The sequence below is a fragment of the Sus scrofa genome, unplaced genomic scaffold, assembly GCF_000003025.6.
Source record: "Sus scrofa isolate TJ Tabasco breed Duroc unplaced genomic scaffold, Sscrofa11.1 Contig905, whole genome shotgun sequence".
NCBI classification, from domain to species: Eukaryota; Metazoa; Chordata; class Mammalia; order Artiodactyla; family Suidae; genus Sus; species Sus scrofa.
In genome coordinates, this window is record NW_018085344.1 from 240,950 (window position 1) to 312,589 (window position 71,640).

The window sequence follows — 71,640 nt, forward strand, 5'->3', positions numbered from 1 at the left end:
GTGTGCAGAGAAGATTGCGGCTTTAAAGGGCTTGGATGTACGATGTTTCCGAAGCTCCAGACAAAGCTCTGCAGGGCAGCGCCTGGATCACTGGGTTTCAAAGCAGGTGGTGGGGAGTTCCTGTTGTGGCTCAGAGGCAGTGAACCCGACTAGCATCCATGAGGATGTGGGTTTGATCCCTGGCTGGGGACAGGGGGTTGATGTGAGCTGTGGTTTCAGGTTGCAGATGTGCCTCCGATCCAGTGTTGCTGTGGTGTAGACCTGCAGCTCTGATTCGACCTCTAGCCTGGGACCTTCCATAGGCTGCAGGTGTGGCCCTAAAAAGACAATAAATACGTAGAGAGATATGTAGAGAAATATGTAAGTAAAAGCAAGTGGTAAAGGGGGGGGTCCCTTAAAAGCCTCGAATACCCGCCTCCCAAGAGCTGTGTCCAGAGCCAGACGTGTTTCAGTGGAGACACGAAATCCATCCAATGCTAACAAAAATTCCCAGGCAGGTCGAGGAAGAGGGAGGCAGGAGAGAAACAGAAGTCAGAGCAGAGGGAGTGAGGGGAAGGCCGTTCAGGACCCACAGGTCCAGGGAAGGAAAAGAGGGAAGCGTTTTCAGAGGCAGGTGGGAGCCAGAACCGTCGGGGGTTGGTGGCGAGATGACACCAGAGAAGAAGTGAAAGAGGGTCGCCAGCTCCGTAAGGAGAGGGAGGTTTCAGGATGAGTATTTTGGTGTGTGTCCATTTTTCTTTCCTCCTCCCCCCTCCCCCTCCACGGCTGAGCCAGAGGCCAGCAGCATGGGTGCTGAGTAGGGAAGTGATGGCTTGAATCTCAGTTATTCTCCAAAATGCCCTGAACAAGAGGAGGGAAGGGAGGGGTCAGGGTCGGAAAGGAACAGCCCAGGCGGTGTCCACCAATCTTCAGCCCTTGTGCGTTCCAGGCGTGGGTCGAAGGCAGGACCTGGCTAAGGACACGGTGGGAACTGACTGCTTTCTTTGTGAGGAGGCTTGGAGGTGAAAAAAGTGAACAAAGAGGTGAAAATGTGAGCCCAGGGTCACACAGCAGGGGGGATCTGTACAAGCTGAGTTCAGGTTCCTTTTTTTTCTTTTTTTTTTTTTTTTTTTTTTTTTTTTTTTGCAATAATGCACATTGAACCAAGGTAGCATTGATTTTATTTTTTATCAGAGCATAGTTGATTTACAACTCAATTATGCCAATCTCTGCTCTACAGCAAAGTGACCCAGTCGTACATACATACATATTCCCTTTCTTTTTTTTCTTTTGTCTTTGCTTTTTTAGGGCTGCAAACCTGGCATATGGAAGTTCCCAGGCTAGAGGTTGAATCAGAGTTGTAACTGCCGGTCTACACCACAGCCACAGCAGCACAGGATCTGAGCCACGTCTGCGACCTCCACCACAGCTCACGGCAATGCCGGATCCTTTACCCACTGAACGAGGCCGGGGGTCAAACCCACATCCTCATGGATACTAGCTGGGCTTGTTAACCTCTGAGCGGTGATGGGAACTGCAGCATTCCCTTTCTTATATAATGTCCCTTCATGGTCTCTTACAAGTGACTGGAGACAGTTCCCTGCGTTATATAGTGTATTTTCTTTCATTATTTGATCTTATCATATCTGATCTCCCTGCATGGAGCCACAGTCACAATATCCATCTTAGGCGGCCAGTATCAGTCAGGACAGGAGAGACTTGCTACAGTAACAAGTAGCACCAGTGGTCTGGGTGGGTGAAAGCAAGGGGGCTTTACTTCCTGTTCGTGCTGCATGTCCACTGATGGGGTGTCAGCCGTGGGCTCTGTTCCACCGTGCAAGACCCACGCTGGGGAAGCAGCTGTGAGTCAGAAGAGGGAAGGGGACACAGAGTGCCTGCGAGGGTGTCGCTTTAGCATTCAAATGCTTTAGAGAGACAGAGAGGGAATTTGGGATGAGCAGGTGCCAAACTATCTATAGGATGGGTAAGCCCCAAGGCCCTACTGTACAGCACAGGGAACTCTATCCAATCTCCTGGGACAGCAGGAAGGAGAAGAATAATATTTTAAAAAGTGTACAAATGGATGACCGGGTCCTTTTGTTGTACAGCAGACATTGGCACAACATGGTAAATCAAGTATACTTTATAACCTAGCCCTTGGTGAGGAAAAAAAAAAAAATAATCTAGCTCAAGCAGGAAGCATGTCCTGTCTCCTCACAGCTTGTTGCACAAAACTTGTGCTATGACTCCATCCGACTAGGCAGAGAGGGGCTGGACCCTCATCCCTTATGTCCTAATGAAAGGAAAGCAGCTGTGCCTTCTCCCGGCATCAGGATCAAAGTTCCACATGTGACTGCCCTCCAGAAACTCTTAATAGCGGCGACAATCACAGCTGGGGTGGTCCTTGTTCTCTAGAGCTGGATGTTACTGCTGGTACCTGTGAATCCTCTGAAATTCCAGGTTGCAAAGGCATCATTTATTTGAGGGCTGTTGGAAGGATGCATGGTGTGTTTGGAATGTTGACAGCAGGCTGCATTATAGGGGTGGTGGGAGGCTTTGCGTATAAATAACAGGCTTCTCCGTTGTGCTTGGTCGGCTTTGATTGTTCTCTATAAGGATATGGTACTGCACAATAAATGTGTAGAGAATTTTCTTAAAAAGGAAAGTTTCTAAATCACCTATAATGAAAAAAAAATTTTTAAAAGGTTTCTGCTGAAAGGCATTGCCGTTGAACTCTGTGATTAGGCTTTGGTGGTGCCAGAGAGACGTCTCTGGCAGGATTGAGGTAGCACATTTTAGCCTCACCCTGGGGGCAAGGAAACAACTCTGTTATGCCCTGAGTGTCGCCTAATCCAACCTAAACACCATTTTCTCCTTAGCTTCCATATTCGCGACATTTAAATGACTTTCTGGAACCTCCACATTTAAGCTCTCAGACTGTGTATCCCCTGTCCTCCCAGATACTAAGTTAGAGGAACACACAGGCTCCCTGCCCCTGCCACCCTTCCTTCTGTCCCCCCGCCCCATCTTTTAATGTTGACCCTTTAAGGACTGCGTCAAGCCACCTAAAATATCTTTGAAGGCAGACTCTCTGCTGTGCTTATGCCAAACCCTTAAAATAACACCAGCCCCGCCCCATCCCCCACCCCTGCTGTGAGATGGCCAAGCCCTGGTCAGCACCTTCTTGAGTTACTGGGATAATCTGTGCTTATTAAACGCTCTGGGTAGAAAAAGAAACCTCTCAGAATAGCCTCGACCTGGGTGGGTGGTGGCTTCAGATCTGTGCTATTTGGGGACATTTTGCGGGGTGGGGGGGGGCGCGGTCATTCCACCTGTTTTTATTCAGGCGCGTTTGCAAAAGATAGGCTCCTAGAGGCACCTGGAGTTGCGGGTGTGTTCACATGTGGGCACAGGGAGGAAACAAGTGGGTGGGGGGCTTCAAGGGAAGCAGACTGGGGGCCGATGGGGGGGGGGTGTGTCTTGTATGTGGCCCTCATTCCTGCAAGGGCGTTTCTTTACCCCATGATCTTTGAGCATCGCACCTGCCTGGTGGCCCTGATGCTCCAGACTCCTCAGTCCTGGCTGTGGACCAAAGGCGCGTGCACCCCTCCCCCCAAATACAATGTCAAGCCCTAACTGCCAACCAGTGGGGTCAGCAGGTGGGGCCTGGGGGGCGGGGAGGTGATGAGGGTGCAGCCCCCAGGAGGCGATTGGTGTCCTTATAAGAGCCTGCGGGGAGCTCCCTCTCCCCTCCCCCCTGCGAGGTCCCAGCACCATCCAGGAACCAGGGTAATTCCAGGAACAGAAACTGCGCTTCCCCTCCCCGGATATCCAGCCTCCAGAGCTATTGAGGAGCAAGCCTGTGTTGTTCATCAGTCCCCTAGTCTATGGTGCCTGTGACAGCAGCTCACACAGACTGGGACAGGCCAGCATTTTTGCTGGAGGGAATCCAGCCTGCTCTGGGAACTGGCCTCCTTCAGCTCAGGTGCCCACCTGCAGGTCAGTCCCCGGCTGTGGGAGGTCACATGGATACAGCAGATGTGGCGGAACTTCCCAGGAGGGCGGTGGGCATTGTGGGCACTGGGGCTCAGCCGGGACACATGCCCTCTTGTTTCCTTCTAGAGGTGTTTGTTTCCCTCTGCAGTGATAGGCAGTTTGGATAGTTCCTTGAATGAGGACATTGGGGAGTTCCCGCCGTGGCGCAGTGGGTTAAGGATCTGCCTGGAATCCAGGTAGTTGTGGGCCGGCGCCAGCCACCTCCCCAGCCTGTGGGAAGGGGTGGACGTTGTCCTGTCCATGATAATGGCAGTTCCGGTGGCTGCCAGTCCTGGATGGACCCAAGGGCCTGTGTCCGTCCTGGGGCGTGAGACAAGGGAGGGGAATTCTGAGCACTCAGCTTGCAGATCCACTTGGGGGCCGTGGGCCGGGCTTGGGTTCTGCAGCCGCAGGTGATGATTCTCTGGTTACCTCTTGTTATGGACTCATCCCCCTGTGTGGATGCTGAAGCCCTGACCCCTGCACCTTCGAATGAAAGCATTTTTGGGATCTTTCAAGAGGAGATGGAAGTAACATGAGGTCACAAGGGTGGGGTCTGATCCCCCAGGACTGGGGTTCTTAGGAGAAGAGGAGACCAGGAGTTTCCTGGTGGAACTATGGGTTAAGGACCTGGCATCACTGCTGTGGTCTGTATTCAACCCTGGCCCTGGGACTTGTACATGCTGCAGGCACAACCAAAAAAAAAAAAAAAGGCATCAGGACACACTCAGTCAACTCTGGAAGGACACACCCTGCCCACCCCAGTATGTAAAATAGGATTTACTGTATAGCACACAATTATCATTTCTTTTTTGTATTTAAAAAAATTTTTTAGGGCTGCACCTGTGGCGTATGGAGGTTCCCAGGCAGAGAGTCGAATGGGAGCTGAAGCTGCCAGCCTCCATCACAGCCTCACCCACACCAGATCCGAGCTGCATCTGCGACCTACACGGCAGCCTGGGGCAACACCAGACCCTTACCTCACTGAGCGAGGCCAGGGTCCTCACGGACACACTAGGTGGGGTTCTTAACTCGCTGAGCCACAATGGGAGCTCCTCTTTTTATTTTATTGAAGTGGAGTCGAGTTACAATATTCTGTTTCTGTTGTATAGCAGAGTGGTTCAGTTATGCACATATACACACGTCCTTTTCCATGTTCTTTTCCATGGTGGTTTATCACAAGATGCTGAATATGGTTCCCTGTGCTGTAAGTATGACCGCATTGTTTATCCAGTCTGTCGTTAATTAGCATCTGCTAACCCCACACTCCCAATCGATTCCTCCGCCTGAACAACCATGAATCTGTTCTCCGTGTCTGTGGGTCTCTTCTTTCTATAGATAGTTGAATTCTTTCCTAGTTTGTATTTATTTATTTACTTATTTATTTGCTTTTTACAGCCGCACCCATGGCACATGCAAGGTCCCAGGCTAGGGGCAGAGTGAGAGATACAGCTGCCAGCCTACGCCGCAGCAACGCTGAATCCGAGACCTACACTGCAGCACATGGCAGCACTGGATCCTTAACCCACAGAGTGAGGCCGGGGATCAAACCCGCATCCTCATGGATACTAGTCAGGCTTCTTACTGCTGAGCCAGGAAGGGAACTCCATCTCAGGTTTTTATGGTCTCTGGAGGCTTTAAAAAGTATTGGCACTTCCAGGGCTCAGCCCCAGGTGCTCACATTTCTGTGACCTGAAGTGGGGGCGGGGGCGGGGTAGGGGTGACCTGCCCACAGGAAGTGCTGAGCTCCAGGTGGGCATGCCTCACCTGCTCCACCCTCTCCCTCAGGGCTCATGGCTGCTCCCCGGAGCCCCTCCCCTGGAGACCCCAGGAGTAAGAGGCTGCTGGAGCTCCAGCCACCCTGGCTTCAGCAGTGGGGCCCCCACCCACAGAGACTCCACACAGAGACAGGGCAGAACGGTGAACAAGAGGGTTTCTTTATTTTTTCGTTTCTTTTTTTGATCAAAGTAGAGTTGATTCTCAATGTTGTGATAGTTTCAGGTATATAGCAGTGATTCAGTTTTACTTAGATATTCTTTTTCAGACTTTTTCCCCATATAGTTCATTACAGAATTTTGCCTAGAGTCCCCTGGTCTGTGTAGTAGGACTCTGTTGTTTATTTTATGCGTGGTCCTGTTAGAGTCCCACGTCTCTGTGCTGGGCAGTAGCTCCTTGTGTATTTTATACAGAGCAGCGGGTATATGCTAATCCCAAACGCTCAGTTTATCCCTGCCCCTCCCACTTTGGTAACTGGAAGTTCAGTTTTTTGTATCAATGAGTCTGTTTCTGTTCCCCCCCCCATATTTTTTTAAAATACAGTATAGTCAATTTACAGTGCTGTGCCAATTTCTGCTGTACAGCAAAGGGACCCAGTCAGACATATATAAACATTCTTATTCTCATACTACCTTCCATCCTGGTCTATCCCGGGACACTGGCTAGAGTTCCCTGTGCTGCACAGCAGGACCTCATTGCTTGGCCATTCTCAGTGTCCTAGCTGGCATCTCCCAACCCCGGTGTTTCTGTCTTACAGATGTGTCTGAGTCCTGTCTTATATTCGACACAGAAGGGATATCTGTGGTATTTGTCTCGCTCCGCCTGCCTGACTTCACTGTGTATGAGCATCACTCCTTATGATCATAAGGTCTACCCCTGTCCTAGCCGGTGGCAGTGGTTCACTCTTTCTTAGGGGTGAGTGAGCAGGGAGATTTCTGAAGGTCACTCCAGCATCTGCTGTTCTGTAGTATGTATCTATCAGGATACTTTTGTCATGTAGCATATTGTATCTAGTATTGCCTATGGGATACACAGTAGAGCAAGATACTGAGATGTGCAGGTATTGCTATTACATAACATCTAAAACAGTTTTCTTATGCAACATGATAGATGCCGTATGTTACATGTAACGTCTGACATGTGTTTGTAATAGTGTGATCTGTAGGAAACAGGGTTTTTCCCACCTTGCCATATAGATACAATATAATCTATGCTAGTCATTATACTGTCTATAATAGCTGTAATATTCACATACTAACATGGAATATTACACATAAATGATATATATAGTAAATAGTACATAATAGAATATATAACAATGCAATTTAGTCACATAGGATTTTTCCACTTTCCATAGAGATAGACATATTCTGTTACCAATTCCATTATCTAGGCTTGTTATAACACTACAACTTGGGGAGTTCCCTGGTGGGTCAGTGGGTTAAGGATCTGGCATTATCTCTGCTGTGGCTCAGGTCACTGATGCAGGTTTAGTCCCTGGGCTGGGGACTTCCATGTGCCGAGGGTATGGCCATAAAAGAAAAAAAATTATAACTTGATATGTAATACATGACCTGTATTGCATTATATAATATAGTGTGTAATGGAGCAGTTTGCTCACAAAGGATTTTCCTACTTGCCATATAGTCAGGCACATATTCTATGTATTTTATTATGTATAATAGTTACAATGTTATGTAACATTATATGCCATGTGTTATTTTATATGTAACGTATGAAGTAATATATATTTACATATATCATGGTGCAATTTGCAGGAAAAAAACATTTTTTTCTCACTTTGCATTATTAATATATATAGTCTATGCTGAATTACATTATCTGCAAGAGCTATAATGTATATAGTATACATAATCATTATGTGTATATGTATTATGTATAATATGTTTTATATTATCTAATAGATTATATACTGCAATCTGGTTGCATAGAATTTTGCTGCTTTCCAGAGAGTTATGTGTATATTATATATTTTATTGTCTATAATAGTTATAATAACTTGGTATATAATGTAGGATATATATTATATAATAGCATATGTAATGCAATTTGGTCACATAGGATTTTCCTACTTTCCATATAGTTATGCATATATTCTATTATATATTTTATTACCTATGGTAGTTATAACTTGGTATATAATATACGGTATATATTATATGATAGACTATGTAATAGTACAATTTTGTCAGAATTTTCCTAATTTCCATATAGTTATGCATATATATTTTATTGTCTATGATAGTTATATTATCAGTGGATATATGATGTATTTATTATAGAGTATATAATAGTGCAATTTCATCATGTAGAATTTTCCTAATTTCCACATAGTTATGCATATATTCTACTATATATTTTCCTAGGTATAATGGTCATATTATTACACCTGGAGCCAGGATGGAAAATGCCAAGTATTTAGTCGGAGTAGAGAAAACTGCTCAGGGTCTCCCCCCCTCCCCTCGAGAAGGTTGTCTGGACAGAGACACTGGGACGAGCCTGGGCCAAGGGTCCCCAGTAGAGAGGAGTCTGGGTGAGATTCCTGGGCTAGACATGCATAAGAGCATGACCAGCTTAGGGGGCCCAGTCTTTCACGGCACCCTCCCCCCCAAGACTGCACCAGCCACGCACCCAATCTGGTGTGGGCAGTGGGGACAGCTTTCCCAGGAAGCCTGCAGGGAAATCTTGGCAGTTGGCTGTGGTTAGCTCTGAAGGACCACTCGCAGAGATTTCAAGGATGATGGGGAAGGAAATTCCCAGGAAAAGACGTCCACACAGCAATCCCTCCAGAAGAGGAGAGGGGGGGGTATAAGGGTCTAAAAAATTATGTAGCAGGGAGTGGTTTTCAGAAACCCTGCAAAATCGCACCCCTTCCTCTCCTGAGTCTGCCACCAGGTAGATCTTCAGCTTGTTTCTCACCCTCAGCATTTTCTCCTCAGATGCAACATCTACAGTGTCTTCCAAATGGAGGACACATGCTTTGTCGCAGTCAGGCTTCTAGCAGAAAATAGAAAGTGCATTCCCATGGGGTTATTAAGAGTCTGCACAGCCGATTGGGAAGCATTAGGGGAAGTCCTGAAGGAGGCAAAGGCTCCCAGAGTCTATCAAAGTAGAAGAGGAACCGTTATCACCGAGCCTGAGAAGTGAGAGGAAATAAAGTCCAGATGATACCAGGGTTCAGTTGGAGAGCTGTGGTGGAGGGGCTGCCCGGCAAAAGTCAGGACTGATGGAGGAAACAGCTCACTGCAGCAGCAACCACACAGGGAAGGTTGCCTCCCAGCTCCTGCCGGTGCCTCCCACCATCTAAACTCACCTGGATTCCAGAGGGTCACAGACTCTGGGAGGTGCAGGCTACGTCCATCAGTATCCCAGGGCACAGAGTTGGGAAGGGAAGGGCAGAGGTTGGATCTGAAGGGGGAAATGGGAAACACGTCCCTTCTCTCCAGGCTTCAGGTTGGAAGGTGTGGTTGATGGCCTGAGTTGCTCAGCATTTTTTTTCTTCCTTCCTCTCTTTCCCTGAGTCCTCTTTGATGGAAGGTCCACACCTCCTTCCTCCATGGACTTTGGAGTTTGCATCCATTTTGCTTTATTTCATGGGACATCAGCAGAAAATGCTGTAAATGCAAATGGTTCAGGTTACCCTGTGGCCACTTACATTCCAACCTTACAAAAATAGGCCTACGATAGCCACTAGTTCCAAAATAATGAGACCAGGTGGAACAGACATGACTAAGCTTATGCACTGGGTTCCACTTAGGGTGGTGATGGCAGTGGGGCAGCCTAAATCAGCCCCACTTTTGCTGACCTGCAGACTCATATGTCGGAAAATAACAATTTGTTACAGCAGGGCTTTGGGATTTAGGTTTGTTACACAGCATAGTTTAGGTCAGAGCTGACTGATAGAGAAAACGAGCATCTTCTAAGGTGGGGAAATGTGCTCAGCAAAACCTCTCAAGAAAATCTGCAGCACATTGTCTAGATTCTCGTATCTTCCAAGAGGAGTGGAAGGAGGGAACTAGCTCTCTTACTGTTCTTTGCAAGTGAACATATGATCTGTATCCTCCTTTAAAATTCCAAATCTATTGTATTTTGCACCCTATTGGACAGTTAAAGTTTCACATTGTGTTGCCAATGATAGTTGGATGGGATAGTTTTGTGCGTGTGTGTGTGTGCGTATGTTGAAGACAGAGAGGAGATTTGAAGCCGCAAATCCTCCTTTGCCCCTGCTCTCTCCAGAGGTCATTTATCCTTGACATCCATCGGCTTTCCCTTTATGTACACATCTACACAAATATAACCCAAAATCTATTTTACAAGGGATCCACAAATACGGCAATCCATTCTTTTCTATGATGACTGGATGTCACAAAAAATAATTCAAAATCTTTTTGTGCTTCCAGAAACGGTCCCTGGGAGTCCCACACTTTCCCAAAGCCCTATTTGATAAGTGGCATTTTGTATCAGGTGAAAGAAAATTAGACCAAAGTTGCCACAGCATCCATTTTCATGCGGGAAATTTGAGGCATTTATGGCTCCTTAACGGATTACAATTTTCTGACTCCAGAACGAAGTTGTGTTCCAAAACGATGTTTTTCTTGCTAAAGCCAAACTTCCACTAATTAAAACTGAACAAGTGACTTGATAGAGGCTGACACCATCCAGGCTGTGCACACAGCTCTGTTTGTTTGTTTTTGACTTTCTGGATGTTTAGATGAAGAAAATTTATTCGGAAATAAACGCTGCTGGGTACGTCAGTAATCAAGCTCCGAAGAAAGACTGGTGTGAAAATCAGATTTAAACCTCACATGCCTTAAAAGAATCTAATTAGTTATGCATTTGGAACATGGGTTTTGTAAACGCAGCAATCTCTGCCTTGGCGATGCATCTGCTAGAGAAGCTTAATTTCAGCAGCATCGCTCTGGAGTGGATGAAGCCGTGTGTCTGAGCAGAGGGGACACTGCTGGTTACCTTTGTCATCACCCTGCGCCAGCTCCTCCTCAAAAAGCTCTGGTTTGTTCAGCCTTCCTCGGCTCCCCTCCCCCGAGCTCATCCCCCAGGACTGCCACCTCTCCTGTCCTCCAGGGCTGTCCCTTGATAGGGATTGTTTTAGGAAGGGACGAGAGACCCGCCCAGTTCTGTGCCATCCTACCCAGAAGAGTTCTCCTGGGGGCTTGGCTTCGGGGAAAGTGTTGTTCTTCCCAAGGGAGGACCAGGAACCGAGATTGGCATCTTTTTCCTCTCAACATGGTAGCGGCAGGAAGCCTTACCTCCTAGGTTCTGGCTTACCTGGCGGGACTTCCTGAAAGCAGTATGACAGAAGAGGGTCCATTTCGGGCAGGGGTCAGGGGGTGGTTGAGAGACCCATCGAGGTGAGTCAACGCATCTTCCTGAGCTGTCGAGAGGCTGGAAATAGGGAGGTGGAGATGAGAGGTGTCTGTGCAGACATGCCCAGTGGAGAGTCATTGGTGAATGAAGATGATATTATCTAGTGAAGAGACAGAGGAGGGAGGATGTGGGGCTGGAGAATGGAGGATGTGACAGTTCACTCTAAAGTAAGGAGTTTCTGCTAGGTCTCAATGGGTTAAGCATCCAACTAGTGTTGGATGAGGACGCAGAGCTGATCCCTGGCCTCGCTCAGTAGCTTAAGAATCCAGTGTTGCTGGAAGCTGTGGCATAGGTTGCAGATGGGGCTTGAATCTGGTGTTGCTGTGGCATAAGCCTGTGGCTGCAGCTCTGATTCAACCCTAATCCTGGGAACTTTGATATGCTGTGGGTGCAGCTGTAGCCCTCCCCCCGAAAATAGTTCCCTGATGACCCAGCAAGTTGAGGATCCAGCATTGTTGTTGCTGTGGCATGGGCTCAATTCCTGGTCCAGGAACTTCTGTGTGTCATGGGTACAGCCAAAAACTAAAACGTAGGAAGAGAAATAAAAGAAGAACCTGTGTTTTCAGTGAAAGATGAATGAGGCATTGCAGGAGAGATGGAAGATTAGGACAGGGAGCATCTCAGAGGAAGTGGGTCTTGTGGTCCCCCATTGTGCTGAGATGAATGTCTGAGGAGGGCAGAAAACCAGCCTGTGTTTCTCAGAGGCAGGGAGACTGGGCTTCATGGACAGAGAGCATGTGTCAGCTTGCTGTTCTGTGTAACAGGTGACCTCAAGTCTGCCAGCTTAAAGAAAAGCACCTGTTTATTGTGTCATAGTTTCTGCATATCAAACATCTAGAAGGGATGGAAACAACCTACATATGTATCCACAGGTGGAGTAATTAGGTGTAGTCCCTATTCACAATGGAATATTACTCAGACATGAAAAAGAATGAAATCATGCCATTTGCAGCAACATAGATGCAACTATAGATTCTCATACAAAGTGAAGGAAGGGAAAGACATGCATTGCTATCGTGGCTCAGCAGGAATGAATGTGACTAGTATCCATGAGGACTCGGGTTCGATCCCTGACCTCACTCATTGGGTTAACAATGCGGCAATGCCACCACCTGTGGTGTAGTTTGCACGCCTGGCTCATGTCTGTCATTGCCGTGGTTGTGGTGTAGGCCAGCGGCTACAGCTTTGATTCGACTTCTAGCCTGGGAACTTCCATATGCAATGGGTGCAGCCCAAAAAACAAGAAAAATAATGTATGCTACCAGTCCTGTGTGTAATCTAAAATATGGCACAAGTGAACCCATCTACGGAACAGAAACAGACTCACAGACCCTGGGAACAGACTTGTGGTTGCTGAGGGGGAGGGACTGGCATGGACAGGGGGTCTGGGGGTTAGTATATGCAGACTACGACCCTGAGAATGGATAAGCAATGAGGTCCTGCTGTACAGCACGGGGAACTCTCTCTGGTCTTCTGGAATAGAATAGGGTGGGAGATAATGAGAAAAATGTGTGTATGTAAACACACAATACATATATACATACATGTAGTTGGGTCCCTGCTGTACAGTGAGTTTGGCTCAACATTGTAAATCAACTCTGCTTTAAAAGTCATGGGGAAGGGTGCCGTGTCTCCTGCTCCGAGTCTCATGGGGTTGAAATCAAGTCTCAGGCTGGGACCCTGATTCCATCCGGGTGGAAAGACCCTCCTGAATGTTCACGGGTGATTGGCAGAACTCGGTGCCTCTCCGGCTTTCCGCGTGGCCCCTCCATCCTCCGAGCCAGCAATGGCCAGACAGGACTTCCTCAAGTTCTGAGCCTTTGCATCCTGTCCTGCCTTCAGCAGGTAGGAAGCTGTGAGTTCAGAGCTCTCGTGATCCCCTGGGAAATCCAGCGTAATCTCCCCGAGAGATCAGCAAAGCCCTGACCGTCATGACGTCTGCACAAGAGAGTCTGCAGAATAACAGATTTTCCGGGAGGGGGGCGAAGTTGGGGAAGATGAAGTCCTGCCAACCCCATCAGGAAGGGAATAAATTCAGGAGGAAGTGGGAGGAGGGGCGAAGACAGGAGGCGGCAGAGGAGGAGGGAGATGGATGGAAAGAAAGCGGGTGGAGGCGTGTCTCGGTTTGGGTTGATCCAGGCTGCACACAAGGCGGTGTCTACACTAAGGCAGGAGAGCCCTTGGTGTGCAGATCTGCTTGAGGGAGGAAGTGCGGGCAGGGGGTCCAGGATGGCGCCCGTGCTGAGAAGAGCCCTGGGGGGTCCTCGGGCTGCGCTGCCGCCTCGCTGGGAGGCCCCGGGGGAGTTCCTTAACCTCTCTGGGCCTCAGCATCGCACTGTGTAAAGGGGCCTGAGGGCAGGAAGCATCTCCTGGGGGTTTTGAGCCTCAGGCGAGTTCCCGCAGATGCAACACCGGCAACCGTGTCTGGCTGGCAGTGAGAGCTGGGGTGGCATCAGCGGGTGCTGTGGGGAGAGTCGTCCTCCTCCTCTCCTGTGAGGCTCACAGCGCTGCTTCCCTGAGGGCGGGAGCGGGAGGAGACCTGCAGCCGTGGGAATAAAAGTGAGGCAGCCCCCGTGACGGTGGAGTCCTGCGTGATATGAGCAGTGTCCCACGGCCACCAGGACAGGGATCCCTGAAAGACGGCACGTGGTCGTCCTAAGGGGAATGTGAGCCCTGGGATAGAAAGAAGTCATACGCGCACCGTGATGGAATTACAGTGGTGGAGCCACCGCGATGATGTTACAGTCTTGTGGCCACCAGGAGAGTAAGGAGAGGACGATGAGCCCTGTGATGGTAATAAGAGGAAGATGAGCCTGTTGTAGTGATTATAGTCCCAGGGCCACCATGTCGGAATAATAGCCATACAGCCACCAGGAGAGAGGCAAGAGGAACAGGAGCGCTGGGATAGCAGTTACAGTCCTATGACCATCACGGTACTAAAGTAGCATCACAGCCACCGAGACAGTAAACATCGTAGTGTGGCCACCAGGATGGTGAGAAGGAACACCTGCCCCTGAGAGAGGAGGAGGAAGAGGACTAATACGGCAAGCACGGTAACAGTAACAATGTAACCTTATAAATAGTGGCGATTTATATATCAGTGTACACTACAATGATAGATTTATTAATAGAACAATTATAACAACTATATAATTAGAATTTTAAATACGTTATAGGAAGTAGGAAGTCTAAATCTAAACGGGCTATATTAGCACAGTTATATTTTAGACCAAAAATTATCTGTATGAAAGTTGTAGTTTTTAGAGAATTGAGAAGCAGAAGAAAATACAGAATCAATGTAAATCATATTTAAAATAAAATATCTTGCAACTGAAAAATAAGAATGTAACCTTATTAATGATTACAATTATATATTGTATATATAACAATTATATAATTGTATTATAGATTAATAAAACAATTATATAATTATAGGTTAATAAAACAATTATATAATTATAGGGTTAATAAAACAATTATATAATTATTATAGGTTAAACAATTATAATTATAGGTTAATAAAACAATTATATAATTGCATCATTATAGGTTAATAAAACAATTATATAAACAACTTGTTATATAATTTTAATTATATAATTATGTTATATAATTGTATAATACATGATTATATAATTATAATCATCTAATAATTTTTAATTATATATTTATAAACAACAATTTTTATTACAATAGTATGACAGTTATAAAAGCTTTAAAAATAACTCTTACCACAATGAAAATAATAGCTTTTATTTTTTTATATACCGTTTTATATTAATATATATTATTACTCATAATGATTTCTGTTAAAAATAATATTTATAACAAGTAAAATAGACATCATTTCAATGGTGTGTGTTAACATATCTAACTGGTGTTACTGTTATGGAGAAATCTCTCCTAAAGCAGAGAATCCAGTAGCTCTGGGCCTATGGTGACAGGAAGGAGGGCTGCTCATTGCGAACTTAGGGGTGGGGTTATAGGGGTGAGAAGATGCAGGTCATGGCTGTCCTGATGAGGATGAATCATAGCTGCTGGCTCAGGCAGGGAGTCCTGGTGCAGCACACTCACCCACCCTCACAGTCACAGTGCCAAATGGAAGAGTGCCTCAGTCAGCTCCCCTGCCTCTCTGGGTGTCATGCTGCCCTTGAGGCTCAGGGGCATCTGTGTCTGTGGCTGACCAGTCCCCCTGTGAGCCTCAGGCCCTCTAAGGATGATGAGCCTTGGGGACCCGGTGGGGACAGGGCTGTGACTCATCTTTGTAGAAGCCTGGAAATGGAGGGGCAAGGAAGGGACCACAGTGGGTGACCCAGCAGAGTGTCCCCCGTTGGCCTGGGGGGGAGAGCAGTAGAGACAATGCCTGTGTCCATCCTAAGCTCTGCCACCCAGGGCCACCTAGGGTGGATGCTAGTCACCCGGGCCTGTGCTCCAAGGGCCCTTCATGGCCCCCTGACTGCCTGTGAGCTGCCTGGGGGCATCCAAGACAGGAACGCCCAGGCTGTGCCTTCAGGCCTTGTTCGGTCTCATCCACACGGCCCTGTGTGCATTCTGCCCACTGGGGTCCCGTGGTGGAAAGATGCCCATCCTGAGCACCAGGGGCTCTGTAGCAGCACGTGTGGTCACGACACCGTGAAGGTTGCACAGATGGTAGCTTGTGTACTTGGGTGTGGGACGGGTTTTATTGCTGTTGCACAATGTACAAGGCTACTGATATCCGTTCATTTTTTTCCTGATAAGATCATTGTTTCTGAGGCAATAGAAGCTTAGTAACCAGAACAAAAGCCAAAGCCATTTTTGCTAATCCAGGTACAGTTGATTTATAATGTCATGTTAGTTTCAGGTGTACAGCAAAGGGATTCAGCTACATAAAAGTATTTTTTCAGATTCTCTTCCCTTCTAGGTTCTCTTCCCTTCTAGGTTATTACAAGATAATACAGTTTCCTGTGCTGATCAGCAGGTCCTTGCTGTTTACCTGTTTTATATAAAGTAGTGTGTCTGTTAATCCCAAACACCTAAAATATCCCCCCCACCGTATTGGTAACCATGAGTTTATTTTCTGTCTGTGAACCTGTTTCTATTTTGTAAATAAATTCGTTTGTATCGTAGCTTAGATCCCATAAGATGTTTGTCTTTCTCTGACCTCACTTAGTATGATAATTTTTAGGTCCATCCATGTTGCTGCAAGGGGCATGATTTCATTCTTTTTTTATGGCTGAGTAATATTCCATTGTATGTCTGTGTTTTCTCTCTATAACATCATCTTCATCCACTCCTCTGCTGATGGGTGTTTAGGTTGCTTCCATGGCTTGGCTATTGTATTCAGGGCTGCTGTGCATGTGGGAGCATGTGTATCTTTTGGAATTACTATTTTTCGTCTTTTCCAGATACATGCTCAGGAATGCGATTGCTAGCTGAGAGTGATTTACAGTGTTCTATCAGCTACAGGTGTACAATATTGCGATACAGTGTTTTTATAAATTATGCCCCATTTAAGGTTATTGTAAAATCTCCAAAGTTCCCTGGCGATGCACTGGGTTAAGGATGTGGTGCTGTCATTGCAGTGGCTCAGGTTGCTGCCATGGTGCAGGTTCGACCCCTGGCATGGGAACTTCCACATGCTATGGGTGCACCAAAAACCAATAACTAAAAATCTCTAAGTTACTTTCCAACAGCATGAAGTGACTCCTGACCCTGGCCGTGGTAGAAGCAGCCGGTGGTAGCCTTGTTCTTTAACAGGTTACAGCCGGAAATGCTGGGTGAGACAAGGAATGCGGTGGTCTGAGACCTCTGCATCAGGTGGACAGTCAGGACTTAAAGCAATGACACCACCAGGTTGAAGAGAGTCTCCCCCCAAATCTGTGTCCCTGGAATCTCAGAAGGTGACCTGTCTTTGTGAATGTCACAGGTGAGATGAGCTCCCACTGGAGCAGAGCGGGCAGTTAATCCAATGACTGGTGTCTTTGTAAGAAAGAGGGACATTGGGGTAGTGTGTCTCCCTGCCAAGGGGCTCACTGGCAAACCCCGGAGGCTGGGGAGGGGCTTGCGTCGGGCACCACCCGCCCCTCCCTCATGGGGAGCAAGTCTCTGTCTCTAAGCATCAGGATTGGGTGACTGGCCACGAGTTCTCCCACCTGTAATTCTATGTTCTTGAAGTCATGCATCTTTGAACCAAGGACCAGCAGCTAAACAGGAGAAGGCAAACGTGGGAGAGGAGGCTGCCCCTATGGGACTTCTTTTCTTTTTAGGGCCGCGCCTGTGGCATATGGACGTTCCCAGGATTGGGGTCGAATGGGAGCTGCAGCTGCCAGTCTACACCACAGCCACGGCAATGCCAGATCCCAGCCATGTACCTGCAACCTACGCTGCAGCGTGCAGCAACATCAGGTCCTTAACCCACAGAGCAAGGCCAGGGATCGAACCCTCCTCCTCACAGACTCTATGGCAAGCTATTAACCCACTGAGCCACAAAGGGAACTCTATCGTCTCTGACTATAAAGTGAGGTTTAAAATGGGCAGCCGTGGGAATCCACCCCAAGCTGCATTCCTGGCCCCTGTCCTTTAGTTTCTCATCTTTTGACCTCGTACAGAGGAGCCAGGGTAGGACCTGAGGGCCCTGTAAGGTTTTCTGTGGGAAAGCTGTTAAGAATGCTTTCAAAACCCAAACTGAATCCTCTTCCCTGTGGGGTTTTAAATGCCAGTCACTTAAAAAAGACAACTTCGGGAATTCCTTTTGTGGCTCAGTGGGTTAAGAACCCAACTAGCATCCATGAGGATGAATGTTTGATCCCTGGCCTCGCTCCGTGGGTTAGGGATCCAGGGTTCCCGTGAGCTGTGGTGTAGGTCTCACAGCTCAGATCCCACATCCCTGTGGCTCTAGGTGTAGGCTGGCAGCTGCAGCTCCAGTTAAATCCCTGGCCTGAGAACTTCCATGTGCTGCAGGTGCAGCCCTAAAAAATAAAACAAAAAGCAAACAACCCTTCAGATATGACCTCAAAACTTCAATTCGATGTCAAACTCCCACAGGTGAGAGGAGGTTATTACTTTTCAGAAAAGTAAACTGCCTTGAAAAACGACAGCCCAGCACCCTCCCCGAGGCCATAGCACCCATGTTAACAGGCAGTGAAAGGCCTCTTAGGGTGGCCAGTTCACAACCTGCCTTTGGAGAGGGTGCTGGTCTCAGAAGCCAGGCTGGAGGAGGGTCCTTTGCAGACGGGGGGAGGGGACCTACTTTGGACGCGTGAGATTCTGAAAGATCAGCCGCGTTCTTCACCAGCAAAGGGTGGTTTTCTCTCTGAAAGGGAACCAGTTGCTGGTGAGATGCCCAGACTCTCCCGCATTCTGCCAGGAGGAACGTGGCACTTCACAGCAGCTCTGTGGGCAGATTCTGGAAACACAGGAGCTGTCATTGCTGGGCAAAATAGAGGAAAGCAATCTACAGGGGAGACCCTGGGGGATTTCAAAGTCCTTGGGGCGTTCCCATGGTGGCCTGGCAGGTTCATGACCGGATGTTGTCTCCATGAGGATGCAAGTTCGATCCCTGGCCTCACTCCATGGGTTAAGGATCTGGTGTTGCCATGAGCTGTGGTGTAGGTCGCAGTTTCGGCTTGGACCCTGTGTGGCCATGGCTGTGGTGTAGGCTGGCAGCTGAAGCTCCTATTCGAGCCCCAGTCCAGGAACTTCCATGTGCCGCAGGTGCAGCCCTAAAAAGGCAAAGTCCTTGATAATAACCTATAAGGGAAAAGAACTTGAAAAGAGTGTGTGTGTGTATGTATACCTATGTGTACATACGTGTGTGTGTGTGAGTATATAACAGAATCAGTGTGCTGTGTACCTGAAACATGACATTGTCAGGTGACTCTACTTCAGGTTTTTTTTTTTAAGTCCTGCATAGAATCCGTTGTCCAGGAGCTTTCACCTGTTCCCAGCCGTCTCTACCGCTCACATCTCTAAGCCCTAATTACTTTCCGCCAGTCACGAGGTCATTGGACACACCAGTCAAGACAAAACACTGGTTACATGTTGGCTTTTCCATCAAAGAAGCCCCCCTGCATATGCCTTAGACAAGTCTTAGCATTTGAAGGCACAGGAGATTTTCATTGACTCAGACTCCATGACCCAAGGGTGTCTGAAGCCCAATCCTGGCATCTCAACCTGGAATGATGAGACCAGACAGGTCAGATGCAAGATGCAGCAGGGAAAACGGCTGCCCTGGAATTTGCCCTGGAGGAGCGGGCGTGCCAGGCGCAGTCGTGGCCCCAAGCTCATGATTTGGGGATGATGGCTCTTGACCTTTCGGGGTGGCAGGTTTGGTTTGGTCAGAGTGCTTTCTGCCAAACACGGCACCGTGTGCTGCTTGTAGCAGGCAGAGCGTCTTCATCGGTGGTGGTGGCAAGATATTGATCCCGGGCAGGAGTCCCCCCGGGGTTTTACGTGTCGCCCAGGAAGGCGATGAATCTCCTTTATGAACACAACATAAAGTAATCAATGCGTTTGGCAGATTCATTAGGACGTTAAAAAGGCTTGGAGAAGAGATGGAATGCCTCAAGAATCCATTTAAAAGGAAGAGTAATAGGGTTGTTATATCCATGCCAGAATATTTTACCAAGAACGGCCAGCATTGCAATATACATCACGTTCTGCTTATAGCAATAAAAATCAGCTCACAGGGAGCAGGTGTGGAAAAAGACAAACTCATGAACGTTTGTGAATGGAAGAAACAGCCCAAGGAGCTTTAAGATCTTGGGATGAATTATCTTAAATCTTCCAGAGCTTTCTACTCAGACCAAGGGGTTTTTTCTAAAGGTAAAACTATTTTTTTGTTGTTTTCAAAATTTTAAGTTAAAAATCTCCCTCCCATTCAGCTTGGTAAAATTGCTTAAAAGTAAAGGGGTTTTTTTTTGGAGTTCCCGTCGTGGCACAGTGGCTAACAAATCCAACTAGGAACCATGAGGTTGTGGGTTTGATCCCTGGCCTCACTCAGTGGGTCAAGGATCCAGTGTTGCCATGAGCTGCGGTGTAGGTCACAGACACGGCTCAGATCCCGCGTTGCTGTGGCTCTGGCGTAGGCCGGCAGCTACAGCTCCGAATAGACCCCTAGCCTGGGAACCTCCATATGCCAAGGGAGCAAAAAAGGCAAAAAGCCCAAAAAAGAAGAAACTGCAAAGGAGAGCAAAGAAAAAAGTCAACTACCTCTAAAAGTAAATAGGAGTTCTCTTGTGGTGCAGAGGGTTCAGGACCCAGCATTGTCACTGTACCAGCCTGGGGTGCTGCTGTCATGCAGGTTCAATCCCTGGCCCAGGGATTTCTTCCATATGCTGCAGACACAGCCAAAAAAAAAGAAAAAAAAATTTAAAACAGTTTTTCAAAGCCATTGAGGTAATTTTTAAAAGCATTTCAAGTGAGGGAAGGGCTGAATGTGAACTGCCTCTGCATGACGCTGTCTCTAAATGAGATCAACCTTTCGGAGTTCCTGTCGTGGTTCTCTGGTTAAGGAATCCGACTAAGAACCATGAGGTTGTGGGTTCGATCCCTGGCCTGCTCAGTGGGTTAAGGATCTGGCGTTGCCATGAGCTGTGGTGTAGGTTGTAGACGAGGCTCGGATCCCACGTTGCTGTGGCTCTGGCGGCTACAGCTCCAGTTGGACCCCCAGCCTGGTAACCTCCATATGCCGAAGAAGCGGCCCTAGAAATGGCAAAAAGACCATAAAAAAAGGTTTTCTTTTTCTTTTAGTATTGACAATATTTAAAATGATGTTTTGGAGTTCCTGTTGTGGCTAGCAGGTTGAGAACCCGACATAGTCTCTCTGAGGACGCAGGTTCAATCCCTGGCCTCAGTGGGTTAAGGATCCAGTATGGCTGTAGCTGCGGTGTAGATTGCGGCTGCAGCTTGGATCCTTCATTGCTGTGACTGTGGTACAGGCTGGCAGCTGCAGCTCCAATGTGACCCCTAGTCTGGGAACCTCCATATGCCACAGTGCAGCCCTAAAAAGACAACACAATAAAAATTTTAAAATTCTAAAAAGAAAATTGTTTAAAAGCATTGAGTTAATCTAATTTTTAAAAGCCACTGAATGTAACATTTCAGTGAGGCAGGAGGGCGGAGTGTGAATTGCATGTCTATGAACCTGCTTCCAAGTAAAATTAACTTTTTAAAAAGATGTTGACAGTATTGAAAATTACGTGTTTATCAGATAGAACAGCGCTTGAGAAAGGCAATAATGTCTAGAAGTTGGGTTTCCATCAAGAGGCAGAGCCCTCTGCCTTCCGGTTTCCTGAGGTGACAGGCTGGCCACCAGGGAGAAATGCAGGATTGTCCCCTGTCCCTCCTTCCCCAGGAACGTCAGGCAACCACGTCCTTAATCTTCCGGGCAGTGAACGGCTGCAGGACACGAGGGTCAGGCTCAGAGCTGGGAGGGGTCGGGGGTCTGGTGGAGAACTGTCGACAGGCAGGATGGACACCTGTGAGGGGGGTTGGAAGGAAGCCACTGCAACCCTCCAAAGTTTCTGCTTACCTTGACCACCTAGGCACGGGGTAAGGACAACGTGTGGCCACAGCCATAGGACTGTGTGACCCCGTGTCATGGTTTTGGAGAAGCAAAATCCCTGGAAACTGAAGTCCCATGAGGTGGAGCTGGTGTCCTCTGGGGCTTCTCATTTATTTCCATCAGGGCTGACCCCCAGCAGGCTCTGTCCCAATGTCATGGGTGCCCAAGAGTTGGTTGGAAGATGCCCTGTGCCCCTTTAAAATTGGGTCTCCAAGACAGCCAACTGGTACATGAAAAGGTGCTCAACATTGCCAATCATTTGGGAAATGCAAATCAGAACTACAAGGAGATATTCATTGCAGCTCTATTCGCAATAACCAAGACGCGGAAATGACCTAAAGTTGTGGTATCATATGTTTGTCCTCCTCTGTCTGACTTTGCTCACTCAGTATGATCATCTCCAAGTGCATCCATGATGCGGCAATGCCATGAGTTTGTTCTTTTTCATGGCTGAGTAATATTCCATTGTGTATAAGGACCACATCTTCTTTTTTTTTTTCTTTTTTTTTTTTTTTATTATTTTCCCACTGTACAGCAAGGGGGTCAGGTCATCCTTAGATGTATACATTGCAGTTACAGTTTTTTCCCCCACCCTTTCTTCTGTTGCGACATGAGTATCTAGACATAGTTCTCAATGCTATTCAGCAGGATCTCCTTATAAATCTATTCTAGGTTGTGTCTGATAAGCCCAAGCTCCCGATCCCTCCCCCTCCCATCAGGCAACCACAAGTCTCTTCTCCAAGTCCATGCTTTGCTTTTCTGAGGAGATGTTCATTTGTGCTGGATATTAGATTCCAGTTATAAGTGATATCATATGGTATTTGTCTTTGTCTTTCTGGCTCATTTCACTCAGGATGAGATTCTCTAGTTCCATCCATGTTGCTGCAAATGGCATTATGTCATTCTTGTTTATGGCTGAGTAGTATTCCATTGTGTATATATACCACTTCTTCCGAATCCAATCATCTGTCGATGGACATTTGGATTGTTTCCATGTCCTGGCTATTGTGAATAGGGCTGAAATGAACATGCGGGTGCATGTGTCTCTTTTAAGTAGAGCTTTGTCCGGATAGATGCCCAAGAGTGGGATTGCAGGGTCATATGGAAGTTCTATGTATAGATTTCTAAGGTATCTCCAAACTGTTCTCCATAGTGGCTGTACCAGTTTACATTCCCACCAACAGTGCAGGAGGGTTCCCTTTTCTCCACAGCCCCTCCAGCTCTTGTTCTTTGTGGATTTATTAATGATGGCCATTCTGACTGGTGTGAGGTGGTATCTCATGGTAGTTTTGATTTGCATTTCTCTTATAATCAGCGATGTTGAGCATTTTTTCATGTGTTTGTTGGCCATCTGTATATCTTCCTTGGAGAAATGTCTCTTCAGGTCTTTTGCCCATTTTTCCATTGATTGATTGGCTTTTTTGCTGTTGAGTTGTATAAGTTGCTTGTATATTCTAGAGATTAAGCCCTTGTCCGTTGCATCATTTGAAACTATTTTCTCCCATTCTGTAAGTTGTCTTTTTGTTTTCTTTTTGGTTTCCTTTGCTGTGCAAAAGCTTTTCAGTTTGATGAGGTCCCATGGGTTTATTTTTGCTCTAATTTCTATTGCTTTGGGAGACTGACCTGAGAAAACATCCATGAGGTTGATGTCAGAGAGTGTTTTGCCTATGTTCTCTTCAAGGAGTTTGATGGTGTCCTGTCGTATATTTAAGTCTTTCAGCCATTTTGAGTTTATTTTTGTGCATGGTGTGAGGGTGTGTTCTAGTTTCATTGCTTTGCATACAGCTGTCCAGGTTTCCCAGCAATGCTTGCTGAATAGACTTTCTTTTTCCCATTTGATGTTCCTGCCTCCCTTGTCAAAGATTAATTGACCATAGGTGTCAGGGTTTATTTCCGGATTCTCTATTCTGTTCCATTGGTCTGTCTGTCTGTTTTGATACCAGTACCACACTGTTTTGATGACTGTGGCTTTGTAGTATTTCTTGAAGTCTGGGAGAGTTATGCCTCCTGCTTGGTTTTTGTTTCTCAGGATTGCTTTGGCGATTCTGGGTCTTTTGTGGTTCCATATGAATGTTTGGATTGTTTGTTCTAGTTCTGTGAACAATGTCATGGGTAATTTCATAGGGATTGCATTGAATCTGTAGATTGCTTTGGGTAGGATGGCCATTTTCACAATATTGATTTTCCCAATCCAGGAACATGGAATATCTTTCCATTTCTTTACATCTTCTTTGATTTCTTTGATTAAAGTTTTATAATTCTCGGCATATATGTCCTTTACCTCTTTGGTCAGGTGTATTCCGAGGTATTTGATTTTGTGAGGTACAATTTTAAAAGGTATCATTTTTTTGTATTCCTTTTCTAATGTTTCATTGCTGGTATACAGAAATGCAACTGACTTCTGAATGTTAATCTTATATCCTGCCACTTTGCTGAATTTATTAATCAGTTCAAGGAGTTTTGGGGTTGAGTCCTTAGGGTTTTCTAGGTATAGTATCATATCATCTGCATACAGTGACAGTTTGATCTCTTCTCTTCCTATATGGATGCCTTTTATTTCTTTTGTTTGTCTAATTGCTGTGGCTAAGACTTCCAAAACGATGTTGAAGAGCAGTGGTGAGAGTGGGCATCCCTGTCTTGTTCCAGATTTGAGTGAGAAGGCTTTCAGTTTTTCCCCATTGAGGATTATATTTGCTGTGGGTTTATCATAAATGGCTTTGATTATATTCAGGAATGTTCCCTCTATACCCACTTTGGCGAGGGTCTTGATCATGAATGGATGTTGAACTTTGTCAAATGCTTTTTCTGCGTCTATTGAGATGATCATATGATTTTTGACCTTTTTTTTGTTAATGTGGTGTATGATGCTGATTGATTTGCGTATGTTGAACCATCCTTGTGAACCTGGGATGAACCCAACCTGGTCATGGTGTATAATTTTTTTGATATGTTGTTGGATTCGGTTGGCTAAGATTTTGTTGAGAATTTTTGCATCTATATTCATCAATGATATTGGCCGATAGTTTTCTTTTTTGGTGGTATCTCTGTCTGATTTTGGAATGAGGGTGATGGTGGCCTCATAGAATGTCTTTGGGAGTATTCCTTCTTCTTCAACCTTTTGAAAGAGTTTAAGGAGGAAGGGCACCAATTCCTCTTTATATGTTTGATAAAATTCACCTGTGAAGCCATCTGGTCCTGGACTTTTATTTGTAGGGAGTGATTTTATGACCTCTTCAATTTCATTTCTAGTGATCGGTCTGTTCAGTTGGTCTGTTTCTGCTTGATCAGTTTTGCCAAGCTGTAAGATTCTAGAAAATTGTCCATTGCTTCCAGATTGTCAAACTTGTTGCCATACAGTTGTTCATAGTATTCTCTTATGGTTTTTTGTATTTCTGCTGTATCCGTTGTGATTTCTCCTTTTTCATTTATAATTTTGGTTATTTGGGTTCTTTCTCTCCTCTTTTTAGTGAGTCTGGCCAGGGGTTTGTCAATTTTGTTCACCTTTTCAAAGAACCAGCTCTTGGTTTTATTAATTTTCTCTATTGTTTTTTGAGTCTCTATTTTATTGATTTCTTCTTTGATCTTTATAATTTCCTTCCTTCTGCTGACTTTAGGACTTTTTTGTTCTTCTTTTTCTAATTCGTTTAGGTGGAGGGTTAAGTTGTCAATTTGGGATCTTTCTTCTTTTTTGAGAAAGGCCTGGATTGCTATAAATCTCCCTCTGAGCACTGCTTTCGCAGCATCCCATAGGTTTTGAGAGGTTGTGTCTTCATTATCATTTGTTTCAAGGTAGTTTTTAATTTCCTTCTTGATTTCCTCATTGACCCATTGGTTTTTTAGTAGCATGTTGTTTAGTCTCCATGGAGTAGGTTTTTTCTCTTTGCTTTTCCCATGGTTGATTTCTAATTTCATGGCATTGTGGTCAGAGAAGATACTTGAGATAATTTCTACGCTCCTAAATTTATTGAGATTCACTTTGTGTCCCAGTATGTGGTCGATTCTTGAGAATGTTCCATGAGCATTTGAGAAGAATGTGTATTCTGCTTTTTTTGGATGTAGTGTCCTGAAGATATCAATTAAGTCTAACTTTTCTATTGTTTCCTTTAGGATCTCTGTTGCTTTATTGGTTTTCTGTCTAGAGGATCTGTCCATTGATGTGAGGGGGGTATTTAGGTCTCCTACTATGATTGTATTCTCATCAATATCTCCCTTTATGTCTGTTAATATTTGTTGTGTGTATCTGGGTGCTCCTGTATTTGGGGCATATATGTTGACAATAGTAACATCCTCTCCTTGGATGGATCCCTTAATCATTAAATAGTGTCCTTCTTTGTCTTTCTTTATGTCTTTTGTTTTAAAGTCTATTTTGTCTGATATGAGCGTTGCGACTCCTGCTTTTCTGTCATGTCTATTGGCGTGAAATATTTTTCCCCACCCTTTCACTTTCAATCTATATGTATCTTTTGTCCTAAGGTGAGTTTCTTGTAGGCAGCATATTGAAGGTTTTTGGCTTTTTATCCACTCAGCCACTCTGTGTCTTTTGATTGGGGCATTCAGTCCATTGACATTTAAGGTGATAATTGATAGATGATCATTTATTGCCATTTGAACCTCGTGTTCCAGTTGATTCTATGGTTCTCCATTTTTTTTTTTTTTTTTTTTTTTGGTTGGATGGTCTCCTGTTATTATCTGCTTGAGTGGTTTTTTTTTTCATTTTTTGCAAATGCAGTATTTGGTTTTGGCTTGTGATTGCCCTGTTTTTTAAGTATGCTAACCCCTTCCCGTAATTGTGTGTTTTAGCCTGATGGTCCTGTAAGTTCAAACTCCTCATTACTGTATTAAAATTAAGAAGAGAGACATACATATAAACAAAAAGGGTTATTTACCTCCTGACATCCCTTGCCCACATTTTATGGTTTTGATGACTCTTTTATTTTTTTCTTTTTAATTTTATTTTGTTTGAAGCATGTTCATGATTAAATCTGTATGCTGGCTTATTTGAGTGACTGCTCTCTGATTGCAGTTTCCTCAGTCCTAGTTCTTCCTCTTCTTCTTCTTTTTTTTTTTTTCTTTTTTCTTCCCTTTCCTTCCTTTCTTTTTGGTTTAGAGAAGCCCTTTCAATATTTCCTTTAACCTGGGTTTTGTGTTGCTGTATTCTTTAAGTTTTTGTTTGTTGGGAAAAATTTTTATTTCCTCTTCTATTTTAAATGATATTCTTGCTGGATAGAGTATTCTAGGTTGCATATTTTTTCCTTTTAGCACTTTAAATATCTCTTGCCATTCCCTCCTGGCCTGTAGTGTTTCTGTAGAGAAATCAGCTGATATTCTTATGGGGGTTCCCTTGTAGGTAGCATTCTGTTTTTCTCTTGCTGCCTTGAGGATCCTCTCTTTATCACTAACTTTTGCCATTTTTATTATGATGTGTCTTGGTGTGGGTCTGTTTGGGTTCAGTTTGTTTGGGGCCCTCTGTGCTTCTTGTATCTTGAATCCAGTATCCTTTAGATTTGGGAAGTTTCCAGCAATAATTTTTTCAAATATATTTTCCATTCCCTTATCTTTTTCTACTCCTTCTGGAATTCCTATTATGCGTAGATTGGCCCGCTTTATATTATCCCATAGGTCTCTTATATTGCTTTCCAGTTTTTTGATTCGGTTTTCTGTCTGTTGACCAAATTGAGTGATTTCCATTATTCTATCTTCCATATCACTGATTCGTTCTTCTGCATTATTCATTCTGGTTTTTACTGCCCCTAGTTCAGTTTGCATCTCTGCAAATGAATGTTCTAGTTTTTCTTGGCTCCTCCTCATATTTTCTAGTTCCTTTCTGAGGGTATCTGCATTACTGTTCATATCTTCTCTTAATTCCTTCAGTATTTTCACTATTTCTCTTTTGAACTCCAGGTCTGTCAGACTGCCGAGATCTGTTTCATTGTTGACTGTTTTAGGTGAGTTCTCCTGTTGGTTTGAGTGGGGGTGGTTTCTCAGCTTCTTCATCTTGCTTGTTGTTTTCTTTCTCCTGAGGGAGTTGTACTCTCCGTTATCGGGCAGTGTTTGCCTTGTCACTGCCGTGGAATATTTCCTGAGGGCTGGCGTTGTTGGTCAATCTTTTTTGAGGCAGTGTGGCTTTTCTGGAGTGTTGATGGGGCTAACAGTGTTTCTTTGAAGCAAAGGAGGACTTCCTGAGGGCAGACAGGACTGGGAGGTCCACACCGCGATGGTAGATTTCACTTGGCCATGCAGAGCTTGCTCTGGTGTTTTTAGGCTGTGGGGTTCTTGCAGGGGGTTGGCGGTGTTGGGCAGCTGCTTTTTAGGGGTGCATCACCCCCTGGGGGCTGGAGCAGCTATCTGGGGCAATGAGAACCTGAGAGGCTCTTCCCTAGGGCAGCCCAACTCAGGACGACAGCCTGAGAATGTAGGTGGATCTTTTCACAGTCTGGCTGAGCTTGTTGCAGCTTTTCTGGGCTGCAGGGGGTCCTGCCTGGAGCTGGCAGTCCTATGCAGCTGGTCCACTAGAGCATCCCCTGGGGGCTTGGGCGGGTAGCAGGGCCGTTGGAAACCGAAGAGGCTCCTCCCCGGGGCAACCCGACTCAGAAAAACCGTCGGAGAATTAGGCCGATCTATTCACAGCCTGGCTAAGCTTGTTCTAGCTTTTCTAGGCTGCAGGCCTTTTCTCGGGGGCTGGTGCTGTTTGGTGCTGCTCTGCGGAAGTGTAGCCCCTCCAAAGGGCAAGCAGGCCTGTGCAGGGACAGCCCCTGCGGTGGTAGGCTTCAGGCAATTGTTGAGGCCAGCCCTCCTGGATGGCAGGCAGCCCCAGGTCCATGAGAGCATAGGGCGTGGCGGGGGTGGGGGGAGGGGATGCACTGGGAAGCACAGTTTTCAGCTAGCTAGTGGGCCTGTAAGCTTGCTGTGGCGTGGGGGGTATTCTATGGGGACCCACCCCTTCTTCTCTCCCCTCCCCAGCACGGGCACAGACTAGGCTCTTCTCCCAGGTTCCCTCTGATGTGGCTTTCCCCTTCCCCGCCCCTAGAGTATTGTTCCCTTCCTCTGCGACAGCTTTGTTTTCTAGTCTCCCAGGCAGTCTCTGCCCCGTCAACTGGTTTAGAGACCTCCCAAGCAGTTTCTGCTCTGCCCCGCCCCCTAGCCCGGGGACTAATCTCTGGAGCCGAGGTCTCGGTGCCCAGCCCCCCCCCCCCCAGGCGTCCCCCGGCCCTTTCTTGGGGACTAACCTTCGGAGGTGAGGTCTCGGTGCCCAGCCCCCACCCAGGCGTCCCCCGGCTCCCTCTCGGGGACTAACCTTCCGCGGCGAGGTCTCGGTGCCCAGCCCCCACCCAGGCGTCCCCCGGCTCCCTCTCGGGGACTAACCTTCCGCGGCGAGGTCTCGGTGCCCAGCCCCCACCCAGGCGGCGCCCCCCCGGCCCTTTCTCGGGGACTAACCTTCGGCGGCGAGGTCTCGGTGCCCAGCCCCCCTCCCAGGCGTCCCCCGGCCCTTTCTCAGGGATTAACCTTCGGAGGCGAAGGACCACATCTTCTTTATCCCTCTGTCGATGGACTTTCAGGTGGTTTCGATGTCTTGACTACTGTGAATAGTGCTGCTATGAATGTAGGGGTGCTTGGATCTTTTCCAATTAGGGTTTCTTCCAGATGTGTGCCCAGGTATGGGATTGCTGGATCCCATGGTAGTTCTACGTGTAGTTTTTTGAGGAACCTCCATACTGGTTTACATAGTGGTTGTACCAATTTATGTTCCCACCAACAGTGTAGGAGGGTTCCCTTTTCTCCACACCCTCTCCAGTATTTTTTTTTTTTATTTTTAGGGCCACACCTGCAGCATATAGAAGTTCCCAGGCCAGGGGTCAAATTGGAGCTACAAACCACAGCCACAGCAACACCAGATCCGAACTGCATCTGCAACTGACACCACAGCTCACAGCAGTGCTGGATCCTTAACTCACTGAGTGGGGCCAGGGACGGAACCTGTATCCTCATGGATCATAGTTGGGTTCATTTCCACTGAGCCACAACAGGAACTCCTCCCCAGCATTTATTATGTGTAGAAGGTCCACTGCATTTTTAACCAGTTCCTCTACCGCTTCAACTGCTGGCCCCACAGAGGTGCGCTCAGGGAAAACACTGCTGAATTTGCAGAGACGATTTGCAGTTTTGTCATTACTTGTCTGGGTTAACAGGAGCCTCTCAGCCTTGGTCCCATTTATGGAAGAACAAATCCAAGAGCCGTTTTCTTTGCACCTTCCTGATGTTCAAGCACAATGTTGCAGTGACTTTATTTGTGTGTCATGACACATCGGCTGTGGTTTCAGGAGTTGGTCTGAAACAGCACGTGAATCATGAACCAGTTTCCGCTGGTTTGGCCCCTTCAGTGGGTTGTTGATTGCTTACCTTGAAACGGCACCCGCTTCAACTGGTTTTGCCACCTTGAGGAGGTTGCTGACTCATCAAATCTTGAGTTATTTTACAGGGACAACCTGGTACCTGTTCAAGACAGAAGCCCACATCTCCAGGACGACCCCAGAACCATGAATCTTCTGTCTGCGGAACCTAAAGAACAGAAAAGTTGCCAGTGCCGCCCTTGATGAGGCAGGAACTCTTTCAATGGGAAGCATCTGGCTTCAGCCACAGGGGTAGCATCTATGGCCTGACTCAAGACTAGCCAGTCAGCTTCCCCAACTCCTTGAACTCCACCCAGCCTCTGGATGGAGGAGACAGGTTGGAGAGCCTTGCTTCTGGGCTCCTTGCTGGTTGACCGCACGGCAACGCTCTTCCTCTTACTAAAGTTGGTGCCGTGGGTTGGCTTCTGTGCGTGTCCGACGGGGAGCCTCTTCTCGGTGACAAATCTGACCGTTTCTCATGTGCCCAGTCGCCTGAGCATCGGGCGTCTCAGCCAGTACGCACTCTACACGCCCCACTGGCCGCTCAGGAGGTCTGAGATGTGTGTCCCGAGGGATGACGGAACGCTGGTGCTATTTTTCATCAGGCTGTTGTGCAGGATCCTTCCTCGTCCACTGGATGCAAAGGTAAGAAGGCCGGTGCCTCTGGGTCTGCAGCCTGGGCTCGATGTCCACGTGCCTCCTGCTGAGTCGCGTTCAATCCCGTCCAGCCTCATGGAGGCAGGGGAGGCTGACAGCCTCCCTGCTTCAAGTAGGTTCACCGGGGAAAAAGAGCAAAGAAGAATGTAACACCTCCAGGAATTCTTGTCTACATGGCCTGTGGTGGTGCTGGATGGCATAGGACAACCCAGAGCACTCCTGGTCCTGCTCTGCCCATCAGTCTGGGTTTTTTTTTTTTTTTCCCTGCCTCATCTTTTTATCCAGCCCAGGCGGTGGTCACTCATAGACTTGATCTGAAAGCCCTCAAAGAAACAGGCTGAATTTTTTTTTTAAGTAGAGTTGATTTACAATGTTGTGTTAATTTCTGCTGAACAGCAAAGTGATTCGGTTATACATGTGTATATGTTCTCGGGTTTTTTTGTTTTGTTTTGTTTTTTTCCCTTTTTGTCTTTTAGGGCCATGCCAGTGGTATATGGAGGCTCCCAGGCTAGGGGTCGAATGAGAGCCACAGCTGCAGGCCTACACCGCAGCCGCAGCCACAGGGGTTCTGAGCCGCCTTTGCAACCTCCACCACAGCTCACGGCAATGTCGGATCCTTAACCCACTAGGGAGGGCAGGGATCAAAGCCGCATTCTCACGGATACTAGTTAGGTTCATTTCCGCTGAGCCACGACGGGAGAGCCTACGTGTTTTTATGTATATTCTTTTCTATTCAGGTTTATCGGGGAAAGTGGATATAGTTCCCTGTGTTGTGCAGCGGGACCTTAGCATTTTTGAATTCTTAATGAGTCGGACAGTTGTCAAAGCGAGGTGGGGAATCCATACTAAATACTGTCTGGATGTGAAGATGTGTTTTCTAAAGACTGGAATCGTATGTCTTCTTTCAATATTTTAAATTTTACTGAAGTGTAGTTGATTTTCAACATTGGGATAATGGGATCCTATGTCTTTAAAGTCTCAGCTTTAGGGGAAATGATGACATTTTAGCTCGGTCACTTTGCCTTCAGGGGAAGGTTGTTAAAGACAGAGCGAGGGGGAGGGTCTCGGGGTGTGATCAGCTTGGGGACACTCTTCGGGCTGGTGGGCGGTGAGGTCACTGGGAGTCAGCGTCATCCACCTTCTGGTTCCAGCCGGTCTGGGGCCTCCGTGCTGGTGGGCAGCATACAGCTCACTTCTTCCACCTGGCGGGGGCTTTAGCACCTGCAAACAGCTCAAGGACACAGCTCAGAATATTCTCCATAGTCCTGGAGGAAGAATAAAGGGACTTGACTTCGTTGAATGGACAAGTATTATTATTCTTTCTTGACTGTTTTTCTTTGTTTCTGCATTTTCTCATTTCTCTGAATTTACTCTTCAGGTGTGGGGTCAGGAGATGCAAACTAGGACACGGAGAATGGATGAGCAAAGAGGTCCTGCTGTCCCACACAGGGAACTCTGTCCAGTCTCTTGGGATAGACCAGGATGGAAGATGATAAGAGAAAAAGAAGGTATATGTGTGTATGCTTGGGTCACTTTGTTGTACAGCAGAAATTGGCACAACAGTGTCCATCAACTCTCGTCTGATAAAAATTTAAGAAAACGCAAGGTGATTTCATTCTGTAACGGTGGGCTCATGGCAGGGATTTCACAGTCTCATGAGTCTTAGAAAATTGTGTGTGTGACTCTCTTTCTGGCAAGTAAATTTAATGTGGTTTCTGCTGAGGAAGAAAAGGTTGTTACGAGGAATTGGTTACTAAAATACAGCCCACGGAAAGGAGCATTTTCTGGGTCTTTTTCCTCAAGATTCTGATTCGTGATTTTGTGACAACTTTAGCTGCACAGAGGCAGCTGACAACGGTCCTGGCCTTCAGCTGTGCCCGCAGGCAAGCAGGTCACTCTGTTACCGGCCTGGGTGCCTGGATTCTTCAACCTATAGAAATGGATGGGGTCAGAGGGGGGAATCAGGCCAGGCTTCGCTGAGGCTCCGGCTGCAGCAGGGAACAAGTAACAGGGGCCCTGGCTCGCTTCCCAAGGAGGTGGGCCGGTCCCTTAGGTGGGGTGAGGGTGGGTGGGGCTGGAGGGGTGGCTGGGTAGGCTGCCCACCCCCTTGGCGGAGCCCTGTGCAGGGATCAGGCAGGAGACCCTGCTTGGACTCTTAGCATCTCAGAAGTGATAGTTGGATTTTGGTCTTTTTGTATCTTACTGTTTATACTTTGTCTGCCCCCCTTCCCTTTAGTCCCTTGGAGTTTCATTGTATCTGTTGCTCCAGGAGCCGGCCTTCCTGGTACAAGCCCTGCAGCAGAGGGTCCCAGGTCCCAGCCTGACTCCTGTCTGTCCTGTCTGTCTATTTTCCATCTTTATAACTATCATCTCTCTCTATCCCTATTTATCGATATCTGTCATTGATGCATTGTCTGTTACCTACCCATCCACCTATCACAGCTATTAACTATATTTATCTCTTATCTGTCTGCTCATCTCCTGGTCATCTGGTACCCGTCTTGAATCAGTAGAAAATGAAGAGGTCAGAGGAGGGATGTTGACCTCACAGCCACGTTCTTCTCCAAAGGCTTTCCTGGGGCTCCTGCTCCAGTAGCGGGAGCGAGAACGGGAGCAGATACCCTTTATTAGCTCCCAGAGGTGGGGTTGTCCCTTAGATGGGGTGAGGGTGGGTGGGGCTGGAGGGCTGGCTCCGGTGGTCTGCCCACCCCCTTGGTGGGCAGGACGGGACTTTAACTCCAGGCATCTTGGAAATGGCAGGGCAGTTGGGTTTTGGTCTTTTTTTATCTTATTGTTTATACTTGGCCTGGCTGGGCACAGCAGTGTTATTTTTAGTCCCTTAGAGTTTCTTTGTATCTGTTGCTCCAGGAGCCAGATCCTTCCTGGTACCAGCACTGCAGCAAAGGGTCCCAGGTCCCAGCCTGTCTCAGGTGGAATTCCCACGGTTTCAGGAAGGGGCGTCTGGGCTGGTGTATACAGTAGGTTACAGGTGCCAGTGTGGCTGTGGTACACAGTCGGTGCTTATTCTCCCCTTTTGGTTACCGGTCAGAGATGGCTTTGCCTCCTGCTCACCCACTGAGGGCTGTGTGGCATTTGGTGGGCAACAGTGCCAGCTGCGAGTATTCGTATTGACACTTTGGGGCCAAAAGATACAAATGCTTTTCAATTCAAATAGGAATCAGGGAACTGCGACCTTCGCATGGTCTTGCTTGCAGGCCATGTTCTTGTCCAAATGTATTATGTCTTGTGTTGCCTTTTTTTTTTTTTTTTTTTAAACTGGCTGTGCCCCCAGCCTACATAAGTTCTCAGACCAGGGATTGCACCTGAACCACGGGCGTGACAAGGTGGAATCTGGGCAAGGCCACCAGGAAACTCCCTTTTTTTTTCTTTTTCGTTTAATTCCATAATTCCTTTTTTCAAACATAAATAGCATTTTTTAATTGACCCTAACAGGAGGTTTTCTGGTATATCCCACAAATTGATAATTGGGACCTACAGACATTCTGATTGCTGTAATTTATAAAAGTGTTTCCTTGAGGAGTGTCCTGGTGGCTCAGTGGGTTAAGGACCTGGTACTGTCACTTCTGTGGCTCAGGGTCTGTCCCGGCCCAGGAACTTCCACATGCCATGGGCACGGCCAAAAACAAAAGTGTGTGTCTGTCAAACTGTGATGTATTAATTCGTCTGCTTGGGCTGAGTTAAACGTACTGCAGATCGAGGCTTTAAATAGATATTAATTTCCCGGTTCTGGAGGCTTGAGTCTGAGCCCCAGGGCCAGGCAGTGCAGGTCCCTCCCAAGGCCTCTCTCTCCTGGGTGTGTTGACGGCCGTCTCCCCGCCGTGTCCTCACAGGGCCGTCCCTCCGTGCGTGTCTGTGTCCTGACCTCTTCTTCCCAGGACCCCTCTTTAAAGAGCCCTTCTCCCAGGTCATCTCTGGGTCAAGCATGGGTACATGTGAAATCCAATGATTTGGCCAGATTTTCCAGGGCCTGTGACATAAAGCATGGCCACAGTTACGTAAAAACTGGTTCGGGCTATTCCAGTGAGCATTGAAACGACTTTGGGAGTTCCCTAGTGGTGCGGCTGGTTAAGGATCTGGCGTTGTCTCTGCAATGCTTCGGGTCGCTGTGGTGGCGTGGATTCAGTCCCTGGCCTGGGAGCTTCTGCATTCTGCAGGTGCAGCCAAAAAACAGAAGAAACCCCAACACCTCGACTCCTTGGAAGGGTTGATGAAGCATGCCCTGGAGCCCTGGTACTTTACATGCAGTCAGTGAACATTCCTATTGGCCACATCAAAACTAAGGCTGTGACTACACACATGCCGAGGCAAAAGACCAAAAAAAAGACCTGGTCTCCAAATACAGCCCCGTCCGGAGGTCCTGGGGGACAGAGTTCCCCACCTCATGACACGCGTGCACGATTTCCCAGCCGGATACCACCTACCCTTGGGTCCGTGCACAGACCCCATCTCTTATAAGGTCCGTTTTTCTGTTGGGGTACACGGGCCGTCCAGAGCTTTCACCGTGACCCTGAATTTATTCTGCAGCTCAATTTCCTGCCCTGTGCCAAAGCCGTTCCCAATACCCCCAAAGAAATGACTCCTGATGCGTTAGTTTTCCCTACGAGTCGGGTGTTTCGAGTACAGAAGCCATTCTGCTCATCTGACTGGTTTTTCCTGAGTCTGTGCGTCTGCCTCCGTGATGGAGTCGCCACGGGTCAGGCATAGGCTCTGCCTGTGCCAGCGGGAGGGGGGCGGCTGCCTCAGCCCGGGCTGAGTGCCCAGACAGGAGAAGCCAAACTCACCCCTGGCATCCTTCCTCCTGGGCGTCCTTTTTGCGAAATCCTCATGATTCCACATGAATCACGGGTGGACTGTTACGCTTTCTGTCCTGCCTTTTTTGACATGTGGCAGTCACATGCGAATGTACTCGCCTTGGGAGAATGTAATATCAGATGCCGGAGAGCCCCCCTGCCCTGTCTCCATCCAGCGTTTGGCTCCAGTAGGAAACGCTGTTTTGAAAGGTGTGTGCACACAGCAGCGGGCATGTGTAGACGGTGTGTATAATTATATAAATGACTATTTGTATAAAAGTTACATAGATTTGTGTACATCATGTACTATGCGGTGTCTGGTGAGGGTAGATTTCATATTACGTGCTTTTATTTAGGTTTTTGTTTTGTTTGGTTTTTGGTTTTTGGCCGCACCCACGGCATTTGGAAGTTCCCCAGCCCAGGGATCAACTTTGAGCTGCAGCCCAGCTGTGGCAACACCAGATCCTTAACCCACTGCGCCAGGGCAGGGGTCAAACCAGCCATGCCAGAGACAAGCAGGATCGCTTCTTGCCTCCCCGGCAGCGGTAACTGCTATGTGCTTTTGCCTTTAAAATTTGAAGAACTGAAGTGTCGTTGACATGCATGTTGTGTTACAGGTGTGTAACGGCGATTCGCGGTGTTTCAAGGTTCTCCTTCACTTGCAGTTGTGATCAAGCACTGGCTGTGTCCCCGTGCTGTGCGGCATCTCCTTGTGGGTGGTTTAGTTTATACCCCGTGGTGCGTCCTCTGACTCCCCCCCCAGATCACCCTCCTGCTTCCCTCTCCCCACTGGGAACCACTGGCTTGTCCTCTGTGTCTGCGAATCGGCTTCTGTTTTGCATGTACGTTCACTCGTTATGTTTTGAGATTCCACACATAGGTGACATCATACAGTGTGTGTCTTTCTCACGTCACTTAGTGCGATCATCTCGAGCTGCCTCCGTGTCGCTCCAACTGCCTCGTTTTGTTCTTTTTGACGGGTCGTATTCCATTGCGTCCACGGACCACGTCGTCTTTATCCATTCCTCTGTGGATGGACATTTAGGTCGGTCCTGCAATGGACACAGGGGTGCCTGGAGCTTCTCAAATTAGGGTTTTGTCTGGGTCGATGCCAAGGAGTGGGATTGCGGGGACATACTTCTATTTTTAGAGCTTTGAGGAACTTCTGTACTGTTTTCTGTCAGGGCTGCACGGATTTACACTCCCACCAACAGGACGTGCATAATACGTGGGTTTTACCCCAAGAATTAGGGCATCCAGTGAGTTTCTTCCACACCCGTCAGGTTCCTGCTGAAGACTCGGTCTTCGGGACGGGAGGACACTAGTCCCCTTCCACGTGTGGGCAGACAGCACCGGAAACGACATCTCTGTTCCATTCGTTTGATGTCTCAGTGTCCTCCGCCTGGTACTCCAGCTACTGAGGATGTTGCTGAGCTAAAGTCATTTGAGATTGTCCCAAATTGTTTTAAGCAGGACACACTAGGAAAAGGCAGCTGCATTTACTTTCCACAGGGCAGTTGGTGCACTTTCTAAAGAAAATCATGGGATAGGACTAAACTCAGAATGCACGTGTCTGAGTAAATCTTGCTCAGCGATGGAAACAGATGCCCGGGAATGGTTCCTGCAGAGGGAGTACCTCCTGGTCCGTGTCTCCTGACACAGTCAATTTCTTTTTTTCTTTAATTTTTAAATTATCACGGATTTACACTGTTCTGTCCATTTCTGATGTACAGGAAAGTGACGCCGTCATCCGTCTATACACACACTTCTGCATAGTATCTTCCGTCATGTTCCACCACAAGTGATTGGACACAGAGTCCCCTGTGCGGGACAGCAGGCCCTCGCTGCTGATCCATTCTCAGTGTCACAGTTTGCATCAACTCAGCCCAAACTCCCCACTGCATCCCCCGCCCGACCCCTCAGCAACCACAAGTCTGGTCTCCATGTCTGGGAGTCTGTTTCTGTTCTGCAGACAGGTTCATCTGTGACATATTTTAGCTTCCATAGAACTGACATCATATGGTGTTTGTCTTTCTAACTTCGCTTAGTGTGAGAATCTCTAGTTGCATCCATGTTGCTGTGAATGACGTTATTTCATTCGTTTTTATGGCTGAGTGGGGAACATGACACGAAACCAGACGGACGGCACACGAGGCACGACATACAAATCATCGGATACAACTGCCCCATGACACGACATAGCTCGTGTCACGGTCCGAGAGCATCATGTAGCCACTGAAACTAAGCCAGTCCCATCTCAAAGCTGGGGAAAAAAAAAACACAAAATATTGACTTAAACATTATTTTGTATTGGAGTAGAGTTGAGTTACAATGTTTAGGTTCAGGTGCACAGCAGAGTGAGTCCGTGACACATGCACACACGTCCATTGTTTCTCAGATCCTTTTCCAGTATAGTTCTTGCATCACACTGAGCTGCATGTGCTTTATTTCCCCACATGTTGCCTGTTTTCAGGGGCATGGCTTTCTGTCCGAGTCCGTGTTTTAGAAGAGAAACTGCTTTATCATCTTTGTGGCTGCTTAAGACTCTAGGTTTTCTACAGGGAAGCAGCCACCCGTTAAGCCTCATTAAACTCTTTGACATGCTTGCCTGGAGGAGGAAGGGTTCTTGACAGTTTACAGACAACTTGGGCAGGAAATCAGGGAGTTCCCTGGTGGCTCAGTGGGTTAAGGACTTGACGTCCCTGCTGCTGTGACGCAGGTTCAATCCCTGGACCCGGAACTTCCACATGCTGTGGGTGTGGCCAAAAAAGAGAGTCACTGGTGGGAAGTTGATCATGATACTAATTTTACCAGCGAGCGTGGGTCTGGGTCCCAGCCCAGTCCCTTTGGGACCATGTGTGGTCAGCAGAACAATGACCCTAAAGATGTCCACTTCCTAATTCCTAGTGCCCAGGACAGGCGGGCATGTTACCTGCTGTGGTGACGCGGGGTTACAGATGCCGGTGGATTTAGGCTTGGCCCTGAGCTGACCTTGAGATGGCAGCAACCTGGGATTATCCAGATGGGCTCATTGTAAGCCCAGGGTCCTCAGAAGTGGGTGAGGGGAGTTCCCGTTGTGGCTCAGCAGGTTAAGAACCCAACAGAGTGTCCAGGAGGATAGAGGTTCAATCCTGGGCCTTGCTCGGTGGGCTAAGGATCCGGTGTTGCCTCACGCACAGGTGGCAGGTGAGGCTCAGATCTGGCGTTGCTCTGGCCGTAGTTCAACTCCGATTCAACCCTGCAGCCCCGATTCAACCCCTAGCCTGGGAACTTGCATGTGCCGCAGGTGCTGCCCTAAAAAGAATTAACAAAATAAAGTGGGTGAGGAGGGTAGAGGGAGGAGCCGTGACCAGGTGAAGGTCCCTCCTTTCGGGACGGGAGGCTGGGCAAGGTTGCCGTGGAGCCCGACAGGTGTGTGGTCTCTGGAAGAAGGTACCACACAGATTCTCCCCTGAAGGTTCCAGGAGGACCCACCCCACAGCCACGTCGGTCTTGGCCCCGGGAGGCTTCTGACCCCAGACCTGTGAGATGATAAGGGGGCATCGTTGTAGCGTGTGTGCTGATTTGTTCTGGCTGCCCTTGGAGAGAAATACTGCATATATGCGGCTGGTGAACTCCTAATTGGGGTCTGTCCCGTCCAGCCTGGGGACCTCCCTGGGGACCAGACCAGGCGGAGTGAAGCCTCCTCATGACAGGCCAACAGCGCTTTGAGTAAACTGTGACCCCCCCCAGCGCCCGGGAAGAGGCTGGGGGGTTCCTAGCACACGTCAACCTTCTTGCTGAAGGATCTGACGGTCAGTGAAAACCAGAGCTGTCTGCCCCCCACGGTCACGGCGGTGCAAACCATGACTGTGTCCCCACAAGCAGTACGGACGCCTGGTCCCGAAATTCCCTGCAGGCACCGACTCAAATGTTTCTACCTTCTCTCTGATTTGTCTGTGTCATTCCTCCACTGTTTTCCTCCTTTGTAATTAATGCTTTTGGCTGCAACAGCAGCATATGCAGAAGTTCCCAGGCGAGGCCAGGGATCAACCTGTGCCACAGCAGCGACAATGCTGGATCCTTAACCCACCAGGGAACCCCTTTTTTATTTGTTTGCTTATGTATTTACTTTTAGGACTGGGTCCGTGGCATACGTGATTTCCCAGGCTAGGGGTTGAATCTGAGCTGCGCCTGCGACCTACACCACAGCTCACGGCAACGCCGAATCCTGAAGCCACTGAGCGAGGCCAGGGATCAAACCCACATCCTCACAGAGACGATGGCAGTGTCTTAACCCACTGAGCCACAGGGGACCTCCTGAGACCTGCTTTCACTTCCTTGGATACATGCCCAGAAGTGGAGTTGCGGGGTTGGGCAGCGCTTGTATTTTTCATTCTCTGAGGACCCTCCCTCCTGTTCTCCTCAGCGGCTGCACCAATTTGCGTCCCACCCACCGTGTCTGAGGGTCCCTTTTCTAGAATTGAGGAATCTCTTTGTGCATGTCCCATTCCTTTTTTATCACCTTTATTTGCATGCAGATTTTCTCCATCAAGGGTAGAGAACCCAGATTGTGAAAAAGACACCCTCAGCTGGACTCTGGAACGCTGAGATGGTCGGAAAACATGCAGGTGTTTAGAAGATGCTGGAGTGGCGTGTGCTTTAGGGTAACAGCCATGGTCCTGCTGTACAGCACAGGGAACAGTGTCCAGTCCCGGGTAATGAAATCCGCTGGAGGATAATGTGAGGAGAAGAATGTACATATTATGTATAGCTGGTCACTTTGCTGCAGAGCAGAAATTGAGAGAACGTGGTAGATCAGCTCTAATAGAAAAATAAAAACTTCACAAAGAAGTAACAGCCACGGGTCTAAACACACTATCTGGATGTGCGTTTGGTTATGACACATTCGTTCCTTTAGAATCAGGTGATTCTGCTTCTGTTCATAGCCGTCCTGGTGAGGGGGAGGCGGTGTTTTACTGCTGCTTCGCACCTGTCTCATGATGGGCGACATCGAGCATCCTTTCAGGTGCTCATTGGCCATGGGTGTGTCTTCTTGGCAGAACCCTCTTTCCATGCGGTTTGTCCAGTTAAAGAATTTGGTGGCTTGGTTTTCTTCGTGGTTGTGAACGTTTGAAAATACATACATATTCAGTGGTTTGGATTTTTTTTATGGTAACGTTTGTTCAGAAACATTCAGTGGTTTGGTTTCTTCATGGTTAACTTTTAAAAATCAGTAGTTTTGGAGTTCCTGTCGTGGTGAGGCGGCAACAAATCTGACCAGGAACCATGAGGATGCAGGTTTGATCCCTGGGCTCGCTCCGCGGGCTAAGGATCCGGTGTTGCCGTGGCTGTGGTGTAGGCCAGCAGCTGTAGCTCTGATTCGACCCCTAGCCTGGGAACCTCCATACGTCTCGGGTGCGGCCCTAAAATGATAAAAAGTAAACATCAATAGTTTCGTCATCTTGGGGTTAACTTTTCACAGTTTTCCGTTTCATCGAAGGAGAGTCGGCATACAAGGTTGTGGTCATTTCTGCTGGGCAGCAAAGTGACTCTGTGATCCACACGCATCCATTCGCTCTCAGATGCTCTGCCCACAGGGGAGATGACGCAATCCTGGGTAGAGTTCCCTGTGCTCGCCAGCAGGTCCCTGTGGACCGTCCACTCCCCACACAAGACTTAAAGATGCTTCTCTTCTGACGGAGGGACACGGGCTTCTGTCCATCCTCGCGCCTCTCTCTCCAGGGAAGCAATCCCGCTGCCTTCCTCTCCATCACTCCTGGGGCCTCTCCCGTTTGGAGAAAAGAGAACTGTCGGATCCTGTGGGTATTTCCTAGACTCGGGGAGCCTGGAGGTGAACCCTCGTGTGCTCTTCTTTCGATTTTTGTCACCAGAGACTGTTCTTATGCTTCCCAGCACCTGCCTGGATTGGGTGTAAAGGATCCTGAGAGCGACAGCTTGTGACATCCTCCTGAGTGATGCTGAGGTGATGCAGTCCCGTCATCTTCAGCCTGCAAAGCCATCTTGCCCAAGAAGCCTCATTCCCGGGGCATCCGGCCATACGAGAAAGGCTGCCGGGGTAGGTCTCAGTTGCAAAGAAATGTTCCTTAAAACTCAGCTCTCATCTCCATGCCTCTCACTGTCTCCCAGTCTCCACATACGCTTCTCCTTTTCTCTGTGTGTGTGGGTGTCTGTCTGTTTAGGGCCACATCTGTGGCATATGGAGGTTTCCAGGCTAGGTGTTGAATTGGAGCTGCAGCTTCCAGCCTACACCACAGTCACAGCAGATCTGAGCCACATCTGTGACCTACACCACAGGTCATGGCAATCTGGGATCCTTAACCCACTGGGTGAGGCCAGGGATCGAACCTGTATCCTCATGTATGCTAGTCAGATTCCACTGAGCCACGGTGGGAACTCAATGTCCTAGTTTGCATCTATGAACCCCAAACTCCCCATCCATCCCACTCCCTCTCCGTCCCCACACCCTTGGCAACCACAAGTCTGGTCTCTGAGAGTCTGTTTCTGCTCTGTAAATGGTTCATTTGTGCCATATTTTAGATTCCACATAGAAGTGATATCATACAGTATTTGTCTTTCTCTTTTGGACTGACTTCACTTAGTGTGAGAATATCTAGTTGCATCCACCTTGCTGCAAATGGCATTATTTTCGTTTTATGGCTGAGTAGTATTCCATTGTGTATATATATCACAACACCTTAATCCATTCCTCTGTCGATGGACATTTAGGTGGTTTCTGAGTCTTGGCTGTTGTGATTCACCATTTTTGAAGGTTCCACTGCATTTACAGTTGTGATAAAATATTGGCTCTGTCTCCTGTGCTGTACAACATTATATAAGCTTCAGGTGTACAATAAATTGATTCATAATGTTTAAAGATTTTATTCCACTTATAGGTAATTATAAAAGACTGGCTCTATTCCCTGTGCTGTACAATAGAGCCTTGTAGCTTATTTATTTTATACACAGTAGTTTGTGCCTCTGACTCCCCTCCCCCTTCCCTCTGAAAACCACAGGTTTGCTCTGTGTCTGTGAGTCAGCATCTTCTTGTTCTATTCACTATTTTGTTGTATTATTTAGATTCTGCATAGAAGTGACAGTATATGGTATTTGTCTATTTCTGACTTTACTTAGTTGATAAACTTTAGTTGCGTCCATGTTGCTGCAAATTGCATGATTTCATTCTTTTTCATGGTTGAGTAATATTTCATCATTCATATATGTTTATATAAAATTTCACATCTTCTTTATCCATTCCTCTGTCAGTGGACACTTAGGTAGCTTCCGTGTCTTGGCTATTGTGAAGAGTGCTGCTATGAACATAGGGGTGCATGGATCTTTTTGAATGACTTCTTTGGGGGTTTCTTGGACATAAGCCCAGGAGTGGCTTGCTAGATCATGCAAGAGTTCTTTTCCATGGTGGCCACTCTGAAAGGTGTGAGGTGGTTCCTCCGTGTGGTTCTGCTTTGAAGGTCCCTGATGATGGATCAATGTTGAGCTTCCGTTCACATAGCTGAACTCACCTTGGCACTTGACCTCCAGCACCATCTGGAGGTCTGAACCACTTTTACTCCATTCTGATTTTTAAGTGTACTTTTTTATTTTTTTCCGTCTTTTCTCCTTTTAGGGCTGCACCAGCAGCGTATGGAGATTCCCAGGCTAAGGGTCTAATTGGAGCTGTTGCTGCCTACCTATGCCAGAGCCACAGCGATGCCAGATCTGAGCCTCATCTGTGACCTACACCACAGCTCATGGCAACGCCAGATCCTTAACCCACTGAGCGAGGCCAGGGATTGAACCCGCAACCTCATGCTTCCTAGTCGGATTCATTAACCACTGAGACACAACAGGAATTCCTTAAGTGTACTTTTGCTTCATGGCTAAAGCAGATGTACAACGCATGCTTGCCGGGCCACAGACTGTTTAGTTTAGCCTAAAGTTCAAATTAAATCATATATAAACCAGAATAACTTCCTCACACTTCAATATGTGAAAATTTGTTCCGTCGTTTTCCTGTTTTGCTTGCTAATCTTTTTTTCTCATTGTAGTTGATTTATAATGTTGCTAGTTTCCTATATGCAGTAAATTGATTTATACATATGCACACATCTTTTCAGCTTCTTTTCCCCTATAAGTTATTACAACATATCGAGTAGAGTTCCCTGTGCTATTAGTCGGTCCTTGTCGTTTATCCGCTTTCTCTGTCGTGGTTTATATCCGCGAGTCCCAAACTCCTCATTCATCCCTCTCCTGCCCTTTCTGCTTTGACAACCACCAGTCTGTTCTCTGTGTCTGAGTCTGTCTTGTGAATAAGTTCATTTGTGTCCTATTTTAGATTCCACATATAAGAGCTGTCATGTGGCATTTGTCTCTTTTCCTTTTTTTTTTTTTTTTTTAATTTTGGCCATGCCTATGGACGTTTCCAGGCCAGGGATCAGACTTCTGCCACAGCAGTGACCTGAGCTGCTGCAATGACAGTGCAGGACCCTGAACCTGCTGTGCCCCCAAGGAAGTCCTGTCTTTCACTGTCTAATTTCACTTAGTATGAGACTCTCCAGGTCCATCTGTGTTGCTGTGAATGCCCTTGTTTTTTTTTCTTTTTTATGGCTGAGTAATATTCCATTATGTCTATGGACCACATCTTCTTGATCCATTCCTCTGTCAATGGATATTTAGGTTGTTTCCTGGTCTTGGCTGTTGTGAATAGTGCTGCTGTGACCACTGAGATGCATCTGGCTTTTTCAACTGAATATTTTGTTTTATTCAGATATATATCCAGGAGTGAAAGAGATTTTGGTAAACCATGAGTTTTTAAAAAGTCAGAATCATTTCAGGTTGACAGAAAGGTTATGAGGATAAGACAGAGAAACCCACAGGTCCCACACCCATTTCCCACATAACATCGTGAGCATGTGCGCTGGTCGCAGTTAAGGCCCCAATACTGATGCTCCCTCGTTCGCTACAATCTACCTGTTACGAAGATTTCCGTAGCAGTTCCCACTGTGGCTCAGTCGGTTAAGACTCTGACTAGCATCTATGAGGATGCAGGTTTGATCCCTGGCCTTGCTCAGTGGGTTAAGGGTCCAGCATTGTGGCAAGTGGCAGTGTAGTTGGCAGATGTGGCTCAGATCCAGTGTGGCTGTGGTGTAGCCGGCAGGTGCAGCTCCGATTTGACCTGTAGCCCAGGAACTCCCGACTCTTTCACTTTTATCTTCACTCATCCTTAGTCCCTTGATTTAGTTTTGCTAAAGGATAAAAGGGATGAAAGGATTAGGTGCCTTTGGTTTTCGAGTTTACTAAGACCCCATTCTTCTCAGGAGAAGCCGCCCTTTTAGGTGGACGTGGGGGGCGGCGAGTTTTGGTCCACGTGCTCAGTTGTAGGATCAGCCCCTGGACTGAGTCGTGTGCAGTTCCAGCTGCTTCTGCTCCACTGTTGCTCATTCTCTTCCTACAGCCCTGGCCACTGGCCACCACTGTTCTGCTTACTGATTTAATACCCCACTTTTTTTCTTTTTGGGGGGCTGTGCTCATGGCACATGGGAATTCTCGGGCCAGAGATCGAACCCACGCCATAACAGTGACCTGATCTGCTGCAATGACAATGCCAGAGCCTTAACCCACTGTGCCACCAGGGAACTTCTCCATAGCCCACTTTGAGAAAGTAGTTTTCCTTTTTCATTAGATTTCCCTATTTTTCTTAAAATATAACTCACTTTGAGATATTTACATTAACTATTTTAGTATTCACTGTCCTTTTTTTTAAAAAAAAAAAAAGTAGCACCCTGGGAAAAGAAGAAAAATGTATGCTTGAAATTGGAGTTTCCTGGGAGTTCCTGCTGTGGCTCAGCAGGTTCAGAAACTGACTGGTAGCCATGAGAATTGGGGATTCGCTCCCTGGTCCCACTGAGTAGGTTAAGCATCTGGTGTTACCGTGAGCTGTGGTGTAGGTACAGATTCAGCTTGAATCTGGCATTGCTGGGGCTGTGAGGTTGGCCGGCAGCTGTAGCTCCAATTCAACCCCCAGCCTGGGAACCTCCCTATGCTGCAGGTGCAACCGTAAAAAGAAACAGAGAAACCGAAATTTCCTGAAGATCTGGGTAACCCCCTGGAAATGTGTCACAAGCCCATGTGACAGCATTGCTAGTGTTAAGGTGGGACAAAGGGGAGACCGCCCCCCCCCGCGTCATGCACAGAAATAAACTTTCCAGAGGCCGAATTTCAGGTGGCCCCGTAGGTGTGGTGTTTTGAGTGGGGAAGGGAACTTTCTCAGGGACACAGCAAGTTCAGAAAAGAGGTTTAACGGATGGAGCTACAGACTAAAAACGGTCCTTATTGAGTTATAGTTGCCGTACAATAGTCTATAAATTGCAGGTGTCTAATAACGTGGTTCACAATTTTTAAAGGTTAAATTCCATTTATAGTGACGGTAAAATACTGACTCCATTCCCTGTGCTGTACCATCTATCCTTGTAGCTTATACCCAATAGTTTGTACTCTTCATCCACTCCCACTCCCCCCTGGTCACCACTGGTTTGTTCTCTGTATGCTGCTTTTTCATTATATGCACTAGTTTATGTAGAATTTAGATTCTACATATTCATGATCTCATAGGCTACTTGTCTTTCTCTGTATGACTGACTTCACTTGGTAGGAGAATCTCTAGGTCCATCCATGTTGCTGCAAATGGCATTGGTTCATTCTTTTTGATGGCTGAGTAATATTCCACTGTATACATGTACTGCATCTTCTTAAGCCGTTCCTCTGTCATGGACATCTAGGTTGCTGCCACATCTTGGTTGTTGTAAATGGCACTGCTGTAAACTTAGGGGCGCATGTACTTTTTGAATTACATTATACAATATATTATACAGTCTTTGCAGCTTATTTATTTTATGCATAGTCGTTTGTACCTCTTTCTCCCCTCCCCCATCTTACTCCTTCCCTCTCCCCCCGGAAACCACTACTTTGTTCTCTGTATGTTAGTCTGATGCTTTTTTTTTTATTATTCACTAGTTTGTTGTATAATTTGGATTCCACACATAAGTGATCTCATATGGTATTTGTCTTCCTCTGTCTGACTTCACTTAGGATGGGAATTTCTGGGTCTCCCCATGTTGCTGCAAGTGGCATGATTTCCTTCTTTTTATGTCGGAATCGTACTCCACTGTCTGTGGACCACATCTTCTTAATCCATTCCTCTGTCGATGGACATTTAGGTTGTTTCCCTGTCCTGACTGTTGTGAACAGTGCTGCAGTGAACACAGGGATGCATGGATCTTCTTTGAATTCTGCAATATATCCTCGTGGCTTATATATTTGTTGCAGACTTCTGTGTATGTCTTAATCCCCTTACCTGCTCCCTCTCGCCCTGGAAACCACTGTCTGTTCTCCGCAAGTCTGCTGCCTCTGTGTTGTGTTCACGAATGTGTTGCATTTTTTTTTTAGATCCCACAACTGAGTCAGGTCCTACAGTATTCGTCTTTCTGTATCTGACTGACTCCCCTTTGGGGGCAGCTACAGATTTTGGATCTTCCGTAAAGGTGACGGATTGCAGAATCCACTGGCTCAGTCAAGCGCATCCGGGAGACGCCAGGATCAGACCCCGGGGAGCAGCGTCATTCAGGGTTGGGGGAGGAACCGGATCGAGAGGCAGAGGGAGCGGGTTTACTTAAAAATTACCTTTTCACAGGCTTGTCAAGAGGCTACGGAGCCGCGGACATCGCGGGAGAGGTGGGTGGTTGGAGGAGAAACGGCCCTTTCGAGGCTGGGGACCAGCGGCAGGGGTGGGACGTGGGCGACGTCACGCGTGGAGAGGTGACGTGCAGGGGGCGGGGGCTCTGCCGTGTGAGGAGCGGGGCGATGGGGGCGCTTCTGTGCCCAGAGCCCCGGGGCGGGGACATGGGGCAAGTGGAGGGCGAGTTCCCTGTCCGCTTCAGAGGGGACAGGGGCCCGGGGCACCCTCAGCCCCGGTGGGAACTAAGCAGTAAGAACAGGCCTGCCTGGTCCTCCCCGCGGTCACGCAGTTCTCAGCACGCAGTTCAGGAAAGGGGTCCACACCTCCCCTGACACTTTCAATCCCAGAAGCAAGGTAGACATACGGTAAATAATGATGTCTGTAGCATGTACAATGAGGATGTGATACTATGTACAATGACTGTGTAGAATAACTATGAGGTTATGTGGCGTATAGAATCGAGATCATGCAGAGCGAATGTGTAACTGAGATGACGCAGAACGTGCTGAGTATATGACAGATGATGCAGAATGAATATGTAACAGATGAGTATAGAATCATGCAGAGTGAGTACATCCAGGATGCGTGTATAATAGAGGTGACGCAGAACGAATGTGTGGACAACAGAAGAGAGATTGTGCAGACGGAATATTAGGATGTGAGGCAGAATCTGTAGACTGAGTAACAGATTGTGCAGAATGAATACAGAGATTATGTAACGTGAATACATAAGTTTGTCATACTGTAACTATGCTAGTATAGACAACAGGATGTGTTATGTAGTCATTTGTTTATATACACAGTATTTGTGACTGTTTGATTTTAACAGTATATATAATAATACTCAATGGGGAAAAACTGAAAGCCTTCTCACTCAAATCTGGAACAAGACAGGGATGCCCACTCTCACCACTGCTCTTCAACATAGTTCTGGGAGTCCTAGCCACAGCAATTAGACAAAAGAAATAAAAGGCATCCATATAGGAAGAGGAGAGATAAAACTGTCACTGTATGCAGATGACATGATACTATACATAGAAAACCCTATGGACTCAACCCAAAAACTACTTGAACTGATTAATACATTCAGCAAAGTAGCAGGATATAAGATTTACATTCAGAAGTCAGTTGCATTTTTGTATACCAGCAATGAAACATTAGAAAAGGAATACAAAAACACGATACGTTTTAAAATTGCACCTCACAAAATCAAATACCTCAGAATACACATGACCAAGGAGGTAAAGGACCTATATGCCGAGAACTATAAAACCTTAATCAAAGAAGATGTAAAGAAATGGAAAGATATTCCATGTTCCGGGATTGGGAAAATCAATATTGTAAAAATGGCCATACTACCCAAAGCAATCTACAGATTCAAGGCAATCCCTATCAGATTACCCATGACATTTTTCACAGAACTAGAACAAACAATCCATTTATATGGAACAAGCAAAGACCCAGAATTTCCAAAGCAATCCTGAGAAACAAAAACCAAGCAGGAGGCATAACTCTCCCAGACTTCAAGAAATACTACAAAGCCACAGTCATCAAAACAGTGTGGTATTGGTACCAAAACAGACTGACAGACCAATGGAACAGAATAGAGAACCCGGAAATAAACCCTGACACCTATGGTCCATTAATCTTTGACAAGGGAGGCAAGAACATCAAATGGGAAAAGGAAAGTCTATTCAGCAAGCATTGCTGGGAAACCTGGACAGCTGCATGCAAAGCAATGAAACTAGAACACACCCTCACACCATGCACAAAAATAAACTCCAAATGGCTGAAAGACTTAAATATACGACAGGACACCATCAAACTCCTAGAAGAAAACATAGGCAAAACACTCTCTGACATCAACCTCATGAATATTTTCTCAGGTCAGTCTCCCAAAGCAATGGAAATTCGAGCAAAAATAAACCCATGGGACCTCATCAAACTGAAAAGCTTTTGCACAGCAAAGGAAACCCAAAAGATAACAAAAAGACAACTTACAGAATGGGAGAAAATAGTTTCAAATGATGCAACAGACAAGGGCTTAATCTCTAGAATATATAAACAACTTATACAACCCAACAGCAAAAAAACCAATCAATCAATGGAAAAATGGGCAAAAGACCTGAATAGACATTTCTCCAAAGAAGATATACAGATGGCCAACAAACACATGAAAAAATACTCAACATCGCTGATTATAAGAGAAATGCAAATCAAAACTACCATGAGATACCACCTCACACCAGTCAGAATGGCCATCATTCATAAGTCCACAAAGAACCAGTGCTGGAGGGGCTGTGGAGAAAAGGGAACCCTCCTGCACTGTTGGTGGGAATGTAAACTGGTACAGCCACTATGGAGAACAGTTTGGAGATACCTTAGAAATCAATACATAGAACTTCCATAGGACCCCACAATCCCACTCTCGGGCATCTATCCGGACAAAGCTCTACTTAAAAGAGACACATGCACCCGCATGTTCATTGCAGCACTATTCACAATAGCCGGGACATGGAACCAACCCAAATGTCCATCGACAGAGGATTGGATTCGGAAGAGGTGGTATATATACACAATGGAATACTACTCAGCCATAAAAAAGAATGATGACATAATGCCATTTGCAGCAACGTGGATGGAACTAGAGAATCTCATCCTGAGTGAAATGAGCCAGAAAAACAAAGACAAATGCCATATGATATCACTTATAACTGGAATCTAAGATCCAGCACAAATGAACATCTCCTTAGAAAAGAAAATCATGGACTTGGAGAAGAGACTTGTGGCTGCCTGATGGGAGGGGGAGGGAGTGGGAGGGATCGGGAGCTTGGGCTTATCAGACACAACTTAGATTTACAAGGAGATCCTGCTGAATAGCATTGAGAACTATGTCTAGATACTCATGCTGTAACAGAACAAAGGGTGCGGGAAAAAATGTAATGTATACATGTAAGGATAACCTGACCCCCTTGCTGTACAGTGGGAAAATAAAAATATATTTAAAAAAAAAAAACAGTATATTAGTAACTTGTATATTAAATTGTGTATGACATTGGATACTTCACATACATAGTAGACTTTGTATTATATATTGCATGTTATATATACTATGTTACATATTTATACATTACATATTATATAATATGTAATATATATGCAATTAATATACTCTCATGTGCATATACAATTTACAATATACAATATATACTATATGCATTACAAGTTCAAAATTACATATGGTACATGTTATATATGTACCATAATTTACAATATATTGTCTCATAAATGGTATATATTTTCATATTAACATTTTATATTTATGACAGTTGTTAATAAGATAAACCCGAATATAGACATGTGCCTATACAACAGGATAGTGCAGACATGACTATTTTTTCAATTGTTAAATTTAGTATTTTTATTGTTTCCATTGTAGTAGATTTATAGTATTCTGTCCATTTCTACTGTACAGCAAAGTGACTCAATCATATATAATTTCTTTTTCTCACATTATCCTCCTCCATGGTCTATCCCAAGTGACTGGACATAGTTCCCTGTGCTGCACAGCAGGATCTCATTGCTTTTCTATTCCACAGGCAATAGTTTCCATCTGTTAACCCCAGACTCCCCGTCCATCCCACTCCCTCCCCCTCTGCAACCACAAGTCTGTTCTCCAAGTCCATAAGTTTCTTTCTTTTCTGGGCAAAGGCTCATGTTTACATTCCAGATTTCCTTAAGGCTGCCTCCTTTCAGGCTAAAGACGTTACAGACGAAGCACCTACCTTCCTGAAGCCTGTGACTCCCGACGGCGTCCCTGGAGGACGTCCCGGCGTGAAGGCTGGACGCTGTCCTGTACGGTGAATCAGATGACTCCTCTGCTCGACCCAGTCCATCTCCAAGGGGGAGCATGAACATCAGACATCATCACCACAGATCTCCAATACCGTTTGAGTTAAATGGATGCTATGGGGCCTCCCGCGTAGGAGGGTATGGAGAGAGACGGGAGCTGCTCAAATGGACACTCACCTTCCTCCTCCTCTCCGTCCCCAGGGGCTCCATCCACACGGCCTTTCCTGCTTCTCGAGGCTCCGTCCTGAGACCTGCCTGGGCACATCCACACTTGCGGAGCCAGAGGCAGCCTCAGGGTCTGAACGCTGGCACCTGTCTGTGGAGCAGTCGGGATTCCTCGGGGAAAAGAGAAACAGGTTCCGATTATTTTAGGTACCGATGTCCCTGCAGCCTGGGGTCCAGGTAACGGTCTCGGTAACTACCCGCTTCCCCATCTGCTGCTGAGACATCTGTCCCCCCCGAGAACCCCAGCCCAGGGCTAAGGAGACCTTACATCCTCGGGGACAGCCCCCTGCTGACCCTTCACTCTGGGTCCAGAAACAGTCCTGACGAATCCGCCCGTCACGTAGCCCCGGGGTGTTGGCGATTCTGTTCCAGTCTCTTCCTGTTCTAGAATTTATGAATCCACCATCGCTCAGTTAGCTGGACCCCCAGAGCCAGAATAACCACACTGGTTGTTTTTTTTTTGTTCCCCCTCTGGGGTCATCCCCCGCCTGTGTTCTGGGATCAAAGCTTTTTTTTCTTTTTAGGGCCGTGACTGCAGCATGTGGAAGTTCCCAGACTATAGGGGTTGAATCGGAGCTGCAGCTGCCAGTCTACACCGCAGCCATGTGGGATCCAAGCCACTTCTGTGACCTACACCACAGCTCACGACAGAGGCCAGATCCTTAACCCAGGGAGTCCCCATACCTCTCATGAGAAGATCTGAGCAGTTCCCTGAGGCCGACGGAAAGGGGAACTGCCTGGGCGGACACCGGTGAGTCCCTGAGTCACAAAGGGCTGTCAGCACCACCCTGAGGTCCTCCAGGGGCCTTGCTTCCAGCATTGGAGTCCCTTGATTCCTCCCAGAAAATATTAGAGAGTCCATCTCGGATGGTTCCATTCCTGGACCTCCTCCCAGAGGTTACAGACTGTGAGTCTAGACCCTAGAACAGAAGGATGACATTGGACAGGTTCATTATTTTGCCATTAACTCATATGTCCTTGAGTTGCATGGGACCGGGCTGGGCTGAACTGGCTTTTAAGTGTTGGCTGTCTATCAGGTCTCGCTGAGAAACCGATGGTTGGTTCCGACGTGGCAGCGGCTTTGAGAGTTTTTAGAGATTCCCTGAGAGAAATCACTCTCTTCCATCAAATGACCGCAGTGCTCACAGCGCTAAGACTCCCCGCGAAGCCACCTGCTCTGCTCCTGGGACGTCAGGTCATAGGAGCTGGAAGGACCTCGCCGTCTCGGTGACAGTGACTACAATTGGGATTAACTTTCGGAGCAGATGCTCGATGGCTGGCTGCTTCCCACCTCTGTCACTGACGACTTTCCAGGCAACCTCCCACCCTGGGTGCACATGCCCACTGCCCGGCACAGATGCACACATGCAGACACAGACTTGTACAGAGATGACACATACACACCTGTACACACACACTCACATAGACACACTTGTAGACACATGCATACACAAAACATACAACATGGGCAGACGTGCACAGACATGCAGAAATAGATACACACACGCACAAAGACTCACATAACACACAAGACCACACCCTCACACGGACACCCCTGTGCACACAGTGAGTTCTCTAAGAATCCAAAAACCACTCTCCTGCCTTCTCTTTAACCAAGTTCAAAAACTACAGATTTATGGCCTTTCATTTTTCTGAATTGAAAATACAACCAACAGTTCCCAGGTTCAGATGCATGTTTCTAGGCGTCTCAGCACTGTTGGATGTATGTATATTACATATGCTCGGCTGTCCCCACTTACACACGGACATTCTAGAGGCGCTTGGGGTAGATGAATACATGTATACACACACACACACTGGGGTAGATGGACGACCAGATCAATAGATACCAGTTGCTATAACTCACAGTATGAGTCCGCTCAGCTGCCAAAAGCAGATACCCCAGACGGGGCGGCTTCAACAAGAGGCATTTCTCCCTCCTGGTACTGGAGGCTGGCATCTGAAGTCCCCTGGCAAGGCGAGGCCACTGCCTGGACGTTCGCAAGTGCTCTGGCGGTTCTTACCGCGAGCCAGCCGGCTGGCTGGAGGAGACCTGCAGGTGACCACAGAGGATGTCCAGGGGCATGAGAGGAGAAGGAGAGCTGCCAGCATCGTCTGTACCTCCCTGCTCTGCAGAGATGCAGGAAGCAGTTCAGCTTCGGGCTGCTCTGGAGGACAGGCAGGAGGGCGGGTCCCAAAACCTTCGGACTCAGATGGTCCCTGCTAGCCAGCTCCAAACTCTGTTCCTGCAAATTCAGCCTCAGTGCATCTGAGTCCACACACGTGTTCCAGAACCGGGGTGCTGGATGTTGGGGCACGGGGAGGTGGGGGTGCAACCTGACCTCTGACACTGCAACACCCCCAGCAGGCAGCTTCTCATGGGGCTCCAGCCAGGTGGACCGGTTGGGCAGGGGTGGGCATGCTCCCCTTTGGAAGGGAACCCAAAGCACCTTAAGTCCTGCCCTCACAGAGTTCGCAGGCTCCTAGGGACGCTCGTGAAAAGCGGTTCGTGGAAAAGTAGATCTTTCTCCCTGAGCTTTCGGCTTCTGCTCATCTGTCCGGTCATCAGAGCTTCCCAAGGAGTTACCTTTTCTGCGGTGTCCGCTCCCTCGCAGCCCTGGATCCCGCAGCCTCTCGTGGTCCCTCTAAAGAAGTACCACAGACCGGGCAGCTTCAAAGGAAGATGTGCTGTCTTCGTGTTTTAAAGGCCAAAGCGCTCAAGTCAGGCTGCCCGCAGGGCTGGTTCCTCCTGGAGCAGCTCCAGCGGAGAATCTGCGGCCTCTCCCAGCTTCTGGAGGCGGCAGCAGTCCTGAGCGTGCGGTCCCTCCTCCATCCCCAGAGCCTAAAGCCCAGCATCTCGCGATCAAACGGTCCTCTGCCTCTTATGGGAACCTCTGTGATGACGCTGGACCACCTGGAAAATCCCGGCCATCTCCCCAGCCAAGGTCCTTCATGTGGCCACAGCTGCCAAGTCCCCTCTGCTGTGGACGTCACAGAGTCGCAAGGTCTGGGGGTCAGGGTGTGGACGTCCTTGGGGACAGGGCTCTGTCCCCCCACACACACTGAGCTCCTTCACTTCTAATGCTGTCTTGCTGTATCTTTAAACAACAGCCCAGAAATAAACGCACACACCCATGGCCCCTTAATCTTCCACAAAGGAGGCAAGAACATCAAAGGGGCAAAAGACAGTCTCTTCCCAACCAGGGTTGGGAAACCTGGACAGCTACACGTAAATCAATGAAACCAGAACACACCCTCACACCATGCACAAAAATAATTGCAAAACGGGTTAAAGACACTATGCCATATATCTCTGAGATCCCAGGCACAACATTTTCTGATGTAAATCATACCATGTGTTTTCTTAGGTCAGTCTCCCAAGGTAATGGAAATAAAAGCAAACATAAACCAATGGGACCCAATCAAACTGACAGGCTTTTGCACAGTGAAGGAAACCGACAACAAAACAAAAAGACAACCTATGGTTTGGGAGAAAAGAGTTGTGAACAACGAGGCTGACATGGGATTAACCTCCAAAATAGACCAATAGCTCCTGCAGCTCAATATTCCAAACAACCCAATCAAAAAACGGGCCAAAGACCTAAGCAGACATTTCTCCAGAAACGTACAGATGGCCAACAGGCACACAAAAAGATGCTCAACATCCCTGATTATCAGAGAAATGCAAATCCAAACAGCAATAAGGTACCCCCTTCCACCTGTCAGAATAGCCATCATTAAGCTATAACAAATGCTGGAGAGGGTGTGGAGAAAAGGGGGCCTCCCCCACCCTGTTGGGATGTAAATTGGTACAACCACTATGGAGAACACTGTGGAGGTTTCTCGAAAAGCTAAACAGAGTTGCCATATGATCCAGCAATCCCACTCCTGGGCATATACCCAGAAAAAACGACCATTCAAAAAATACATGCACCCCAGTGTTCACAGCAGCACTAGTCACTACAGCCAAGACCTGGAAACAACCTGAATGTCTATTGACAGAGGAATGCATGTGGAAGCTGTGGCACATGTACACAATGGAATACTAAGCCATAAAAAAGGAATGAAATCATGCCATGTGCAGCAACGTGGATGGACCTAGAGATTCTCATACTAAGTGAAAGACATGACATCACTTATATGTAGAATCTAAAATATGACGAACTAACAGTCACAGAAAAACAGACCTATGGTCTCCAAAGGGGGAAGGAAGGGATGAATTAGGAGTTTGAGATTAGTAAACTACTGTACATAAAAAAGATAACCAACAAGAGCCTACAGTACAGCACCTGGAGCTGTATTCAATATCTTGTCATCACCCATAATGGAAAAGAATCAGAAAAAAGAATATATATACACACACAGTATCTTATAATAACCTTTAAGGCATCAGATTCTTTTCCATTACAGGTGATCACAAGATACTGAATCTGTGTGTGCATGTATATATATGTGTTTATCACTTTGCTGTACACCAGAAACTAGCACAACACTGCAGATCAACTATTTCAATTAAGTGATTAAGAGATGCCTACCGGAAGCTGAGTGGATTGCAGAGTATGGACATCAGCAGGTTCCCGTTTTCCAAGTTGGAGGAGGAGGACACTGGGCCGGGAGCTGTCCTCCTCCCACGCCCTCCCCTCCCTGAGACTGCGCAGCACCGCGCTCCCCACGGGCCGCCTGGCGGACACGGGTGAGACGCCCCGTGGGAAGGGAGCGATCCAACGGGGTGGAGGCGAGGGCAGGGCCACCCCAGCCCCTCCAGCCAGGCCCTGGGCTGCTGTTGCAACCCCGCTTCCTGCCCTGGCCCTTCAGACCCTGCGGGTGAGCAGCGCCGGCCGCGGGGAGCCTCGGCGCGTGTCCCTGGGGGCCGGGGGGCCGCAGCCTTGACCGGGATGGATGTGACCTGTCCGGGCTCCTTGCGGCTCCCCGCCAGGTGCCTTCCTGCTGGGCTCCATCCCTTCCAGCAGAAGGAGCATCTTCTCGCAGTGGACAGGGGCTGGCAGAGCAGGAGGCGCTTAACTGGTCATGTGCCCGGCGGGAGGCTGAGGCTGGAGGACCGGCTGTCCGGGCTCTTCCTCCGCACAGGCTCCGAGGCGCCGGTCCGTGTTCACCCCAACCTGCGCCCCGCTCTCCTAAAAATGACAGACAGGAAAACGTCAGTAATGGTTTTAAAATTATTTAAAAATATTTTAAATTATTAAATATTTAAAATTAAACTTATTTTAAAATATTTAAATTTAATAGTTTAAAAGGATAAAATACAAACATCAACATGATTTTTAAATGAGAATAATTCAGAAATTACAAAGATGGCAACAAGATGATAAAATTGATAAACAAGGATTTAAAAGGATAAATGATTAAAAATGGTTAAAAATGATAAAAATGATTATAAATAATAAAAGTGACAGTAAAATGATTTTTAAATAATGATTTTAAATGACTAACATGGGCGTTCCCATCATGACACAGTGGAAACGAATCCAATTAGGAACCAGGAGGTTGTGGGTTCGATCCCTGGCCTTGCTCAGTCGGTTAAGGATCCGGTGTGGCTGTGGTGTAGGCTGGCAGCTACAGCTCCGACTGGACCCCGAGCCTGGGAACCTCCATATGCCCTGGGTGCGGCCCTAAAAAGAAAAAAGACAAAAATAAATGACATGATTAAAAAGGATAAAAATGGAAGAAATGTTAAAATGATTTTTAAAGATAGTGATTTAAAGTGAGAAAAATGATTTAAAATGAGAAAAGTGATACATGATTATAAAAATGATTAAAAATGACAGTAAAATGATTTTTAAATGATTTAAAATGAGAAAATTAAAAATTATAAAAATGAGACAATATTTAATGACAAAAATAAAAATCACAAAATGATGCAAAAATGTTTTAAAATTATAAACTGATATAAAATGATGAAAGTGAGAAAAATGATTAAAAGTGTGAAATGATTCAAACTGACAACATGATTTTTAAATGATAAACTGATTTAAAATGACAAAAGAGAAAATGATTAAAAGTGATAAAAATGGAAAAGATGTCAAAATGACTTAAATGATAAACAATGATTTCAAATGAGGAAAATGACAGTAAAATGACTTAAATGATTATTTAAAATGATAAAAATGATTAAAAATAAAAATGGTAAAATGATTTTTAAATAACTTAAAATGAGAAAAGTGATTAAAAATGATAAAAATGACAGATGTTAAAATATTTAAATGATGTCTTAAAATGATAAAAATGATTAAAAACAAAAGATGCTAAAATGATAATGATTTAAAATACCAAAAGTGAGAAAAATTAAAAATGATTTAAAATGCCTAAAACTGACGGACAATAACATGATTTTTAAATGATAACCAGTGATTTCAAAGGACAAAAAGGATGAAAAGGATGAAAAGTGACAAAAACGACAGAAAAATGGTGGGTAGGATGGGTTTTTAAAGGATTAAGTCACATGTTACATCCTGACTTCAGGTTGGTGTTGACAGGTGGCATTTACATAAGAATGAAGCAACTGCAGAGAAAACCCCACAGGAAGCGCACCCCTCCCCCAAATCCAGGCTAACAGGCTAATTCCAGTGGTGTCTACACACCTTAAGAACTGAGAAGGGTCAGGACCAGGCTAATTCCCTCCCAGGGGACCGTGAACCCCTTCCTTAAAAAAGCTGACTTTTCTCAGGTGCTGAGTGGGCAGAGGGGCGTGTGTCCCCTTCGTGTGCTCCTCTGGGGTCACCACCTCCAGAGGGTTTTCTCCTCCCAGCTCTGGGGACAGTCTAGACCGGGCTTCTGGGGAAGCTGACCCTGAGGTGTGAATGCCGGGTACCAGGGTCATCAGGAAAGAGGAGGGGGGCGCAGGGTCTGACTCAGGCCAGCAGCACCTCCTTTGCTCAGACCCAGGGGCGCCTCCCTCCCCAGAGGCAGGGGGGGTTTAGGCCAAGACACCAAGACCAGGGCTTATTAGGGGCACAGCACAGTCACCCGGACCTTCCAGAAATGCAGAGCTCTGGAACCTTGGGGGTGGGGGCTCTGCCTCTTGCAGGTGGGTCCGCCTTGCTGGTCAAGGTCCTGATGACTTTTTTAATGTGCACAATTTAGAAGATGAGGGTTCAGTTTGGGGGCAAAATGAGGACTGGAGCCCTGGAGGCAGCATCTCAGGAGCTCTGAGAAGCCCCTGCTAAGAGGCAGGGGGAGGGCAGTGTGTCTGTGATCTCAGGGAAGGGGGAGGGCCCTGCCACCCAGCACACATTGCGGGGAAGGTCCCTGCTGGTCCCGGGGAGCAGACGTCACCATGAAGGATGAGAGTGCCATCCTAACACCAACAGAGGAGAGGCAAGACGTGGGCTTGTCGACTGAAAAAAAATCCACAACCTGAGAGTTAAGTTTTCTTTGGGGTGAAATTAGGACTGAAGTCCTGGAGACAGCATCTCAGGCAGCCTGAAAAACTGCTTGCAGGCAGTGAGGGGGAGCTGGGTAATAGAGGAGGGTTTGCAACAAGGGGCAGGGAGCAGGACAAAAAGAGGCCTGGGCTCCCCGAAATCCTTCCTTTGACAGGCACCTCCACTCTCAGGGCAGGATCCTGAGTGTGCACAGCCTGCAGGACTCACCTGCTCTCACCCCTGGAGGTGACTGATTCCCAGATGACCCGGACATTCTTCATCCTTAGCTACAGACCTGCGGAAATACCACCCAGGGAGGAAAAGGGGGAACAGCAGGATGTGATCAAGCGGAGGGGGAGGGGCCTGCAGCACACACACATTCTACAGAAGTTTGTGGCTGATCTCCTGAAGGTCACTGCCAGTCCCAAGGAGCAGACATCACCATGAAGGATTTCAGGGTTTTTCCAGATAGGAGATGCAAGAATGGGGCACATAAAATCATCTCCTAATAATATCTGAGTCTCTGAAGGCCTGTTCTTCCACTTTTCCTAGAGCTCGGATTCCCCACTCCTGGTCCCACCTGGAGCTCTGCTCAGGGGGAGCTACAGGTCTGCAGCTGCAGTGGCTCCTGTTTTACTCCATGTAAGAGGCTGACGGCAGGTGCCAAACTTCAGCTCACAGGGCTCCCCCGGGGTCATAAATTCGACCAGAGCTCTGAGAGGCAGTTCATGACCATTTCGTCCCCAAGGTGCTAGGAATGCGCACTCCCACGTCTGGCAACGATTTCACAGACAGGCTTTTAGTGGACTAGGCGTTATTAACAGTAGCTCAAAGTCTCTGAAACGTCTGTCTTCCTAGTCTGTTATGGTCCAGGAAAATACTCCCTCTTGTTGCATCTTCCCATAGCCAGGGTTACTCTCTCACCGTGGTTGGTCTGGTAAGAAGAACTGTTTCAAATCTCCCAGGCATCATTACTTTGTTGGAGGCTCAGTTACACATTTAACAATACAAGAAACCATCACCTTGTAAAACAGGCAAAATACAATGTAGCTGATGCCATTAAACTGTACGTAAATCCTTAAGCCGAGCAAATCTCACAGCAAACCAGTTCCTAAAGATGGCATCAAGACTAGGAAGTGGGCCCCTCAAAGCAGCATAGAGACCTCAGAATTTGGTACCCCAATCGTCTGTTTACTATCACTTAAATCTGTTGGTACATTTTGTGAAGGCTTCCATATGACTGATACACATTCTAATCCTATTCAAAGTACAAAAATGGCTGGGAGATTATCATACTAGCTGAATGCACCTCTCTCGACCCATTAGGCTTGCATCAGTGATGGACTGGTTGGTGTCATCTTTTGATTATTACGAATGTGGACTTAAGTCCTAGGGAATCCTAGAGTACATCTTCCTCTCCATCCTGCTGGAACCCCAAAGCCGTAGATGGGTACCACGAATCCACTGAGTTCCACTAGGTGCCAGCCAGTGACTCTCTGGTCGCCGGACCCAGTCTGTTCCATACCAGCCACTGTTTAGTTTATAAAGGGAATAATACATAGGCTTTGTTTGTAAGGCACCCAGCCATATTTCCTAATGTTAGGAGGTTATGCTGATCACGTTTAGTGTAATTTAATGATTCCCAACATAGGGGACTTTAAACTGAAACAGCCATAGCCTAGTGCTAACTATATAAGTCCATCCCATAATTGTGGGAAGGTCCCTTTTAATAAGCAGGAGTTACAGGTTTTGATGGAGACTCAGCTCATTCTACTGCGTTTGAGTGACCCCGAAGGAAAATTCCTATTTATGTTCAGAGTCAGAGCAGGTGAACATTAGTTGGCCAAGTGAGAAAAATCTCATCCAGTAGTATCAATCGTGGCCTGTACAGGACGGAACTCTTTCTTCTAAAATAACTTCCTAAGGGCCATCCCATCGGAACCCTGCAGGGGAGAAGCCCACCCAGGTAACCCGGAAGTCCTGAACACAGGTCACTGGTCACACACCCAACACGTGCACTGATTTTTAAAATGACCACAGGATCATTCTTCTGAGGGAAGAACACTGGATCCATGTGGAAACGTCTAAGGAGTCACTGCATCACGAAAGGCATCAGGTCCAGCATCTGGGGTCAGCTGTCTACCTCCGAGGTTGGCGTCTTCTCATCCCTGTGTGTCTTCTCCTCCATGTGAATATTGTTTTAAGATGATTTTGAGGTCCAGGAGTCCAGTCCAGTCCAGGGGTGACTTTGAGGTCCAGCAGTCCAGTCCAGGGCAGGGGCCTTTGTCGTAAGGGGGGAAACAGGAATCCAAGAGTCCATTCCCTTTATTTTGCTTGCTGCCCATGAGGTCGTTCCGTGTACCTGGTGAGGGCCTTCCTTTCGGCTTGGAAATAATCCTTGATTTTCCAGTCCTTTCAGTTTGCATGGTCCCCTTGTCGCAGATTCCAGGGCGTCTGATCTTCATCCAAGAACAGGTCACTGAGACACACTTTAGAAACAAGCTTCAGAATGTTCCTTCAGAAGCTCAGTTCAGCTTTGCAGCGATAGAACAGACAGCAAAGAACAATCTAGGAAGTAAGTCTTCGTCATACCGGCTGCAATGAAAAGAATTCGATGAACAGATTTAGCACATGTCCATTGAAACATCTCTTTCTCTCTAAAATTACTCTTGTTTTTATCAAATATAGCCAAACCAAGACTGATTCATCTGCCGATCAAGTCTGGTGTCAACAACCTCGGCCGGATGATTTATTTATGGAAATATAATTGATCATACAGGGTTTTCAAAAAATTGGCTTTGCTAGAACTTTTACAAGGAATCTCAGGCTAAGGGATTACAAGGCAGCTCAGGGCTAGGAACATCACGCCTAGGGCTTGTCAGACATTTTCTCTTCAAGATCTAGGTCAATTCCTCGCTTTTCAAAAACCCAAATACCTTGCAGTTTCTGCAGGCTACACACCAGGAGGCCCTCCTAACTGATCCGATAAAGCTGCTGGGAACCTGAGAGTTTCCACTCTCCGAAGGGATCAGGCAGAGAGAGGAGAGAAATGTTTCAATCCTGCTTCCAAAGGGATAATTTACCAAACCGCTCGATGGGGAGAATCTTTATACCTGGAAAGCACAGATGAAAAGCCAGTCCTGTTTCAAAGAGAAACCATAAAATTATAACCATATGCCCCAGTTCACACAGCTCAATGTAACCAATCCTTTTTGTTTAACTGTTTATGAAACCATCACCTTTCCTTGTAGAATTCTTTCATTTCTTACCAAGCTCATCATTAAGGTCTGGAAGTCAGAAACTTGTATTTCTTTAATAAAAAGTCCTTCCTGTAGCTCTTCTTGAAGAGGAAGCATTTTTGCAGAGGCATCAAAGTCATTAACTGTTACAATGACAAAAGACTTAAGGCACATTTAAATCTGATTACAGTGCAAATGAACTAGAAAATGTGGTTACTGTTGTGACATGGAACGTTTTGAAATAACTAGAAAAAGATTATTATAACACAGTACCAGTACATAGCCAAGTTTCAGAAACTGTCAGTTCTAGAATATTTATCTCAAACACATCAATTCAACTGTATAATCTGAGGTTTATCACCCATTTGATAAGGCTCCCCATGTATTTTAACATACCAAATAATTCTAGTTAATTTAACATTGTTTTTCCTTTTGGGATGCCTCAGGGGTCCTGTGAAGCATTCCAAAGTTAGCTGAGTTAAAAGAACTTTAATTAGAATTGGATTGGAAGTTTATCAAGAATATCAGCTTTTTTTCTTTTAATTTGGTCAGATAGAATCATAGGTTGCTGTGGAGAATCCTTTTTCCTTAACCAACGTTACAAGCGATTGCAAAAGCAAACACAGCAGATCACTTAAAAGAACGTTCTGTTATATAATCTGTTATCAAAGTAGCATTCCAAGGAAACTTTGTTCTCTCAGCAAAGGAAGCCAAGGTCAAGTTTTGCACCTGCTTATTATAAAATCGATTCACTCAGTTCAGCTCCCTCTAAGCATGGTTCTGACACTGCAACCCTTCCCTCCGTGTCCACTTCCCACAAACCTCCCAGCAGTTTCTGTATCCATTGGTTTGTCCCCTGGTTTCCATTCCAAACAACAAGCAACAGACAGACTTCCTCTTCTTTTCCCTTGAGGAACGAGAACTCCATTCCTCATTCCTTCTTTCCTGAAAACACATATCCTGCAATAGTTCCCAGTTCCCTAAAGTAACCATGGACAAGTCTTTCATAATTTCAAAAAACATGCGTTTTGTGTGTTTGCTTGTGTCGGGGAGAACACCTCAGGGTGGCTCAGAACCATCCTTTGTGCCTTTAGTGTCTCTGTGCAGTAATTAATGTCTCAGTTTCTTAGTTATTTGGGAACGACCTAGCTCCTCAAAAAATTTGATCATTTAACAATCAAGCACAATTCTAATTTGCACAGTACCAATATCTGGAGAGTGCATTCTTAAGTAGACATTTTTAAGATAACTATTTCTGAACGTTTATCCAAAAGCTCTTATCTCACGTGCATTTAATTGCCTTATAAACATCTCATGGTACCAAGTTATTTTTTCTTGCGAATAATTTTGCAACAGATGTAACAAGATCTTATTAGACGTCTCTTATCCCAGGTACAATAAAGGTGTTCTACTTAATGTTGATGACTCTGAAGACATGTCTATTACTTGTATCAATGGACTTCAATGTTCATATCAGATATGAACTCAACATGGAATGGTTCCCAGTTCCCAATAATCTAAAATTAATCCTGGCCCGTTACCTTTTGTAGAGCATTTCCATAAGTGCTCAATTTCCTTTAAGCCAATTACGTAGAGCTCCCTTACAAATTATTTTCGATAATACCACTAAATAAAGACATATAAATGCACATACAAACAGAGAGACATAACCAGAGATCTCATAAATTCATTTTCCAAGCTGAGTCACGAGTTAGATGTCACAAGTAAAAACTCACTCATTTAAAATAACAGTCGGAATAAGTTTTAAACATTTCTTTCCCATGTTGTCCCTTCCGCCTCAATAGTTAGAGAAGGTCTGGGTGAGATAAGTGTCCTGGGAGCCTGGTCTCAAGGCTCCAGGAGAGGAAGCACCTTCTCCTAGTGAGATTTGTCCCCCCAGGGCAAAATTTTGAAAGGATTTTTTAAAAATGTATTTCAATACCTGCATAGCTAATAAAAGAGCTCATTGTAGCTATTTTCAGGGCAATTCTTTTTCTTTATTACCCAATAAACTATGTACTTGTAAACCTGCCTGAGGTGTTTGTTGGAGGCTGGTTTTCTGACACCTGCCCCTCTTATTTTGTTTGAATTTGAATCTGTCAGGGATAAAATCTACTGGGGCCCTTGTGTGGTGGGCCAGGGCTGCTTGAGAGCCTAACTCCTCTAGGCTTTGCCCAGGGTTGTTTTAGGCCCCTCTTACGTGTCTTGGGTCTCCCAGTGGCACCTAGGACACCCCCACGGGTGCTCAGATGGGCCACATGGCCATTTCTTATTGAGTCCTCCTCTGAGCAGGTTTGAATGAAGGAGTGGCTTTCCCTGTGGGGCCACTGCAGGGCCTGAGGACACTTCCACCACCCCGTTAAATTTCTCAAGCACCTGAGAAAACCAGAGCCAGCCCAGTGAGTCTCCTCCCTTTTCTTGGGAGCAAAGGCTCTCAAATAAGCCTTCACCTTTATCCTGACAACGTCCATGAAGGCAGCTGAACTGAGGAAAAGCATCAGGTCAGCCTCTTACCTGAACACTCAGTCCAGACCCCTGTTTCTTTCAACTGAGCCAAATGCAACAGCTTGTAGTCGAGTCCCAGTGTCTCCACTGGTGGGGTATATATTTCCCAGTATTTTTGAACTGAACCCACCCTCAGCTTCCTTCCTTTGATGTGCACCTCTGCTCTCAGGGCAGGATCCTGAGTGTGCACAGCCTGCAGGACTCACCTGCTCTCACCCCTGGAGGTGACTGATTCCCAGATGACCCTGACATTCTTCATCCTTAGCTACAGACCTGCGGAAATACCACCCAGGGAGGAAAAGGGGGAACAGCAGGATGTGATCAAGCGGAGGGGGAGGGGCCTGCAGCACACACACATTCTACAGAAGTTTGTGGCTGATCTCCTGAAGGTCACGACCAGTCCCAAGGAGCAGACATCACCACGAAGGAGTTTAGTGTTTTTTGAGATAGGAAGAGATGCAAGAATGGGGCACATAAAGTCTTCTCCTAGTAATATCTGACTCTCTGAAGCCTCTTCTTCCAGTTTTCCCAGAGCTCAGAGTCCTCACTCCTGGTCTCCACCCCGAGCCCCTTTCAGGGAGTGTTGGGGGATGGGCAGCTGCAGTGGCTCAGGGCTCAGTCCCTTTAGAGGCAGGTGGCATGTGCCCCTCTCGGGTTCTCAGTTCCCCTTTGAAACTACAATGAGAAGAGGGAGCAGAGGCACCCCGCTGGGCCCCGACATTCCTGAGGGTTTATCTCAAGGCCAGTCCCCAGGGATTTGTCCCCTCAATTCATATGCTGAAGCCCTAACCCCCTGAGGAGCTGTTTTGGTGGCAGAGAAGCAATTAGTGTGCAATGAGGTTATAAGCAGGAAGCTCTGATCTGATGCAATTAGGAAGAGGAAACACCACCTCTCTCTCCCCTGACCCCGCCCTGGACACAGGGAGAAGGGGGCAGCTGCATGCCAACAAGAGAGCCTCACCAGGAACGCAATCTCCCCCCGCTGTGAACATGGACTCCCAGCCTCCAGGAGAGTGGGATAGAAATTTCCACAGTTGGAGCCGCCCAGGCTTGGGAGTTCTGTTTCAGCCGCCTCCGCTCACCAACACCCATGTCTGCGTGTCCTCATATCATAAAGCTGGAGTCCCCTGGCAGCCTAGAGGTTACAGATCTGGCATTGTCACTGCAGCGGCTCAGGTCACTGTTGGGACGAGGCTTCCATGCCTGGCGAGGGAACTTCCACATGCCTCAGGTGCGAGCAAAAAAATAAATTAATAAAAATGATTATAAAGCTTATTGTAATAAGCTGAGACCCCTGGACCCAAAGGAGAATCATACGGATTGATGACAGAGCACAGAGATATTGATAAGATGCTATTTTATGAATTGCATACGTTTCACTTAGAATGAAAGCACCTGTGTCCTTCCCGCAGATCACGCCCCGTCCAGCCCCGAGATTTCTCTGCCTCTGTCTCTCGTCCCACCATAAACCCCTGACACATGGACACACACACACTCCCCTCATTACGCGACAGTAAAACTGCTTTTTAAAAGGACTGTGCTCTGCATTCTGGGGTTTTGCTCACTAGCATTTTCTGCAATGCTCTTCCTTTAATCCTTAATCCCATTGTCTTTGGACCAGATGAAATCCTTGCTCTTTGCAAGGCTCATGTGGATGTTTGGCATGAAAATCCCAGATGTGTCTTTCTGCTAAATCCTGAGCCTGGCCTGCTCACAGCACTGTCACACCCCAGCCCCCAGCAGCTCCCCACGCTTTCCGATGCACCCTCCTGGCCCCCCCAGAATGTCACTTGCAGAGCTGTCTTCCCACACCTCCCACGGCTTCTGCATAACCACTGGACCACGGAGAGTCTCACTGCTCTTCCTCAGCTTTTTGGAGAGGCACTGTGGGCCCCAGCAGCCTGCAGAAAGGCTCAGTGGTGATGGAGAAGGCCCCTCTCTCAGTGCGGGGAAAGGGAAGCCTCCTACACGGCTGGGGCGGGGTGGCGGTCAGCTGTGCAGCCAGTATGGAGAACAGTATGGAGGGTCCTTTACTAATGTAAACTTGAGCTCTCCTATGACCCAGCAAGCCCACTCCTGGACATCTATCCAGAAAAAATGAAAACCTTACTTAGAAAAGATCCATGCACGCCGATGTTCGCAGCAGCCCCGTTTATAATAACCAAGACATGGCAGCAACCTAGATGTCCATCGATGGAGGAACGGATTAGGAAGATGTGGTCCATACACTCAATGGAATACTACTCCCCCATAAAAAGAAGGAAATCATGCCATTTGCGGCAACATGGATGGACCTAGAGATTCTAAGAAAAGTCAGTCAGACAGAAGACGACAAACACCACATGAGATCAATTCTAGGTGGAATCTGAAATATGGCACAAATGAACCTGCCTACAGAACACAAACCGACTCCCACAGAGACCAGACTTGTGGTTGTCAAGGGGGAGGGGCAGGGAGTGGGCTGGACAGGGAGTGTGGGGTTTGTAGATGCAAACTAGGACATTGAGAATGGATCAGCCATGAGGTCCTGCTGTGCAGCACAGGGAACTCTATCCAGGGACAGACCAGGATGGAAGAGAATATGAGAAAGGGAATGTGTATATACATGTATGAGTTGGTTGCTTTGCTGTACAGCAGAAGTGGACACAACACTCTAAGTCAACTATAATAACACATTTTAAAGAATGTGGTATAGATAGACACACATACACACACAATGGATTACTGCTTAGCCATAAAAAGGAACGAAACAATGGCTTTTGCAAGACATGGGTGGATCGAGGGATTATTCAACTAAATCCAGTCGGATAAGGACAAATACATGATATCACTTATGTGTGGAATCTCAAAAATAAGACAAAGGAGTCTATACAGTAAACAAACCGACTCACAGAGAGAGAGAACAGACCTGGGGTTACCGAGGCGGGGAGGGATAAGACAGGATTAACGGATACTCACCACTATCCACAGACAGACAGGCGACAAGGATTTCCTGCAGAGCACAGGAGACTCTATTTGATATTTCAGAATAACCTACCATGGGACATAATCTGAAAAAGAATATAGATGTATATATCTGAATTACTGTACTGTATAATAACGGGAACTATTTCATTACTCTGTTAATAAACTATGATGGAAAATAATCTGCAAAAATTAACAGAGCCACTGCTCTGCACACCTGAAGCTAAGGCAATTCTGTAAGTCAACTCTAGTTCAAGAAAAAGGACCCCCTCGGCGTTCATGCTGTGGCTCAGCGGGTTAAGAACCTGACATAGTGTCTGTGAGGATGCAGCTTCCATCCCTGGTTAAGGATCCAGCCTTGCTACAGCTGCAGCTCTGCTTCGATCCCTAGCTGCAAACTTCATGAGCCTCAGGTGCAGTCCTGAAAAGGAAAAAGAAAGGAAAAAAGATCCCCTCCCTGTGACACGAGGGGCCACGTAGCCGCAAAACTTACTGCCTCTCACCACTGGCATCTCACAGTGCCAGCAAAACACGCTGAGGTGAACATCTTCCAGGATTAGGGGTTCTCCCAGATCTGCATCCTGCAGGCCCCTGCAAGGACCACACCATCTCAGAGGGGCAGTGAAGCCTGGTGGCACTGGGCTGACCCCTCCCACATCCAGCTAGACTGACAATGGCTTCACGGTCACTGTCCCAGGGGGCTTTACGGGAGGTGGGCTGGAAGATTTTCTCTCATGTATCGTGATGGTCAACATGGGGTGAGGGATAAAGATGGCCAGCGGCCAAAGACCTCCTTTGTTTGCTGGCTCGATGCGGGGCCAGCGCTGGAAAATGGGCACTTTAGCATTAATTGGATTTTTGCAATACTCTTCAAAAGCTTTCTCGGGCATCCCTCACAAGAAGCCAGCACCTTCGATACAGATGCTTAATCCCCAGGGTTTCCACCTGGGGTCTGGATGGCCATGGTCCAGGTGTGCCCTTCAAGGCCACTGCTTTGATCCCTTTCAACCTAGATTAAAAGCAAATCAGATTATGGAAATGGCCGAGCCACTTTCAGGGCAGTTAGGATGCAGGGTCTGGCATGTGTACAGGGATGGGGAGGAGGCGGCCGTGGGCTGGGTCTGTGCAGCTTGCAAGCGGCATCAGGATCAGGGCTGGCAGGAACAGAAACCCTAAAACAATCCTGATCAAGAGCGATGCACATGCCAGCGTCTCTCATGAAAGGGGACCCCGAGGGATGCAGTCTGACGCTGGTGTCAATCCTAAGAACCAGGACCCTGCATCTCCCACCCCCAGTTATGAGACCCGTCCTCATGGACCAGAAGGATGGCTCCCCACATCAGGGGGCAGGCAGAAAGAGGAGAAGAGGACGGGAGCCGAGGGCAGAGCGTGTCTGCCTTTGAAGGAACGTTTCTGGCACATGGGAAGGTCATGGGCAGAGAGGGGAGGTACTGGGTTTCAGTGACTGTGCCATCCATTATTAGCTCTGTGACCTTGGCTGAGGCTCAACTTGAAGACAGCGATGACGGTGATGGTGATTCCGGAGACTGTGGTGATGGGAGCAGGTGGTAATGATGGTGCTGAGGGGCCTGATCCTGACGCTGTGATGGAAGATGACGGTGATGACGGTGACGGCGGTGGTGACGGCGGCGGTGGTGACGGTGATGGTGATAGTGGTGGTGGTGGTGAAGATGATGACTAGATGGTGACGGCGGTGGTGATGAGGCAGGGGGTGAGGATGGTGGTGACGATGCTGATGGTGGTGAAGAAATGACAGTGATGGTGGTGGTGATAACGATGGTGGTCAGACAGCAGATGAGGACGACAGCGACACGTTGGTGGTGGTGGTAATTACAGAGAAGACGACCATGTGTACGGTGGAGATGACGGTGGGGAAAGTTATGACGGTGGAAGGATGACGGTGGTGATGGAAGATGACAATACTGATGGTGACGGCCGTGGTGATGGTGGGACGATGATGGTGGTGAAAGAGACTGATGATGATGACAGTGATGATGATAAAAATGTGATGAGGAAAATGGGGGAGGACGTGATGGTGACAGTGGGGGAGGATGTGATGGTGACAGTGGGGGAGGACGTGACGGTGACAGCGGGGGAGGACGTGATGGTGACAGTGGGGGAGGATGTGATGGTGACAGTGGGGGAGGACGTGACGGTGACAGTGGGGGAGGACGTGACGGTGACAGTGGGGAGGACGTGATGGCGACAGTGGGGGAGGACGTGACGGTGACAGTGGGGGAGGACGTGACGGTGACAGTGGGGGAGGACGTGACGGTGACAGTGGGGAGGACGTGATGGTGACAGTGGGGGAGGACGTGATGGTGACAGTGGGGGAGGACGTGACGGTGACAGTGGGGGAGGACGTGACGGTGACAGTGGGGGAGGACGTGATGGTGACAGTGGGGGAGAACGTTTTGGTGACAGTGGGGGAGGAGGTGATGGTGACAGTGGGGGAGGACGTGATGGAGACAGTGGGGGAGGACGTGATGGTGACAGTGGGGGAGAACGTTTTGGTGACAGTGGGGGAGGAGGTGATGGTGACAGTGGGGGAGGACGTGATGGTGACAGTGGGGGAGGACGTGATGGTGACAGTGGGGGAGAACGTTTTGGTGACAGTGGGGGAGGAGGTGATGGTGACAGTGGGGGAGGACGTGATGGTGACAGTGGGGGAGGATGTGATGGTGACAGTGGGGGAGGAGGTGATGGTGACAGTGGGGGAGGACGTGATGGAGACAGTGGGGGAGGACGTGATGGTGACAGTGGGGGAGAACGTTTTGGTGACAGTGGGGGAGGAGGTGATGGTGACAGTGGGGGAGGACGTGATGGTGACAGTGGGGGAGGATGTGATGGTGACAGTGGGGAGGACGTGATGGTGACAGTGGGGAGGACGTGATGATGACAGTGGGGGAGGATGTGATGGTGACAGTGGGGAGGACGTGACGGTGACAGTGGGGGAGGACGTGACGGTGACAGTGGGGAGGACGTGATGGCGACAGTGGGGGAGGACGTGATGGTGACAGTGGGGGAGGAGGTGATGACGACAGTGGGGAGGACGTGATGGTGACAGTGGGGGAGGATGTGATGGTGACAGTGGGGGAGGACGTGATGGTGACAGTGGGGGAGGACGTGATGGCGACAGTGGGGAGGATGTGATGGTGACAGTGGGGGAGGACGTGATGGTGACAGTGGGGGAGGAGGTGATGACGACAGTGGGGGAGGACGTGATGGTGACAGTGGGGGAGGACGTGATGGTGACAGTGGGGGAGGACGTGATGGTGACAGTGGGGGAGGAGGTGATGGTGACAGTGGGGAGGACGTGATGGTGACAGTGGGGGAGGACGTGATGGTGACAGTGGGGGAGGACGTGATGGCGACAGTGGGGAGGATGTGATGGTGACAGTGGGGGAGGACGTGATGGTGACAGTGGGGGAGGAGGTGATGACGACAGTGGGGAGGACGTGATGGTGACAGTGGGGGAGGACGTGATGGTGACAGTGGGGGAGGACGTGATGGTGACAGTGGGGGAGGAGGTGATGGTGACAGTGGGGGAGGATGTGATGGTGACAGTGGGGGAGGACGTGACAGTGACAGTGGGGGAGGACGTGACGGCGACAGTGGGGGAGGACGTGATGGCGACAGTGGGGGAGGACGTGATGGAGACAGTGGGGGAGGACGTGATGGTGACAGTGGGGGAGGAGGTGATGGTGACAGTGGGGGAGGAGGTGACGGTGACAGTGGGGGAGGACGTGACGGTGACAGTGGGGGAGGACGTGACGGTGACAGTGGGGGAGGACATGATGGTGACAGTGGGGAGGACGTGATGGTGACAGTGGGGGAGGACGTGATGGTGACAGTGGGGGAGGACGTGATGGTGACAGTGGGGAGGACGTGACGGTGACAGTGGGGGAGGACGTGATGGTGACAGTGGGGAGGACGTGATGGTGACAGTGGGGAGGATGTGATGGTGACAGTGGAGAGGACGTGATGGTGACAGTGGGGGAGGACGTGATGACGACAGTGGGGGAGGAGGTGATGGCGACAGTGGGGGAGGACGTGATGGTGACAGTGGGGGAGGACGTGATGGTGACAGTGGGGGAGGACGTGATGGTGACAGTGGGAGA

General features: G+C 47.5%; 1 protein-coding gene and 3 long non-coding RNA genes across 11 annotated transcripts in view; 2 read left to right on the top strand and 2 right to left on the bottom strand.

The window, feature by feature from the left end:
* Positions 1-3,479: 3,479 nt before the first annotated feature.
* Positions 3,480-53,309, top strand: LOC110259137. Of its 6 annotated transcripts, none has more exons than XR_002341329.1 (7): positions 16,194-17,104; positions 19,081-20,001; positions 30,219-30,774; positions 41,493-41,655; positions 47,287-47,327; positions 51,088-52,159; positions 52,446-53,309. It is a non-coding gene; the product is annotated as an uncharacterized LOC110259137 (long non-coding RNA). The 6 variants fall into 6 exon arrangements; XR_002341333.1 differs by lacking the exon at positions 16,194-17,104 and having other exon boundaries at positions 18,922-20,001; positions 51,088-51,279; positions 51,385-52,159; XR_002341330.1 differs by lacking the exons at positions 16,194-17,104; positions 19,081-20,001 and adding an exon at positions 3,480-3,978.
* On the top strand, positions 6,619-9,948 carry LOC110259141. The gene is made up of 2 exons (XR_002341336.1): positions 6,619-6,705; positions 8,178-9,948. It is a non-coding gene; the product is annotated as an uncharacterized LOC110259141 (long non-coding RNA).
* On the bottom strand, positions 51,088-55,386 carry LOC110259138. The gene is made up of 3 exons (XR_002341334.1): positions 53,276-55,386; positions 51,361-52,328; positions 51,088-51,227 (listed from the first exon to the last, which is right to left on the bottom strand). It is a non-coding gene; the product is annotated as an uncharacterized LOC110259138 (long non-coding RNA).
* A 4,907-nt stretch (positions 55,387-60,293) lies between these two features.
* Positions 60,294-71,640, bottom strand: part of LOC102159510 (dehydrogenase/reductase SDR family member on chromosome X) — a 334,565-nt gene continuing 323,218 nt past the window's right edge. For 2 of the 3 annotated variants that reach the window (XR_002341343.1, XR_002341342.1), the window contains exon 12: positions 60,294-67,584. The gene's annotated coding sequence lies outside the window, so the exon portion shown is untranslated. The remainder of the gene's footprint in view (positions 67,585-71,640) is intronic. The other variant, XR_002341344.1, reaches the window with a different exon arrangement.